Below are 60,948 nucleotides of genomic sequence, written 5' to 3' on the forward strand. Positions count from 1 at the left end.
GTTTTCCACATCCCATTAGGTAAATACCAAGCTGATATCACATCCCACCTTAGACAGTATCACCTCGGATACACGCTACAGAAACACTTACAAAATATTCTCATACTCAAACTTGAGAGTCACTCTAGACGCACTTTTGGGAAATCATGCGTGGGTGGAATGCATGAGACTTCAACCTGGACCAGTAAATCCTTTCCAAATTATATGGAAATTTTGGAGACTGTGCAGTATGGTACATATTATTTTTTTCAGAACCTCCCTACTCCTCCAAAAGCTCTGTGACAGCACCACCGAAAGCTCATAAAACTTATATCAATTACAACTTTTTCACTTCGGATTACACGCTATACCAGATACAAAATTCTAATTGTATACATTCCATCAACATTAAAAGCTGTAAATCACGTCATAATAAGAAAAACTGTGTTTCTCGAACATTCTAATTTGAATGACAGTATTCTTATGTCTGAAAAACTTGCCAACAGCAACAGTAAATAATAAAATATCGTCATTATGTTGTGGGAACCTGAAAACCTTTTTGCTGGATCACTGTTTCTGTTCTATATCTGAATTTTCCCATAAATAGAAATAATAGTTTCAATAAACAGAAAATTCTGAAATATATGATCCAGTTTTGTGCAGGATATAAAATACAGTACAAAATCTGTGTAAATAAATTCTTTCATGTCACATGTAATAGTAGTCAAAATTTGCATAAATGCACACACACTGTGTTATTACTGCAACACCAAAGAGTTTTTTATGGGAGATTTTGCACTGTATTTCATAAACGGTAAGCAATTTAATTTTGTATTTGATGATTACATATTTTTGTGAATGTACAAAAAACTCTAATGGAGATGTGGGACTGAAAAGAATTATAATAACGTCAGAGCAGGTTAATGGATATGGAACCCAGTACTATTTTTGCTAGATAACCAAATATTCGAAATTCAGTGCTCTGTAGCTACAACCATAAGAAATTAGTGACAAATGTATTCATATTTAATCTATTTTATCCCCTGTACTGCCTTGTATGCTACTGGTTAAATTAGCACAAGTTACTTGTACAAGCTCATCAGACAAAGCTAAACTATATGTGGCTGTTTATGTTAGACATGAATTTTGTGTAATGTTTACTAGTTAATTATTGTCTACAAATCAACTGCAAACTAAGTACTAAAATGCCTTTAATTTGTGAGGACAATAAGCTGTCCTATAGGAAGAGAACTGGAATAATATAGTTGACTTCTGATACTGATTTACTAAGAAAATTAAAAGGCAGCATTAGCTGATTTTTGCTAATGTAATAAGTGCATGAACAAACTTTCATTCTAACAAATAGATTGGCAACTGTAACTTAAGGCACCAATGAAAAATATAAAAGAAATTAAACTTCAATAATGTTGCTTTTTGATATACAAACACACACACACACACATACGTATATATATACATATTTATGGTGAATGGTCGGAAGTTCTGCACTCAAAATAACTAAAAAGTTGATATCCTCAAAGAATCGTTTGGTCTACCTTCTCCAAACTTCCTGGCTAACTGCAAATGATTGTTGCAGCATCGATATTTCTTGTTAGCAGCTTGTTGCTGTTTGACTGCCGTTTTGTGGCCATAGTTATTTAATATTGCATTCCCAATGTCTGACGTCTTCTAGTCTGTTCCGATTTCTTTATCGAGTTTTTCTGTATCAGTACCTGCATATATTTTTCCTCCCACGAATAGTGTCTTTATTCTGTAGAAAATTTTATGACGATCGGTCTTCTCAGTAGCAGTGGAAACTCGTACACTTACACACACCTCTAGAGGTGGTAATATGCACCAAAACAAGAACAAAACGTACTCTAGACATAGGCTCTAGAATGCATACCTTAACAGCTATGAGCAGTTGTTCATTTTTGATACTATGAAACACATATCTTGTATTGCAAACTCTATGGTTTCCTATTTTGGTTAGAGACAGTATGGACAAAAACAAAAACAAAAAAAAAAGATTGTAGTAAATATGGGCTCAAAAATGCATACCTTAAGAGCTATGAGCCCATATTCAGGAGAAAAGATATGTTTCATGGTAGCAAGGATGAACAAATGTTCATAGTTCTTCCGATATGCATTTCAGAGTCCCTTTTTATTAGTCTTTCTTTTTTCTTGTTTTGGTCTATACTGTCAACTCTGAAGGTTTGTCAGTAGAGTTCCGTTTCACCCTGTATATGAAATACATCATGTCAGCTACACATCACGCAGCTGATGTGTCCTGTGTAGTAATGTACGCAGCCTGTAGGATATACTGTGCCTGATACAGACAAAAGAAGTCATGGGTAGAAGCAGAAAATGGAAATATATTGCCTACTTTACAAAAATACAACTACAATAACGACTCCAGGCAATCTATAGTACAATTCTAACTTGAACAGCATGCACACACACACACTCACGCATACACACTAGTTTTTAATTTTCACTGTCCCAGAAACAGAACATCGGAGCTAGATGAATATTGGAGCTATAAATTTCCTCTCACATATTCCCAATTGCGAACGCCTGTGCCTTATTTCCCACCCAAAGTTCCACAATTGCCCATCTTCCTCTCATGTGTAAGAAGTGCAAGAATAAAAGAAAAACTTTCATTCTTCGTTTTCAACAGCAATTCAATCGCTTGTTCCTGAAAGGGGACAACTCACAATTGATAAAATATTCATGGGGGAAATAAAAAACATACCACACACTTGTTTAATTATTTGAAGGCGAATTCCTTTTGCCATTGTAAAACATTTCATTTTCTGGGCTGTGTAAGAGTAATATTACTTTGTTTGAAAAATATTTGTAGATGTTATGGTGTTTTGTACCGCCTGGAGTTCCTCTCTTAAAGCAATAAATAGGGAAGCAAGTACATTTTACGGCACTTATTTCAATTACATGAAAATAAGAACTTATGAGTAGCCTGATATCAAAGCTGGACATTTAGCCTCGCAGTTGAAATTTAGTTATCAGTGGATTCCGACAGGGAATTTTTCGCTCTTTTCATTAGTGACGTCTGTTTGTTTCGGAAACTGACATATGCGTGATAAAAACGCGTTGAAGTTCACTGTTCGCTTCAAAAGTGGCCACCTATACAACAGCTTGGTTTCAAAATTCGGTCATTGTTGAATAAACCAATACGAACCAATGGTAAGACCATATGTGATTAAATGACCTCCTAAATCAGACATCACAACTGCCCAAGTCAAATAATAAACGTGCTAACATGTACTTCAGGTTTTGAAGCGTTTTTATTGTACTACTACAAATAATTAATAATTAAGTAAGTGAAATGGAGAAAAAAGTTTCACCAGCCACAGAACGAAAAGCCAGGAATATAATTCGAGAACCATAGAAATAAGATAGGAGTATGAAAAAGAGAGAAAGGTAAGGATAGCTTTTACCTACGCTGCTCCATTTTAGCGTGTATTGCAAGTAAATAGCAAAACTCATTTACTACTTTAAGTGTCTCATTTCCTAATCTAATTCCCACAACATCACCTGACTTAATTCGACAACATTCCATTATCCTCGTTTAGCTTTTGTTGATGTTCATCTTATACCCTCCTTTCTAGACACTGCCCAGTCCGTTCAACTGCTCTTCCAAGTCCTTTGCTGTCTCTGGCAGAATTACAATGTCATCGGCGAACCTCAAAGTTTTTATTTCTTCTCCATGGATTTTAATACCTACTCCGAATTTTTCTTTTGTTCCCTTTACTGCTTGCTCAATATACAGATTGAATAACATTGGGGAGAGGCTACAACCATGTCTCATTCCCTTCCCAACCACTGCTTCCCTTTCATGGCCCTTCACTCTTATAACTTCCATCTGGTTTCTGTACAAATTGTAAATAGCCTTTCGCTCCCTGTCTTTTACCCCTGCCACCTTTAGAATTTGAAAGAGAGTATTCCAGTCAACATTGTCAAAAGCTTTCTCTAAGTCTACAAATGCTAGAAATGTAGGTTTGCCTTTCCTTAATCTTTCTTCTATGATAAGTCGTAAAGTCAGTATTGCCTCACGTGTTCCAATATATCTACAGAATCCGAACTGATCTTCTCCGAGGTCGGCTTCTACCAGTTTTTCCATTCGTCTGTAAAGAATTCACGTTAGTATTTTGCAGCTGTGACTTATTAAACTGGTAGTTCGGTAATTTTCACATCTGTCAACACTTGCTTTCTTTGGGATTGGAATTATTATATTCTCCTTGAAGTCTGAGGGTATTTCGTCTGTCCCATACATCTTGCTCACCAGATGGTGGAGTTTTGTCAGGACTGGCTCTCCTAATGCCGTCAGTAGTTCTAATAGAATGTTGTCTACTCCCGGGGCCTTGTTTCGACTCAGGTCTTTCAGTGCTCTGTCAAACTCTTCACGCAGTATCGTATCTCCCATTTAATCTTCATCTACATCCTCTTCCGTTTCCATAATATTGTCCTCAAGTACATCGCCCTTGTATAGACCCCCTATATACTCCTTCCACCTTTCTGCTTTCCCATCTTTGCTTAGAACTGGGTTGCCATCTGAGCTCTTGATATTCATACAAGTGGTTGTCTTTTCTCCAAAGGTCTCTTTAATTTTCCTGTAGGCAGTATATATCATACCCCTGGTGAGATAAACCTCTACATCCTTACATTTGTCCTCTAGCCATCCCTGCTTAGCCATTTTGCACTTCCTGTCGACCTCATTTTTGAGACATTTGTATTCCTTTTTGCCTGCTTCATTTACTGCATTTTTATATTTTCTCCTTTCATCAATTAAATTCAATATTTCTTCTGCTACCCAAGGATTTCTAGTAGCCGTCGTCTTTTTACCAACTTGATCCTCTGCTGCCTTCACTACTTCATCCCTCAGAGCTACCCATTCTTCTTCTACTGTGTTTCTTTCCCCCATTCGTGATAATTGTTCCCTTATGCTCCCCCTGAAACTCTGTACAACCTCTGGTTTAGTCAGTTTATCCAGGTCCCATCTTCTTAAATTCCCACCTTTTTGCAGTTTCTTCAGTTTTAATCTACAGTTCACAACTAATGATTTGTGGTCAGAGACCACATCTGCCCCTGGAAATGTCTTACAATTTAATACCTGGTTCCTAAATCTCTGTCTTACCAGTATATGATCTATCTAATACCTTCTAGTATCTCCAGGTTTCTTCCATGTGTACAACCTTCTCTTATGATTCTTGAACCAAGTGTTAGCTATGATTAAGTTATGCTCTGTGCAAAATTCTACCAGAGGGCTTCCTCTTTCATTTCTTATCCCCAATCCATATTCACCTACTATGTTTCCTTCTCTCCCTTTTCCTACTGACGAATTCCAGTCACCCAGGACTATTAAATTTTCGTCTCCCTTCACTACCGGAATAATTTCTTTTATCTCATCATACATTTCATCAATTTCTTCATCATCTGCAGAGCTAGTTGGCATATAAACTTGTACTACTGTAGTAGGCGTGGGTTTCGTGTCTATCTTGGCCACAATAATGTGTTCACTATGCTGTTTGTAGTAGCTTACCCGCACTCCTATTTTTTCATTCATTATTAAACCTACTCCTGCATTACCCCTATTTGATTTTGTATTTATAACCCTGTATTCACCTGACCAAATGTCTTGTTCCTCCTGCCACCGAACTTCACTAATTCCCACGATATCTAACTTTAACCTATCCATTTCCCTTTTTAAACTTTCTAACCTACCTGCCCGATTGAGGGATCTGACATTCCACACTCCGATCTGTAGAACGCCAATTTTCTTTCTCCTGATAATGACGTCCTCTTGAGTAGTCCCCGCCCAGAGATCCGAATGGGGGACTATTTTACCTCCGGAATATTTTACCCAAGAGGACGCCATCACCATTTAACCATACAGTAAAGCGTCATGGCCTCGGGAAAAATTACGGCTGTAGTTTCCCCTTGCTTTCAGCCATTCGCAGTACCAGCACAGCAAGGCCGTTTTGGTTAGTGTTGCAAGGCCAGATCAGTCAATCATCCAGACAGTTTCCCCTGCAACTATTGAAAATGCTGCTGGCCCTCTTCAGGAACCACACGTTTGTCTGGCCTCTCAACAGATCCCCTCCGTTGTGGTTGTACCTACGGTACAGCTATCTGTATCGCTGAGGCACGCAAGCCTCCCCACGAATGGCAAGGTCCATGGTTTCATAACATAAGAACTTTAAAATAGAAACAAGTTTCATTACTAATCAAAATCCTGTAAGCGAGAAAAACATGTTAAATACCTTTAAAATTTACGTCTTGTTTTGTATGTAGCACTCAGAGTACGGTAATTTTTATGTTTTTCAGTAACATAATAGAGTTTAAAACTCCAAATTCCTACAATTCCCAGTTGATAATCTTGTAAAAGATTCACAGCATTATGAAATGAATCCCTGTTCATCAGAAACGGTCATCTACAAGCATGTTTACATCAGAAGTAGACATGTACACATTTTGGTTTCAACAATTTTAAGTAGTTTACCTAATGAAATTGATATTGGATGCTTTGCTGAACCATTTCTGCAGTATTAAAGTTAATTATGCCTAAAGCAACAAAGACATATACACTGAAGAGCCATAGAAACTGGTACACCTGCCTAATATCGTGTAGGGCCCCCACAAGCATGTAAAAGTGCCACAATACGACGTGAAATGGACTCGACTGATGTCTGAAATAGTTCAGGGGGGTACTGACACTATGAATCCTGCAGGGCAGTCCTTACATCCTTAAGAATACAAGAGGATGGAGATGTCTGCTGAACAGCACGTTGCAAGGCATCCCAAATACGTTCATGTCTGGAGCGTTTGGTGGCCAGCGGAACTGTTTAAACTCAGAAGAGTGTTCCTGGAGCCACTCTGTAGCAATTCTGAACCCATGGGACGTATCATTGCCCTGCCGGAATTGCTCAAGTTCGTCAGAATGCACATTGGACATGAATGGATGCATGTGATCAGACAGGATGCTTACATACGTGTCTCCAGTCAGAGTCGTATCTAGACGTATCAGGGGTCCCATATCACTCCAACTGCATGCGCCCCACACCATTACAAATCCTCCACCAGCTTGAACAGTCTCCTGCTGACATGCAGGATCCATGGATTCATGAGGTTGTTTCCATATCCATACATGTCCATCCACTCGATACAATTTGAAACGAGACTCATCCAACCAGACAACATGTTTCCAGTCATCAACAGTCCAATGTCAATGTTGATGGGACCACGTGAGGCGTAAAGCTTTGTGTCATGCAGTCATCGAGGATACACAAGTGGTCCTTCGCCTCCAAATGCCCAAATCCGTTATATTTCGTTGAATGGTTCGCACTCTGATACTTGTTGATGGCCCAGCGTTGAAATCTGTAGGAATTTACAGAAGGGTTACACTTCTGTCGCGTTGAACGATTCTCTTCAGTCGTCGTTGGTCTTGTTATTGCAGGATCTTTTTCTGGCCACAACGGTGTCGGAGATTTGATGTTTTACCGGATTCCTGATATTCACAGTACACTCGTAAAACGATGTGACCGGAAAATCACCACTTCATCGCTATCTCGGAGATGCTGTGTCCCATCGCTCGTGCGCCGACTACAGCACCACATTCAAAGTCACTTAAACCTTGAAAACCTACCATTGTAGCAACACTTGCCGATCTAACAACTAGGCCAGACACTTGTTTTTTATATAGGCGTTGCCGACCGCAGCGCCGTATTCTGCCTGTTTACATATCTCTGTATTTGAATACACATGCCTATACCAATTTCTTTGGCGCTTCAGTGTGTTAGCTCCACACTTTGTAATAAAAAAATTATGTTTATCTCAATCTTGCAGACAACAGATGATAAGCTCCTCTTACAGTTCATTTATGACAGTGTTTCAAGCACAATAAAATTAATATAGAGAAAGTATAACTGACCTGAACGCACTATTGCACAGAAAAATACGCACCATACATGGTCGTGCTATGAAATACATTTAAATGACAACCAAATAACTTATTGTTCCTCAACGCTTTTGAACCTACACCACTTAATATCCTTAATCTTAACTTCCTAAATCTTATCTGTTCAGAAAACGTCCCTAACTCCTTCTAAAATCAATGCAAAATATGACACAAAAGATGATTGGCCAATTGTCACACAACTGTTTTAAATTTATGCAAAAATGAGTGAAAAACACATTACAAAAAGGATTGGCTCTAGTCACTTTTCAGTCAATGTCATCCACTTCTGTGGCAGAACCCATCTCCAACTGATTATAAAAGTCTTTATACTGTGGATGAGTAATATACTTCAGTAGTTCCTCAACATCATCTTTGATTTTCTCGTTTAAGGGAACTTTCGTATGCTCCTTACAACAACCAGTTATCTATACATTACTGAACACCTGTCCTGTCCAGTTACCAGACATGTTTCTTGTGTAATAGGATGTTACATAGTTATACTCCATCCTGAGTTGCTAGCATCCGGTCCAAAGAGGCGAGCAAAGTCGGGTCTAATGTGGTATTCAAAAGAGTGAGATTTTCTTTCGTGACGAATTGCACCGGTTGGTCAGGTACATAGATCAACGTACGTGTTATGTTCATGATTGTAGCTCCAGTAATCACGGCTGGTAACCGGAAAGTTGACCGTGAAATGTCACACTGTTTGCCGTTAATTAACAGTCCCTGCCCCTGCAATTCTGTTCTTTGCGTACCCCCTTGCTTACCCTGCTCGTGACAAACGCAAATAACGACTGTATTTTCCATTACTGAAAATACCCAGTGTGGACCCACTTGCTGAAAGAACTGCACCGTGCCTGCTATAATTTCCTTAGGATTGGTAACAGTGGCCATTTTGTAGTACAGAGATAAGTGTTCGTCTGTTAATGTCTTCAGTAGCTCCAGGGATGTGGGCAATTCCGATTGAACTTTCCATAATCCTTCCCGAAGTTGTAACAGTACCGGGGTTAGGTGCCCCCACTTTGCGTGCAACAGAGCCTCCTGTAGTTCCGTTGCTTCTATGCGTGCTTCCGTAATACTATCAGCAAGAAAACGGAACAGCTTAGCGATTATCACCTGTGAATCGATGTTATCCAACCGGTAGTTGATTATACCCAAGTCGTGATTGGTTGTGTCAGCTGTGGCCTTAATGTGGGACATCAAGGTCGCTGCCAAAGCTCGCAGTTGCCGCGTATTATTAACTACATCTTTCTCCAAACTCTCTAATTGGGTTGTGTGAAGATCTAGCATTCCCTGGTTGCTATTCACATTATCCTGTACCTGCCGTAGCGTTTCATTAATACTTTTAATATCTTCCGTGTCAGTGGTCCCAAAAACAGTTTTTAGGATACGGCCACCTGCATCTAACCATCCTCTTTTTCCTACGGACGTGCGGGATTAACCCTGCAGTTTGCTGCAACTGAGCTTGTAAGCATGCAAAAGCTGATCATAGTAGCTGGTATTGCCCCTGTGTGTCATTAAACCTTGACTGATTAGCCACCATGTAATGAAGTTCATTAAATGTATCCTCTAATTTATAGATTTCGTCGTCAACTGCCCAAATATTACAGTCCATCCTTAAGGTCCATTGATGTCCGGACATAATTACGTCCGCTTGTCGCGAGAACAAAACACCACTTATAGGACGTACCTTCAAGGCTTCAGCTAAGTTCCAACAGCAAAACAGAATAACTGTGCTAAGAGATAGTGCACACCTTCCCTCTTCCCTCTTCAGCGCAACCCATGACACTGGAACTGCTAGTCTTACGAGAACGTCACGTCTCCTGAGAAACAAAAGAAAAACAACTCACATTAGCTCTTCCTTTTTACGTGTGGCCTAAGAGCATAATAGCATGTCTGATCGCTTCCACAATTAACTTGGTTCTCTTGTTTATCTACTCCTTTCTTATTCTTTTTCTTAGATTAATCTTTCTCTCCACTAGAAGTTACTGCAGACAAAGAAGGAAGTTCCCCAAAATTCCCCTTGAAAGGCCTAATTCGGCTCACATGCACAATAGGAGAGCGAGTTGGAAGCTGTAATTTTACATTCACCGGCGATGTCATCCCGGTCACCTGGAAAGGAACTTGATAACGGGATACAAATTTTTTCGTTTTGCCTTTTGGCACATATGGATTAGTCATCACCACACATTGTCCTACATGATATTTGGGTAAAGCCGCCTTTCTATTGCGAACTTTGTCCCGTCTCTCTAATGCTCTAGTGTTCATTCTTTCACGTGACGCCAGATTGTTTTCAAGTTTGTGGATAAATCCTTAACAACCGAAATATCGGTTCCTGGTGGGGTCTTGAGCAATTCAAACGGAGATGGCATCTTCCAACCGAACAGTACTTCATATGGAGACAACCCTGTACTTTCATGCACTTTTGAGTTATACACCAGGTACAAACGCCAATAGGGTATCCATCTTAGCTATTGTACGATGAACTCTCTCGGTCTGACCATTAGCCTGCGGGTGTAACGCGCTCGTTCTCAATTTCTTTACATGCCATAATTTCTATAACTGTTTCATCAAATCGTACATCAAGTTTGTCCCTTGATCTGTAATTATAGTTTCAGGTGTTCCAAATTTCAATATCCATTGATGTACCATGGCGTGAGCCACTGTTTTGGCTCGTTGGTCCAGAATAGATGTCATAGACACATAATGCGAAAAATTATCTATTATTGTTAAAACATAGCGATTACCCGCTGGTGTTTGTACAAACAGTCCCAAGACGTCTAAGCCAAGTAATTGAAACGGTCTATCCGCTTCCGGTAGTCACTGCAACACAATTTTCTGATGACTTAATTCCGTCAGTTGAGCACAGGGAATGCAATTCTTTACGTACTGATCGGCATCTTGCCTGCGCGTTGATCACCAATAACTCTGTGCTACCCTCCTTTCCATTGCTCTTAAACCCGAATGACCAAAAAACATTGAATCATTTGCGTGCCTTAAAATTTCGCTTCGCAATTTTTCTGGTACGACTATGCGTGGACCATTCCTAGTTTTACGGTACAATATCCTGTCTTCCATGATGAACTGTCGGTGCGAGGTAAATCGTTGACAATCTGTGTCAGCGGTTTCTGCCTCCTCCCATTCGTTCTCATTTATTCCTGTGCATTCCATGGCGTAGTAATCATCTTGAAACTTCGTCCATACAAATAACACCGGAAACAGGTTCTTCAAAAAATTAATGCCAATAACTCCTTCTCGGTTGTTGAGTAATTTTTTTCTGCATTGTTTAGCTGTCTGGAAGCATATGCTACCGGGTGTTCCTGCCCATCTATTTCCTGAGATAATACAATACCCAAAGCAAAATTGAGAGGTGGCATGAGCCCCCTCTCATATTTCTATCTTACGATTCTCCTCTCTAGTTGCATGTGGTGGAGGGTTGTTATTCCTTCACACGCGGACTTCCCATGCAGCGTCTCTCGTCACCCGGGTGGTCCAGTGACAGGCGGGCTCTTCTGACTTTGAAAGGGTAGGCCGACAGGCGTGGGGGGTCGAGTGAATGCTTTCCGGACGCCGGCATTGTCAGGAGACGCGCCCGTTTGGAGCCGGAAGTGGCGGCTGGGCTGGAGGTTCCGTTGCTTCGCAGAAGCTTAGCGAAAACACTTTCTGGCGGGCTACCAGCGAGGCGTGGGAATGACATATGTACCCAGGCAGCTGTGGCGGGAAAATTCCCGCGCTTTCTGCAAAATAGGAACTGTGATTGGCTTGCTCAGGGCATAGCTCCGTGACGGAGCAAAATCAGCACAGAAATTGGCGCCAAGAATCTCCATTGGTGGAATGGTAGTGCCCCGGCAATGGAGTGGAATTTCCGCCGGTTTTCGAGTTGCTGATTGGAACGTAACCACGGCCACTGTCGTGGGGGCGGGAATGTTGTGTGTTCGGCCTGTACGGGTGTTCTAGGTAGTCGGCGGTCGCCTTTCGGTCGAGGACGTCGAAGCAACCAGCCAACGGCTCTGGTACGCCAGATCGTGTCCTGGCAGTCAAGAAGACAGTTTGGTAATGTATGTCCGCAGCACCGGCAGACAGGGATTTTCCTAGGTGATAATCAGAGCTCAGCAGAGCGCGCCTGTTCGTCTTTTTGTAACTTTGTTCTGTCTTGAGTAGCAGCAATTACTGTTGGGTTAGCTGTGTGTCTCTCTTGAGATTTGAGTGACAAGGAATTGGCTCCACATACCACCTCGTCTTAAACCTCACGATCTAGTTTAGGGACAACTTCACCTTTACAGTGTTTGTATGAATCTCCAATTTGAGCCAATTTGATGTATTATAAATATTTCCTGTGTTTCTTTTACTATTCTGTGTTTAGTCTTAATAAATCATATTGTTATTTTGGACAGAACTTTCATTCTGTTAATCGATAGAGCAACCCTATCATTCCTCACTATGCTAATGAAACCTTTGTTTATTTAACTTATTTATCAAATTAAATTATTGCAGGTGCCAAACTCTCTTCTACTCCACTGGCAGGGTTGATTAGAGTCAGTTCGCGTATTTTTTTTTTTTATCCTTGTGCAACAGCAAAAGTCGGAGTTAGAATAGGGGGGCTTAGAGCATGATTTACATATGTGGATTCTAGTAGAATTTAGTGATAAATACACTGCTAGCCCCGGCACCTCGCAAAATTACTAGAGTCACAAGATAGTATAAATTGTTTACTAAAATCTGGAAAAGCCAAAACCGGACTAGATGTTAACAAATTTTTTAACTTTTGAATTTTGTAAAAATTGGCGAGACCTAAATAAGACTGCAACTCTTTTACTTTTGTAGGTGTTGGAAAATTCATTATCGCCTCTACAAGTTTTGGATCAGTGCGGACACCCTCCTGTCCTATAATATGACCTAAATAATGGACTTCTTGCAACAAAAAAATGACATTTTTCCATATGAAGAGTTAACCGCACTGCTTTCAGACGATCGAAAACTTCGCGAAAACGGCGCACATGTTCTTGTTCGTCTTTTGAGAAAACAATTATGTCGTCCAAATATACCATACACTGATTAGGTTTCAGCCCTCGTAACACGCTATCTAGTAAATGCTGGAAGGTTGCCGGAGCATTTTTGAGTCCAAAAGGCATTCGCCGATACTGAAAATGACCTGTAGGCGTTGAAAAAGCTGTCTTCGGTTGGTCTTCTGGGGCGACCTCCAACTGGTGGTACCCCCTTCGAAGATCCAAGGTCGTGAAGTACCGACACTGACCCAAATTATCCAGAGTTTCAGTGATATTAGGCATTGGGTATGCATCTGATATAGTCAATCACAACAAAAACGATATGCCTTGCCACCGTCAGGTGATTTTTTACCCACTATTACGACAGGAGCGGACTAGGTTCTACTACTGGTTTCTATTATCCCATCCCGAAGCTGTTGATTACTAAATTCTTCCATGACAGGCTGTAAACTTTTTGGAACACGATATGGACTTTTATGCACTTGTGCTTCATTCCCAGTGGGGATGTAATGCTGAACTAACGGTGTGGCGGGAAGTGGACCATGAGAATTAAATAACTCTTTATATTCTGTCAAAAGGTTCTCCATGACTTCTCTGTCTTGCCCTTCTAAATGTGCTACTTTACCCCTCAGTGTGGACCAGCTGACAGACTCTCCCAGCATTGTGTGATCCACTGTGAAATCCTTATCCAGTTCATCTTCCCCTATTATCTCCAGATTCCCTAATACGGTACCCCATGCTAACTGCACCTCTTCAAGGCCAAAATTATCAATACTGACAACCACAACCTTTTTTCCTTCTATCTCCCGCACGTAGGACACGCTACAGCGCGTAAAACATTACATTTTATCCAGCGGCTCATTCTCAGACAAAGGTTCAATGACACAAAAAGAACTTACCGGCACGCTAGCTCCAACATCTGCCCAGATTATTTTCCTTGTAACCTTCAGTATAGTATCCCACAAGTTAACCGTAAGGGCCCTTTCACAGTTTAGGTGGCCCACCCAACGTCTGGGCAGTTCCTTGTGACAGTAATGGTTTTCCAGCCGCAGAACCTAGGCGAGATTATATTCCGTCCAGTTCTACTGTACGCCATTCCAGGTTAACTTTTGCGTGATGTGCAACCAGGAAATCCAGTTCATGTATGACATCATAGCTGCAGCCAACAACTGGAAGAACTTCTACCTTCACCTGGAAATTCCTCATTTCCACTCGGAAGTTTAACACCGCTGATCCGAGTGACTTCACCTGTCCCCCACCCACGCCACTCAACGCCCAGCGTGGTGGTTTCAATTCTACTTTACCGAGTACATTTCTACTCGCCACGGATACCTGAGGCCCGGTATCCAATAAAAATTTGCACGATCTGCTCCTCACCAAACCGGTCAGATAAAAGTTTGCCACTGATTCTGCACTAGCATTAATCCTTACCAGGGGTGTTGCACAGTGGACACACCACCCCCTGCCCTGTTTAACTGAGGGGGGTGAGGCCCACCTTGCGGTTTCCTATCATGTTTCTGCCAGGACCCATTGCAATTACACTCCCAGTGACCCCAACGTCTGCATTTCCTGCACTGCACTTCCTTGCAATCACGTCTAATGTGTCCCATCTGACAATATCTGGAACAATTCATTTCTGCATTAAACACTGCTTTCCTGTCCCGCGTCTTTGTTACTGCTTCAACTTCCTCTAACGCCACAGCGATTCCGACTGCCTCATTGAGAGTATTAGGGAATTCCATCCTAATCTTGCAGGAGGTTTCGGGTTGTATTCCCTGCAAAAATGCGTCTAGTGCACTCTGCTCAGCTTCCTGCAGAATGGCTTCATTAACCCTATCGGAATCCGTTAGCTCCTAGGTATTAACATTAATTTTTCGAATTCGATCTACAAAAGCTTCTAATGATTCCCCATGCCTTTGATACATTCTATTCAATTGTTCCCGATAATATCTAGACGTATTTTTCCTCCGATACCTTTCCAGCAACCCTTTTTTGAATACTTCAAATGTCCGAGCATCCTTAATTCTTCATGGCATGTAACGTACGCTCTGGCATCCCCAGTTACTTTCAACTTAGCCACATGCAAAAGTGTTTCTGCACCCCAATTTCCCAATTTACCGGCCGTGCTAAGTTTCTAAAAACAAATCATAACATCCTCCCCAGCTTTTGCCAAGAAACGGGTGACGCAGCGTTAGTGTCAAGAATTACTGCATTAACAGGAAACCGTTCCTTGCTCACTTCTTTAGACCGAGCAAGCTCTATCTCCAATTCTGACACTTGCTCAAGTAGCTGCTGAATAGCCACCTCGGCTGACACAGACTGCTTCATCACTACCAGCTATCGAATCAAGACTACAGTAAGCCCAGAAAGAAGAACAGGAAGGGAAGACGGACAATGCTACAGGTTCAGACAAACCACCAAACGAAAAATTGGCACTTACTTGTCCTGTTGCAGGAGTTGCTGATCCATTGTTGCCCTTCTCAGGTGCCATATATCCTCGTCGATTACCAGCCACAATTTCCTCCAAATCCAGGGAGAAGAGCACTACTGTCACCAATTGTAACAGGAGTGTGTGATGCGCAGGTTGCCCGACTGACACCACTTGTAACAGGATGACCGGAGCGGGTGACGTGGTCGGGGTTGTAGGGCGTGGCTGGGTAGAAGAAGGTGGCTGTTTTTAGCAATCTTCCTCTTTATTGTTGGTTCTTCCAATACATTTTCTGGTAGCTCAGCCCCAGCACTCGTGTCGTGGTGGAGACGTGCTGATGCACACAGTCCGGGGAACGCGACGCCATGCTCGGTCAGCGGCTGTGCAGGCGGTAGGAGGTTAGCAGTTCGAGGCCCGGCCTAGCACGCCTCCTGCAGACTCTGTGGCTCGTGACGACGCTGGGAGTCGCCGGTGCAGCAGTGGGCAACGTCCTCTGCCGGCAGGTCCTTGGAGACAGCTTCACTGATGACGACGACGTAACAGAGACCGAACGCCGAATCGGTCGAAGCGATGCCGACGCCCACCTCTGATGCCCTTAAATAGTGCAGACCGCTGCTGAATCCGCCAGTTACACGGCGCCTGTTTATTAGAATGTTCTCGATGAGTTGGCTAATGCAACAGCGCCATATGCGGCCCACGCATGCGTAATTCTGCTAATGCTGCGTTCTGGCTGTTGATGGCTGCCGTGCAAGTACACACATACCAACGCTCGTTGCAAAACTGTATCACCTGCATAACGCGCTGGCCAACCTTCATCCGCCGTCTGCTGTGAGGCTGGCGCATGGCGCACTGAAACACACTAAATCACAATTTCGCACCATATTTCCTAAAAATAACCCCTTGTCCTCTACACTTCTAATGTCATTCATGAAACGCATCAGATGGACAGAGCCTCTACCCTTGAATTCTAATCTACCAAATTTGCGCCCGCCGGAGTGGCCGAGCGGTTCTAGGCGCTACAGTCTGGAACCGAGCGACCGCTATGGTCGCAGGTTCGAATTCTGCCTCGGGCATGGATGTGTGTGATGTCCTTAGGTTAGTTAGGTTTAAGTAGTTCAAAGTTCTAGGGGACTGATGACCTCAGAAGTTAAGTCCCATAGTGCTCAGACCCATTTGAACTATTTTTCTACCAAATTTGCTTTCTCATGATGGGATATTCAAGTGATATTGATTCTTCCAATTACATTTCGACAATACTCCTCTGTTATTTCTGTTCTTCTTCTTCTATAATTATTGCCCTTCTTTCTCTGAAAGTATCTCCTTCTTCCTTTTCTACATCTACATCTGCATCTACATGATTACTCTGCAATTCACATTTAAGTGCTTGGCAGAGGGTTCATCGAACCGCAATCATACTATCTCTCTACCATTCCACTCCCGAACAGCGCGCGGGAAAAACAAACACCTTAACTTTTCTGTTCGAGCTCTGATTTCTCTTACTTTATTTTGATGATCATTTCTACCTATGTAGGTTGGGCTCAACAAAATATTTTCGCATTCGGAAGAGAAGGTTGGTGACTGAAATTTCAAAATAGATCTCGCCGCAACGAGAAACGTCTTTGCTTTAATGACTTCCATACCAACTCGCGTATCATATCTGCCACACTCTCTCCCATATTACGTGATAATACAAAACGAGCTGCCCTTTTTTGCACCCTTTCGATGTCCTCCGTCAATCCCACCTGGTAAAGATCCCACACCGTGCAGCAATATTCTAACAGAGGACGAACGAGTGTAGTGTAAGCTGTCTCTTTACTGGACTTGTTGCATCTTCTAAGTGTCCTGCCAATGAAACGCAACCTTTGGCTCGCCTTCCCCACAATATTATCTATGTGGTCTTTCCAACTGAAGTTGTTCGTAATTTTAACACCCAGGTACTTAGTTGAATTGACAGCCTTGAGAATTGTACTATTTATCGAGTAATCGAATTCCAACGGATTTCTTTTGGAACTCATATGGATCACCTCACACTTTTCGTTATTTAGCGTCAACTGCCACATGCAACACCATACAGCAATCTTTTCTAAATCGCTTTGCAGCTGATACTGGTCTTCAGATGACCGTACTAGAAGGTAAATTACAGCATCATCTGCGAACAACCTAAGAGAACTGCTCAGATTGTCACCCAGGTCATTTATATAGATCAGGAACAGCAGAGGTCCCAGGACGCTTCCCTGGGGAACACCCGATACCACTTCAGTTTTACTCGATGATTTGCCGTCTATTACTACGAACTGCGACCTTCCTGACAGGAAATCACGAATCCAGTCGCACAACTGAGACGATACCCCATATCCGCAGCTTGATTAGAAGTTGCTTGTGAGGAACGGTGTCAAAAGCTTTCCGGAAATCTAGAAATACGGAATCAACTTGAGGTCCCCTGTCGATAGCAGCCATTACTTCGTGCGAATAGAGAGCTAGATGCGTTGCACAAGAACGATGTTTTCTGAAACCATGCTGATTACGTATCAATAGATCGTACCCTTCGAGATGACTCATAATTTTTGAATACAATATATGTTCCAAAACCCTACTGCAAACCGACTTCAATGATATAGGTCTGTAGTTCGATGGATTACTCTTACTACCCTTCTTAAACACTGGTGCGACCTGCGCAATTTTCCAATTTGTAGGTACAGATCTATCGGTGAGCGAGCGGTTGTATATGATTGCTAAGTAGGGAGCTATCGTATCAGCGTAATCTGAAAGGAACCTAATCGGTATACAATCTGGACCTGAAGACTTGCCCGTATCAAGCGATCTGAGTTGCTTCGCAACCCCTAAGGTATCTACTTCTAAGAAACTCATGCTAGCAGCTGTTCGTGTTACAGATTCTGGAATATTCCATTCGTCTTCCCTGGTGAAGGAATTTCGGAAAACTGCGTTCAATAACTCCGCTTTAGCGGCACAGTCGTCGGTAACAGTACCATCGGCACTACGCAGCGAAGGTATTGACTGCGTCTTGCCGCTTGTGTACTTTACATACGACCAGAATTTCTTCGGATTTTCTACCAAATTTCGAGACATTGTTTCGTTGTGGAACCTATTAAAGGCATCATGCATTGAAGTCCGTGCCAAATTTCGCGCGTCTGTAAATTTTAGCCAATCTTCGGGATTTCGCGTTCTTCTGAACTTCGTATGCTTTTTCCGTTGCCTCTGCAACAGCGTTCGGACCTGTTTTGTGTACCATGGGGGATCAGTTCCATCTCTTACCAATTTATGAGGTATGAATCTCTCAATTGCTGTTGCTACTATATCTTTGAATTTGAGCCATATCTCGTCTACATTTGCATAGTCAGTTCGGAATGAATGGAGATTGTCTCTTAGGAAGGCTTCTAGTGACACTTTATTCGCTTTTTTAAATAAAATTATTTTGCGTTTGTTTCTGGTGGATTTGGAAGAAACGGTATTGAGCCTAGCTACAACGACCTTGTGATCACTAATCCCTGTATCAGTCATGATGCTCTCTATTAGCTCTGGATTGTTGGTGGCTAAGAGGTCAAGTGTGTTTTCGCAACCATTTACAATTCGCGTGGGTTTGTGGACTAACTGCTCGAAATAATGTTCGGAGAAAGCATTTAGGACAATCTCGGAAGATGTTTTCTGCCTACCACTAGTTTTGAACAAGTATTTTTGCCAACATATCGAGGGAAGGTTGAAGTCCCCACCAACTGTAACCGTATGAGTGGGGTATTTATTTGTTACGAGACTCAAATTTTCTCTGGACTGTTCAGCAACTATATCATCGGAGTCTGGGGGTCGGTAGAAGGAGCCAGTTATTAAGTTAGTTCGGCTGTTAAGTATAACCTCTACACATACCAATTCGCACGGAGTATCTACTTCGACTTCACTACGAGATTAACCACTACTGACAGACACAAACACTCCACCACCAATTCTGCCTAATCTATCTTTCCTGAACACCGTCTGAGACTTCGTAAAAATTTCTGCAGAACTTATTTGAGGCTTTAGCCAGCTTTCTGTACCTATAACGATTTCAGCTTCTTTGCTTTCTATTAGCGCTTGAAGCTCAGGGATTTTCCCAGCACAACTACAACAATTTACAACTACAATTCCGACTGTTCCTTGATCCAACCACGTCTTGTATTTGCCATGCACCCTTTGAGATTGCAGCCCTCCCCGTACTTTCCCAAGGCCTTCTAACCTAAAAAACCGCCCAGTCCACGCCACACAGCCTCCGCTACCCGTGTAGCCGCCAGCAGAGTGTAGTGAACTCCTAACCTATTCAGCAGAACCCGAAACCCCACCACCCTATGGCGCAAGTCAAGGAATCTGCAGCCAACACGGTCGCAAAACCGTCTGAGCCTCTGATTCAGACCCTCCACCCGGCTCTGCAGCAAAGTTCCGCAGTCGGTTCTGTCAACGATGCTGCAGATGGTGAGCTCTGCCTTCATCTCGTAAGCAAGACCGGCAGCCTTCACCAAATCAGATAGCCGTTGGAATCCAGAGAGAATTTCCTCAGATCCAAAGCGACAAACGTCATTAGTGCCGACATGTGCCACCACCTGCACCTGGCTGCGCCCTGTGCTCTTTATGGCATCCGGGAGGACCCTTTCCACATCAGGAATAACTCCACCCGGAATGCACACGGAGTGCACACTGGATTTCTTCCCCTCCTTAGCCGCCATATCCCTAAGGGGCCCCATTACGTGCCTAACATTGGAGCTCCCATCTACCAATAAACCCACCCTCTTCGATTGCCCAGACCTTGAAGGCTGGGAATCATCCTCTAAAACAGGGCAGGCAGCTGCATCTGACTCAGCCAGAGACAGTGCCTGAAACCTGTTTGTTAGACGCACCAGGGAAGCTTTCTGATCAGCCTCCGGGGACGCCTTTCTGGTGAAGCACTTTCGAAATATGAAGTCTTTTTTCCACTACAGTAGCCCAGCCCTTTATACTAACCACCTTGACTTTCCGCAATTTCACTCTACACCAGAGTGCATTATTTTGAAACTGCTGGCGAAAGGCACTGGCAGAAGTGAAGTTGAGGGGCCAGATCGTTAGTCAGGCCTGGTTAGCTCCATCAGTAATAATATTGTCCACTGAAGGAAATTTCGACCTCGCATGTGATATTTCCTTCTTTTTCACATACACGTTTACCTTTCGCTCCATCCCAGCCACCAATATGGTTGCAGTACTGTAGATCTCATTTCCAGTTTCCCCACATAGTTGTTCTTTCACCTCCAAAATTTTATTTCCCCTGATTTCTTCTGTTTTCTGTTTTATTGCCAGAAAACTTCGTTCTGCTTCTGTCTCAGTATTACACTTTTCTTCTTGTACTTTTCCTATAGAGTCCTCCGATTCTCATTAACATGCCTTAAATTCTCGAGACACATGATGTTTCACCTTAGACTCATTCTGCTTCAATTCAGCCTGATCGTTGGCAATTTTTTATGAGTTCTTGCTGACTAAATGAGTTAATGAGGCAAAATATTTTTGTCAACGTTCCATCTGTGTTCATTCCTACAAATCCTTTCTTCTTCTTTCTTTCTTTCTTTCTTTCTTGTATCTGTGCATAAGTAAATGCTGACTCACAGGTTCTTGTATCACGGCCCAGTTTCTTGGATAATTTATTCTGGTTTCTCTCCTTTGTATACTGCTGCTCCATGAATTATATGCCCAATAGACTCATCTACTAAAAACATGTTTTCCCTTATTTGTCCTAATAAGCATAGGTAAACTAAGACAACTGTTTTCTGATATCTGCAGCTGAAGGATGATCACCACCAACATACACTGACATATCCAAAAATACAGACGAAGGAATCGCCAATTAATACAGTATACTTCTCAGCAATGGTGTAAGAAAAACAGTTCCTGCTTTCATGTAAATTATTTATTACTTACACAGTTATAAACTTTAATAATGGATGAAACAAAAGAACAGACCAATGAAACTCATTCTTCTAAACATAATATCTCCATCACCATGCAAGAACTACTATGCATTATCATTCTTCTCTATTGTGTCATTCGTCTTCTCACCAGGCAAACCTTCAAAACCCACACCTGAATCCCATACTCAGCCATATTGACAATCATTGACTCAGATGATGCGGAATCACTTGGCTAGTGTTGCACAAACACATCATGTGTTGTTGTAGTGCTAAAATCCTCATAGATATCGACTTCTTGGTGTGCGTCACAAATATAATTTGCTTAAAATTTTGTAGTGTGGTAGGAATCAAGATTCTTGACTTACAGCTTTAATTTTAGTTCAGTTTCTCCACAAGAAAACCAACTTTGCATTTGAAGGCTTTCTTCTGCCATTGGTTGCAGCTAGCACGGTTTTCTTTTTGCATCTGATTTGTAATTTAGTATCTCTTCCCCAGTTTATTGTGTCTTTTTACAAACGAATTAATAATTTTTCTTCTAATAATTTCGTTTACTCTTGTGTCCAACTCTTTCATGTCACCATGAAGAGTTGTAAAAGCTTTCTGTACTAAAAAAACACTTTCGTTTCTGAATGACTTTCATTGGCAAATATATAGTTCATTCTTACTTTAGGATAAAGCAACAGTAATTGATACATTGTTTCTGTAAAATAATCATATTTTACCATAATTTTTGATACTCCAATCAATACCTTTCTCTTCAGCATTTCTAACAGAAAATAAAATACAAACACCATCTGGACACTATCACACATCACTCAAATGCCATCTAATCTACCTTTTTCCATCAAAAGTTTCAACATCGGTAAGTCCACATCTAGAAGCACTGATGTACACGTTATCCTTAGCGCTCTTCATTTTCTTTGGTGTTTCAAAAGGATTGTATGAAACATACCCATCTTAACGATTTTTTACATGATGTGTAACACCACTATCGCTGTGCCACTTATCACATACTAATATATCCCCATTTTCCTGTAAATCAGATTTCTTTAACAAAGTTTTTACTGGAATTATTTCTGACAGTATTTACACAGCTGATAACATTGCAGAATCAGAATGATTGCATTGCATTTCAGAATCAACAAGGGTTGGGCTATTGCTGGATAAATGACATTTACCTTTGTATTTAAAGCACATTAAACCAGTTATGCAGTCTTTCAATATATGTCATTTTTTCCACAGGTAAAACACTTCTTCACAATGTGTTTGCTTGAATTTTGCCCATTTGCTTGCTAATATTTTATTTTTATGTCGTCACCATGTCGTTACTCAGCTCTTGGATTGTGAAAAAATTGCAGTTGCTACATTTGTTTCATCTCTTCCTTGTATTCACAGCTTGTAATTCAGACATTTTTTCTGTAATGTGTGCCATGTTTTCTCCTCTTGTGATACAGCATGTAAAGTCACATAAATGTCCTGAAGGGAAGCATGGTCTGTAGTAGGCTGTATTGCTTCTAGTTTTTATTAGCTGTGCTTTTGGCCAGTGTCGACAGTTAAATCATTATTAGGCACCTGAAATAAAATATACCACACTTAGCATACTGTAATGTCAGTACATACATTACAAAAAACACATTAACGACCTTGTTACAGATGAAAAATAAGCCTGTAACTCTTGCTTGTATGTGGATGAGTATCACATGATGCATCACATAAGACGTGGCACACAATTGAAATTTATATTCCACACCTGAGACCAGACTTTATATAGTCTTTATCCAACATTACACGTGACTGAAAGCATGTCACTATATCCATATGAACATAAGACAATACATAGAATCTGTAATCATGCAATACATAAACTAACAGTTACCTTATTGTTATTCATTGTTGTTCTTCATTCATGTTGTCAACAGCTATCGACTATGGCTTGCCAGAGAGATAAATTTTCTGACTTTCATACCAGAAAAATGCCAAAATACTTTATTTTCCAAACAGAAACATATATGATTCAGTTACAATACATAGACGTGAGTTAACCATTACATGAAGTGCAATATGCCATATATAGCATAAAGAACAATGAAACTTCAATTTTATTCAGGTACAACTACTTGAAAAGTTTAAATTTTTTATGAAAGTCCAAGTTGCACTAATCTGAATTATGATAAAATAAATTAAAACATTAACAGTGGAAGACAAAAGGCAGAGCAATATGTTAAAAAAATAGCTCTTATGAAATTCAATCATGTTAATGTATCACTAACTCCTCCCTCTGAAATTAAGAAAATTATATATTTGATGTTGTTTCTAACATAGTACTATAAATCCGTTCCCACATAATAAGACCTGTCTTATCTGAAATATGTAATGCATCACTTATTCAAGGCATTTTTACAGAGATATTGAAATATGTCCTTCTTAAACTTTCCACATGAAGGGTGATAAATATTTCAACAGCTTCTGAGCTGCTTCATTACTGACATTACCTTCCAACAATTTTTTGGAGGATATATATTCTACAATAGTATTCCACCTGAGTAACAGTGACATCTGAGCAACAATAATACCATTAGTAAAGCACATTTTGAATTTCAGAAGTGTTGCTGAACTGAGAATGGCATTTACCCCCATTCATTCATCAAATTTTACAAACATTAAGTGACAAAATAGCACTGGTTGGTGTTTTCTATGACCTACCTAAGGCAATCGATTGTGTGAACAACAATATCCCCCTAAATAAACTGAGCTTTAATGGAATTGATGGTATAACTAACCAGTGGATAACGTCATATCTAACAAAAGAATACAGGAGCAACCAAAGTAATCAGGGGAGATTCCTCTGACTGGGGAGAAATCACATATATGGAGTTCTTTAAAGCTCAATCTTGATCCGCCATTGTTCTACACATATGTTAATCATGTCCCTCCTAATATACAACAAGCACATACAAGGCTGGAACAGACAGACTTTATAAAGTATTTGAGGTGTTATTTGGTTTGAGAGGAAGTCCTGTAGATAAAAAAAACACTGGTTTATTAGATGTCTATAGAATAACGCTTAACAACAACAGTAAATTTCCATTGTGGCAAAGGACGCCAAACAATCCACTCCAGTTAGACAGAGATATTCAAATTCAGTGAAGTTATTAAATAAAACTTTTCAATGCAAAACTTTAAAAATCGCTCTTATTTTATAACTTACGCACTCATATTTTTACGCAGCTGTCTTAGTCAGGCAGCAAATAATGGTTTTGTTAATAAATCTGCAAGCTTATTTTCTGCATGTACTCTTGAAATGGTAATTTCCCCAACTGTAATTAACTCTCGAACAAAGAAGTGTCTGAGACGAAAATGTTTTGCCTGTCGGCGAAATTCTGGATACTGTGCGAGTCGAACAGCAGTTCATTGACCACACATAGGCAAAGTGTTGAGTCCTTTAGTTGGAGAAGTTTAGTTAAAAGTCTCTTCATCCAACCCATTTCTTGTACTGCTTCACTAGCCATTACAACTTCAGCTTCTGTAGAATAGATTGCAACTGAAGTTCATCCAACTGACAAGTGCACTGAAGTACAGGCAGAGAACACCTGAGGTAGATCTTCCAGTCCCTAAATCACCTCCATTATCGAAATCACTATAAGATTCAAGAATGTGTTTGCCTTCATAGCTTTTGTAAATAAATCTATAGTTATATGTTTGCTACTATTAACCTGTCATCAGCATAATTCTTTTTACCTTTGTTTTGCCATGCTCTGTTGGATTTTCAAGACTTTTAGATATCACTCCAACAGCATATGCTATGTCTGCTATTGTCCCACACATCAGGTACATCAAGATTCCAACTGCTTGTCTATAAGAATATTCAGTGTTGTTAAGGTTCTCTTAAATGCCTTGATAATTGGCAGTTGTTACAGCTCCTCAATCACTCATGCCAAAGCGCTCAAAAACCTTCTTGGTGTAGTGAGTTGAGTCTGATTGAGTTCAATGGCTCCATCTCCTTTTCTATTAATTTCCAAGCCTACAAGAAAATATGATGCTGGCTTTGATTTTATTTTGAATTTTCTTTCAAGATCTTCAATGAATTCTATAAATCCACTGTTATTGTTTGCTACTATCAACCTGTCATCAGCATAGAGTAAAAAAAAATCTTGTAAGAAACATAAGAGACAAGGATCAACTCCACTTCTCTTAAATCCTAATTCCATCACATTAATAGTGAATCTCTCATTTCAGCAGTATGGTCCCTGTTTCAGGCCATATAAGCTTTTTGTTAATCAATGTACTTTTCTAGAACCATCATTATAGCCCTCAGGTTGTGTCATTAATATCGTTTCCTTCAGGTCACCATAAAGAAAGGCAGTAGTCTTATCTATTTGTGCAATGTTCATCTTCTCTTTGGCTGCAACCTTGAGTATGTTCGAATAGTCGACATCTTAGCCACAGGGCTGAAAGTTTGTTCATAATCAGTCCCTTTCTTTTCCGAAAATCATTTGATAACCAATATTGATCTGAATCTGTCACCCAATCCATCAGCATTCATTTTCAGTTTATAGATCCACTTACATGGAGTTGCCCTCATTCCAGGAGGTAAATTCTCTGAAGTCCAAATCCCATTATCTTGATGTACCACCATTTCTTGATTCATTTCCGGTGTCTCATTGGATGAAATTGATGATGATACAAAAAGATTCTGGTTCCTCAAAGGTCATTAATCGCATTACATAGTCGTGAAGTCTTTTAGGACATTTCAGCATTCAACATTCACGTAGTTGTGGCCTAATTCTTCCATCTACAAATTCTTCTAATCTCTCTTCAGTTTCATCCTGTAAATCAACATAATTATCGAACTTTTTTTCTAATTTATCTTGTGTTTAGTCCTGTAGATCAACATAATTGTCGAACTCATTTTCTCTTGGAAAACTAAATTTCATTTTGCTTTTACTTTCGTCTGATAACTTCTGAGACATCCGATGAGGGAGATCAAAATCCAAAGGAACTACTGGACTTTCCTTTTGCATAATTTTCTCTTCAAAAATAGCTTCCTGTGACCTCATTAACTGACGATTTTTTCACACCAGGTCTGATAATCATCGTCATGGTCATAGCCAGTCAGCATCCTTTTCACTGCTTTTCGATCCATTTTCACCCTTAATTGTTTTGTAGCATGACCATAATTGTTAGTGTGCCTAAAGTTTTACAAATTAAAGATACATCAGGTAATTCTGAATTATTTTCTACATCTTTGGCCATTTCTTGCTTCAAATCTTTCCACATATTTTTCACCTTTGAAATGTGTGTTGCTACATCATCCTAGATTGTTTCACATATCCAATAGTGAAGAAAGGTCGTAAAATTTATCTTCAGAAACATCATCAAATATTTTATGCAGTTCTACCTATATTTCTCGAGATGTATTAAGATGCATAACTTTCTGCAATGTTTCCTCTGTCGTATTTGTAATCAGTATAACTGAAACATTGCTGTCAACCTCGAGACAATTATTTCACACGAAATATATTATTCACACAATTCCAACCTCCCCCTTTGAACATATATTTTGTGGCTTGCCTTCACAAGATAAACCAAATAGTCCCACAATTTTTTCAAACTTCTCTTTGTCCAAGGGTTTTTGTCAGAAGTCAGCCAACATGTCTTCCGTGTACAGGTATTCCACAGAAATGTCCTGTCGCTCTTTGTGGTCCCGAATAAAATGTTGCCTTATATCAATATGTTTTGTTCTAGCTAGGTTAAGGGCTCCTTTATTGTCACAGAAGATCGTTATGGGTTCCACTATTAAATTGGGTTCTATTTCACATATTAATTTTCGTAGCCACAATGCTTCCTGCATGGAGTAAGACAGCGCCATATACTCGGCCACTACGGTACTCAATGCAACACATTTTGCTATTGACAGAACCATGAAATGAGGCCTCCCATTAATTTAAAGCAGCAGCCAGAAGTGGAGTGCCTTTCTCCCAATTCATTACCCCCCTCCCCCCCACGTCTTCTTCGCTGTAGCCTGCTAGTTTTGCATTACCTTCTCTATGCTATCTTAATTCGTTGTTTGAAGTTCCTCTAAGGTATCGGAATATCCTTTTCACAGCTTTCCAGTGCTTTTCCTTTGGGTCTCTGCAATATCTGCTCACTGCATTAGTGGCAAAAGCAATGTTGGGTCATGACATTTGAGACAAATACTGCTTCTAAATATGGAACATTCTTATCACACTCCACATCTGTCTCATATTTAACTTCACTATTACTTCCATTGGAGTAGTTATGGGTTTACAATAGCTCAAGCCAAATTTCTTTAAGATTTTTTCTGTATATGAAGATTTATTTACTCTCAATTCTTGTCTCTTTTCATCCTTAGTAATCTGCATACCTAAATAACATTTAACTTTGGCCAAATCATGCATCTTAAACTTGGTTTGCAGCTGTTTCTTAAAAATTCTAATCTGACTTTCATTTTCAGCCAGGATAAAGAAGTCTTCCACCCATATTGCCATTATTATTATCCCTTCTCTTTCACTTTTATAGTACATACTGGGATCTGCCTTAGATTGCTTCATATTCATATTTGTTAGAGTTGTATGCAGACATCGATTCCAGCAATGTCCACTCTGTTTAAGTCCATAAATACTTTTTTGCAAACGTCAAATCTTTTCCTTTCTGGTCTGATTTTCATAGCTTCTCTTGGTGGAATTACATATATCTCCTCCTCCAATTTCCCATTTAAATATGCTGTTTTTACATCCGTGATGAATTGTTAAATTTCGTTTTGCTGCCAAGGCTAAAAGATATCTCAATGAGGCATACTTGACTACGGGTGAAAAAGCTTCTTTGTAATCTACCCCCTGTTTTTGCGAATGTCCTTTTATTTCAAGCTGTGCTTTATATCTTAGTGATGAATTTTCGGAGCTCTCCAAATGAATACTTATCTTCCTTGTAATGGCTTCTTATCTGCTGGCATATTTACCCATTCAAAGGTTTCGTTCTGAGATAAAGATTCCAATCTCTCTCCATCGCTTCTTTCCATTCTTGAGAGTTTGCGCCACCCATTGTTTCTTCTGCTGTTGCTGGCACATCATAAAAAGGCTGGGTTGCATACATTTCAAAATCCAGATATTCTTTCGGTTTTGGTATGCGAGAAGAACACGTTACATAGTTCTCTCCATTTTGTTCGTCTTCAAACTCATTGTCATCATAAATAGTCTCCATTTGCCTTTGACTGTCCTCTTCCTGTTCTTCACTTTCTCTTTATTCACATAAGGTTTCACTCTTGGAACTAGGTGCAGTTAACTTAGTAGTCTTGCCCTCTTCAGAGTAATTTCTCTTTTCAAAGAATACTACATCTCTGCTTGTAACAATCCTTTTATTCAATGGATCCACTAATCGGTAGCCCTTTGAATTCTCACAATAGCCTACATAAACATACTTTTCAGCTTTTGGGTTCCATTTTCCTCTTAGCTGTTTTGGAATGTGCGCCATTGCATCACACCCAAAAACCCTTAATTTGCTTAGGTCAGGTTTCCTCCCTACCCGTATATATAATGCTACCTATATATATAATGCTTTTGAAGGTGATCTATTGTTCAAATATACAGCCGTTGATATCGCCTCTGCCCAAAAACCTGTTGATAATCTAGCATCACTTATCATGCTCCTTGCTTTTTCAACAATGGTCCTATTAACCCTCTCAGCAACCTAACCTTATGGTAGTTTGATGCCTGATTCCCATTTTTGCCAGAAGTGTCTTCAATTTCAGGTTACTATATTCTCTCCCATTGTCATACCTCATGATCTTAATCTTCTTTCCCATCCACTTTTCGACCATATTACAATATTCATCAAAAATATCACTGACTTGGTCTTTGGAAGTAAGAAAATAAACATGAGTAACATAAGAAAATAATGGCTCCCATCTATGGGTTCGCACTTCATTGGGCCACAACATCTGTATGGATTAACTGTAAGACATCTGTAGATTTACTTTTACTAGTCTTAAAAGGTAGTCTCGCATGTTTTCCTTTCATGTATATCTCACAATAGTCCTTGGTTGCACTGTAATTCTGTATTCCCTACACCATATCCTTCATTCACAACATATTCTTTCTATTTAGGTGTCCAAATCTGCAGTGCCATAAAAAACCTTCCACTGAATATACTGAATGACTAATATTTCTGTGTTTACTGTCAATGGCATTCAATTTAAAAATACCCCTTTTGTTACTTGTTGTAGTTATAACTGCACCATTTTTGTTGATTACTCTTGCTCTGTGCATGTCAAACATGACTATTTCCCTTCATGACAATTTCCCCTACAGACAGTAGGTTAACCACAACATTTTTTACATAATGAACATCATGTGCTGTAACCATATCAGGTTCCCCATTTACACTTACATGTGGGTCTCGTTTCCCAGCCAAATGACACTGAAGCTTGCTGCCATCAACAGTAGATATTCCCATCTCAGTCTCATCTTTAACATCATAAAGAAGAGATTTGTCTTTAACAATATGCACAGATGCACCTGAGTCTAAAATCCATTCCAGTTGACGATTACCCACATCTCCAAAAGAATAAATACATGAGAGTGCCTCCCTTCACTATTGGTCCCTCTCTCTGGGCTATCAGCAACACACCTCTTTTGCTGCATGTCTGACCTTGGGTTTCCTTTGTCTCTGCACTGAGATGCAATATGCTCCTTCTTCTGACATCTATAGTACCTCACTGATTTCTTCTTTTTGTTTCTTGAATAAAGAGCAGATGCAGTTTCTTACTCCAATACATGACATCTTGAAGTACTCCTTACATCCTATAGGATTTTCACTTTACCACTGTCACCCGTGATCAGTATACCTGAGCTTCCCAGCCCCATAATCATAGGTGCATATAGGTGCATACCTTTCAGGCAGTCCTGCCAACAGTAGTGTCCCTATCCATTAGTCAGCGAACTCAAACCCAATGTTCGTCAGTCAGTTTGATGTGGCTATTATTTTGTTGATGTATTCGTCTACATTCTTGCATTTGTAAAGCTGAGTGCTAATTAACTCAGTTGATAATCCTACTTTCCTTGTACGACCTCCATGCTCAAATGCACTTCGTAATTTGTCCCATACTTCTTTCGTCTTTGCAGCTTTTTCAATGTGAACATAATTCACTGGGTCAACTAGTAATATCAACTTTGATTTTGCTTTCCTATCCTTACTTGAATAATTCTGATCTGTGGATTTCATTGTCCCATTCACCACATCCCATAGGTTGTCTAAATGTAAATACACTTCTACTGCAAATTTCCATGTTGCTTAGTTTTCGCGACCCATAAGTCTTTCAATCTGCTGAATTTGTGCCGCAATCATTTTATGGTAACTTTGATCTTTTTTGACCAAAAGAATAATACAAAAGAGTTGCATTCGTCTTGTAAGGATAACTTGTATTTCACGCAAGTGCACTACTTGGAACTTTTCCAATACTTTCTCACTATTACATTATGTATATACTTATTCCAAATGCATCGCTGGGCCTATAACCTGTTAGAGTCGACACAGGTGAATAGTGATTAAAACACATTTAGTGCCAGTAACTATATTTCCACTTCCACATAAAATACATTGAACACAACAACCAAGCAACATCCTGATAAATTCTTGTTTTCAAGAGAAGTTACTATTTTGTGGTATATAAAGGACAATACCTTAATATATCATTCACTTATGTACAGCACTACAGAACGCTTGGATAAGAAAACAACTGACTGATGCAGACTAACTATTTCAGCATTATTACATGGAACATGGAACATATATAAAAACAAATATATAAAAACACCTTCTATAACATATTACAAGACACAGAAAATAATTAACACTTAACACTCCTCCTTAATTATTTTTCTTCTTAATTCTTGAAACACTTTCACTGTCTGTGGCTTAGTGAGTATGTCGGCAAGTTGACTTGAACTGTCCACATGTTTCACTTTGATAGTCGTTCCCATGTGTTGTTGAATAAACTTTTGTGAAATTCCAATCTGTTTCTTGCCTCTTGTTATTTTTCTTTCATAAGTATTCTTCAACATGTGTATTGCAGTTTGATTATCAACACAGAGTTCTGTTGGTTTATTCAAGCCTGAAATTCTAAGTTCTTGTCCAAGGTGTTGTATCCAACATATATCAACGATTGAAGAGACAGGAGCTCGGTATTCTGCTTCAGCAGTTTAATTTGCCACTGACATTGCTTTCAAGCATACGAGACAGTGGGCCCTCCTCGCGTAATAAGAACTCCACTGGTGGAGTATCTGGTTGCAATATCACCACCATAATCAGAATCAGTATAAGCAAGCAATGTTGAGCCTCCATCAAATAATATGCCATACTCTATAGTTCCTTTTAGATGCTGAATATTTCGTTTCACCATTTTCCAGTGACTAACCATTGGTTTATTACTTAATCTACTTACGTAATCGACAGCAAAACTAATATCCAGTCTTGATATTCTTGCAAGATAAGCAGGCAGCCTGTAGCTTCTCTGTGAGATTCAGTCCTTTCCAATGGTTCATCGTTGATAAGATTTACTTCATCTGTCATCATTCCACGCTCCATAGATGTGATAATTGAATTTAAATCATCGAACTTAAATTGTCTTAAGATTTTCTGAGTATATGTAGACTGATGTACATAAATTCCTTGTGAACTTATTTTAATTTCTGTTCCAAAATATGTCATTTGATTTCGCATTTTCCTGTCAAATGTTATTTCAAACATCTGATTAAGTTTGTTCAAAACTTTGGTGATGTTGTCTGTCATCCTTCCAATAACTAGTCCATCAACAACAAACAATGCTATAATGATGCTTCTGTCTTCATTGTAATAGATACAAGGATCATTGTCTGTACTTTCAAATTCTAATGTCATCAGATAATTTGATAATTTCTCGTTCCAGTTCTTTGGAGCCTGTTTTAGACCATATAAACTCTTCTTTAACTAACAGACTCAATTTGTAGCACCATTGAATTCATCAGGTTGATTCATGTACATTTCCTCTTGCAAGTCACTGTATAAAAATGCTGTCTTCACATCAAATGTTGCTATTTTATTTTTATTTGTAGCCACAATACTAAGCAATAGTCTAATTCATTCATATCGTGCTAAAGGACTAAAAGTTTCTGAATAAACCAGTCCTTCTTGCTTTGTACGCAACACCCAGTGACAGGTTAAAGATTCTGCATTCTTTGGAAGTTCTATGTGACTCCAAGTTTTTAATTTTATTCGCGATTTGTCTTCTTCAGACATTGCATTATGGCAGTTCTTACCTTTCAGGGTATTTGAAACAGAAATGTCTTCAACTTCGCCAGTCATGCCAAAGTTTGCATTATTATTGTGTTGCGTGTGATCCATTTCGTAGTCTGTAAATCTGAAAGGTTGCCTAAGCTTCCGTTGGTGGTGGTACTTCATTTTGTTTAATGTTATCAGATGACATACTACAATCTTCAGAGGCATCAGAGAAACAATCTTCAGATATCTGTGTTTCTTCTGGATATTTTAATTCATACTTTTCTTCTGTGAAAGATTTGATTACACTAGCTGCTTCTCTGCCTTCTATTCTTTCGTCAAATATGACATTATCAGAGGTAACTACGTCCTTTTCATCAGGTACATAGATTCTGTAGCAGGGTGAATCCAAATCATACCCAACAAAGGTTTCTTTCTTTGATTACTTTTCAGTCTTTCTTCGTTTGTGATCTTCAGAACGTAGCAGTCACATCCAAAACTTCTCAACTTATAAAAATCTATTTTCCGTCCAAACCACAATTCAGTGGGACTCTTTCCTTTTACTGAACTTCTACCAGTTTGATTTAGCATAAAGACGGCATAATTTATCGCTTCATCCCAAAGATTCTCATTCAGGTTTCGTACGTGTATTTCCAATCGTGCTGACTCGACAACTGTGCGCATTTCTCTTTCAATTCTGCCGTTTTGCTGTGGTGTGTATGTGTTCGTCTTGACGTGAAAAACACCAAGTTCATCTACACGCCTTTCAGTGAGTGCATTTTATTTCCTTCCCAAACTTTTTCATGAAAGTTTCTAATTTTGAAACAGCTTCAGCTTTCGTCTTGAATAAATAAACAGTTTGGAAATGGGAAAAATCATCTTTAAACAACAAGAAATATCTTGCTCTTCCTAACTACATGAGATTCACTTCACACAAGTCAACATGAATTACATCCAAGGTATTTTCAGCAATTTTCGTATTTGTGGGGTGAGATTTGTGATGTTGCTTCTCATACATAAAACCAACACATAAATAGGCATTCCAGTCATCAATATAATGACTTTTTAGTACGTTCCTGACATATGCGACACTTTGATGTGCTAACTTTTCATGCCACATTTTAATTGAGACTGCTGTCATACATTTGTTAAATTCCTTTGTATGAAACAGCATTTTGTACAGCTGACGTTCGCGTCGAGCTATTGCTACAGTTCCAGATTGTCAGTGGTTTTGAAAACAGAGATCTGCATTTGCACTCTGAACGTAGGCTTTGTCTAGTACTTGAGTAACAGAAAGTAAATTAAAGTTTATGTTTGGTACATATAGAACATTCTCCAGAACTACATCATTCCACTGTTCTCCATCGAAAGCCTCTAATTCGACATATCCCACCCCATTTCCTTCTACTTTGGTTGCATCACCAATTAACTCTTTCATGCAGTGATTTAATTTTATGTAATTTATTAACAAGTCCCTTCTCATGTCATATGTTGCATGGCACCACAGTCTTGGGACCGAAAGTTCTCTTGACCCGACTGCAAATTTATTTCATTAATGTTGGCAATAGATAATCCAGCAGCGAGCAGTGCTTTATGTGTGTAACCTTTTGATTCTTTACTGTCAAGTTTATCGCTTGTCTTGTTTCTTGGACATTCCCTGGCAAAACGACCCTTTTGCTTGCAGTTGTTACACGAATAATTCTCTCTATAGTACACTAAATATTTCCCACATGGTTTATTTCTGCACTGTTTCTTTACATGCCCGTTTTTGCAGCATTTGAAACATTGAACTATGATCGTTTCCTGCTGTCCTGCTTTGACAAACTGTTTACTTTATTTTGAGATAAAAGCATTAGTGTGGGGTGTGCTTAACGGTTCTGTCTCATTTAACCTATCTTCCTCCAGACGCAAACATTCAAATAATGCGTCAAGATTTTTGTCAGCTGCCGCTACATTATCCCATGCAGTACAGAAGTGGTGAAGTTTCGGCAGTAACATCCCAAGAATTCGCGACGTAATCCAGCTCTCTTCCACGGCTTCATCTTCCACTGTTAAATCTTCTGCAGATTCTTGAATATGCATACAGTTTTGAAAAGCAGACTTATATTGTATTTGTAAATAAAGAAATTTCTCTCCAAACCTTTAATTGTCAAATCCGATTTCTTGCCATATAGCGTTTCTAATTTTTAAGCAATTGACTAGCAGACTTGCAGTGTCCTATTTTCCTGGTTATGTTACTACTGACATTTAAACCTATAAAAATGTGTGCCTCAAGATCTTTCTCAATCCAAGCTTTTACATGTTGATCAGTTTCTGCTCCTGTTGGTTTAATTTACTGACCAGTTGCTACTGAACACAATTTCTTTGACTTTAAAGTTAAATCTAGTAAAATCGCCAGGAAACATAATTAACATTTCCGTGATGATCCTCTGACAAAAGGTCGAATTGTGACTTTATAGAATCCATTGGTAACAGTTAAAAACTCTACTGTTTGTGAAGTTTATACACGTAACTGACTCTTCTGACTGTACTTTGACGATTAACAAAGTTTTCACAACTTTAATTTTCATGACACTAATTTGCCGATTGATGCTACTTCTGACTATTTACTGATATGCAATGTGACACTGAACTGTTTGTCTGCTCCTTTAAAAATAACAGACAAATAGTTACATATCCAGTTTCGTACTTGCGTTTACTTTGGCAAGCTTATAGATTCGTTATGGCCCATAACCTCTTGACAAATTCTTGTTTTAAAGATAAGGAAATATCTTGTGGTATATAAAAGAGAACACTTTAATATATCATTCACTTATGTACAGCACTACAGCAAGCTTGGATAAGAAAACAACTGCCTGACACAGAGTAACTATTTCAGCATTTTTGCATGGAACATGAAACATATATAAAAACACCTTGCATAACATATTACAAGACACAGAAAATAATTAACACTTAACAGAACATTAAATTACATATGTAAAACTCAGAGCATACAGTAGCACCAGAGGGGTCTATTATATTCCACATGATGCACTTTGCCACCGTTTCACAGGAAATATATTGTTCACACAATTCCAACAAGAGGCATCTTCCACAAGTTTAACTAAACTACCTTTAAAAACGTCAAGCGCTTCAAGACAGACATTTGCTTTGTATTTCCATGTATTCCAATTTGATTGCCCTTCCAGTAATCCAATGCATATTATTCTTGTCGAAGCCATAGTCGAACTTCACTAAAAAAGTTACACCGACAATCAAAAGTCACATTACACGAATTTAAAAATTTCATTAATGTACGAAACTTGCAACTTGGGTTTCGTCAATTCCTTTAAATAATTACACAGTAGTATACCTGGGACCGTAATCTGTTTGGTTATTTAGGAATCGCACAAGTTTGTCATAGATAAAAACGCACTGGTTTATTACAAGGCTACAGAATAACGCTTAATAACGACAATACATTTCCATTGCGATAAAGAACGCAAAACAGTCCGTGTCTGGTAAGACAGAGATATTTAAATGTCAGTGTCTAATAAGTAAAACTGTTTACTACGCAAAACTTTAAATATTCATACTGGATATCACACCATGCCACATCAGTTCGCTTAGCCCAGCACAGAACGTGAAAATGAGGTTATGAGATACCACCTGCGATACAAAAAGTACGAGCACATATCGGAATTGAGGAACTAAGTACCGCAGAGTTTATTAATGGCTGAAGAAAACTCATAACAGATAATGTTGATCAATCTTGCATGGAAAATTGCTGATTAGTGAAACAACATTTCAAGACATCGACTTTTATTTGATATCGAAAACATATTAACACACACACACACACACAGACACACACACACACATCTGACAATATTTATTAATGAATAAATAAAGCTGTTTACCTGATCTGTTTTTCTTATGTAGCACAGAGAGATGAGTTTTCACTAAACAGAAGGTTATTAAATGAACATTGCTAAATCAATTTATGTCTTTTTTTTTACTCAGATACATGGATATCGTACAAATCTAATGCAGACAGGGTTATGAGCTATAATCCTTGTGAAGATATTCATCGATGGAGTAGAAGGAGTTGGCCAACAAGAAGTTCTTTAATTCACTCTGAAACCGATCTTTATCACTTACAAGACCTTTGATATGCTCTGGTAAGTTATTGAATATAAGAGTACCCATGTATTTCACACCTTTTTGTACTAATGTTAAGCTTTTATAGTCCTTATACAAAATGTTTTTGGTTCTGGTATTATAATCATGTTTTGCACTAATTTGTGACATATTGGAAATGAAAAAGGATATCAATGAGTATATGTACTGAGAAGTAGTAGTTAGAATACCAAGTTTCTTAAAGAGGTCTCTGCGTGATGATCTAGGACTGACACCAGATACAATTGTAATGACTCGTTTCTGAATTTTGAAAATGTTCTCTTTGTGAGAGGAGTTTCCCTTAAAAATGATTCCATAAGTCATTTGCGAATGGAAGTAATCCGAATAAACTAACTTCTTCATTTTTTTTATTTCTGCTATCATACGTACTGCAACTGTAGCTGAACTAAGGCGTTTCATTAAGTCTAGAGTGTGAGTTTTCCAATTTAGATTGGGGTCTATTTGTAGGCCTTAAAATTTGACACAGTCTACAGCTTTAATTTCATTGTTTGAACACATTATACTTATAGGGTCAAGTATTCTTTGTGAGGTACTAAACTGTATGTACTGGGTCTTGTCAAAATTCAGTGACAATCCATTTGTTGTGAACCACCCATTGATACTAACAAATATTTCATTTGCTGATTGTTCAGTGAGATCATGGGTATTGTTTCTATACCAATACTTGTGTCATCTGCAAATAAGACAAAATTTGCATTTTGTGACGCTGCATATGGAAGGTGATTAATGCATAACAGGTATAACAAGGGACCTAAAATAGAGCCCTGGAGCAACCCTTGTCTGATGGTTTCATATTTTGAATGACTATTGTTATGTGGTAAGCCTGATAAAGACACACACTATTTTCTATTAAAAAGATAGGATGAGAACCATGAGCCTACTACTCCTGTTATCCCATAATATTTTAACTTTTGTATAAGGATATCATGCTTAACACAGTCAAAAGCTTTCGCCAGATCACAGACTCTTCCAGGTGCTAATAACTTTAGATTTATTGATTCTAATATATCATCTGTAAAAGTGAATATAGCTTCATCAGTTGACAATCCTTTCCGAAATCCAAACTGATTGTGAATGAGAATATTTTTTTTGTACTAAGTGTTTATAAAGTCTATTGTACATAACCCTTTCAAACACCTTAGAAAATATTGCCAATAATGAAATGGGATGGAAGTTTTCCACTGATAATGTGTCTCCTTTTTTGTGTAATGGTTTGACAATAGCTTTTTTAAGCCTATCTAGAAGGGTACCACTGTGGAGGGATTTATTACATAAGTAACACAGTATGTCACAAAGTTCTGAGGAGTAACATTTAATTGTGGTAGTGCTGATTTAATCATAAACGCTGGAACATTTAAGAGAACTAATAATATTAGAAATCTCTTTTGGTGAGGTAGGATATAGTTGAATTTTGTCAAACTTATGCAGAAATGTATTTTTTAAATATTTTAAGCCATTTTTTGAGGAACTATGCAAACCTAAGTTGTCTGCTACTGAAAAATATTAGAAATCTCTTTTTGTGAGGTAGGATATAGTTGAATTTTGTCAAACATATGTGGAAATGTATTTTTTTAAATATTTTAAGCCATTTTCTGAGGAACTATGCAAACCTAAGTTGCCTGCTATTGAAAGGAAAAAGTTGTTGAAAGTGTCTGCAATTTTGGAGGTGTCTGTAATCAACTTATTATTTACAATTAACATAATTTCCTCATTTGCGTGATTAGTTTTTCATGTTTCACTTTTAACTATGTTCGATATAGTTTTTATCTTGTTATTAGAGCCATTTATTTTTTCTTGAAAATAAATACATTTTGATGTTCTGATTACTTTGTTTAGAATTTTACAATATAAATTGTAATGAGATTTAGCTCTGTGGTCATCGTTTTTCCTTGACATTAAGTACAGCTTTTTGTTGAGCAAGATACTTTTATTCCATTTGTAATCCAAGGTTTTGAAACCATTAAACTATTTGCTTTGATTACTTTCTTAGGGCAGCAGATGACTGTATTAGAGAAACAGTATTATTTTTCATTTATCCCGAGTGAATTGTATTCAACTTTCCAGTCTGTATTCCTCAAACAGTTTTTTATACCTTCAATTCCCATTTAATCTATTATTAGTATAGTTTCTCACTTCCTGTTGTTAGTTGAATCAACCCCATTATATTAAATGTAAGCAACTGGGCATCATGATCTGAAAGGCCATTAAATATTGTATTTATACTACGATTTGCTAGTGTGGTAGTATCTATGAAAATGTTATCAATAGCAGTGCTGCTGGTACCCTTAACCCTGGTTAGAAACTGTACTAAGGGAATGAGATTATAAGAAGCGGTAAGAGACTCTAGTATGGATCTTGAGTGACTATCCTCCCCACTTAGTATGAGTTCATTATTTTTAGAAGTTAAGAAATTTAATACTGCTTCAATCTGTTTAATGAATAGCTGGAACTTACCAGCTGGAGCTCTGTATATTGTGTCTTTTGTGTGTGTCTACTTGTGTGGCACATACTTCAAAATGCTGATCACTACAGTATTTAAGAATGTCAATGTTTTTATAATTGTGACCCTTTCTAATGTAAGTGGCAACTCCTCCTTTCTCCATCTCTTTTCTACAATACTTTGAAGCTAAGGTATACCCTTCCATATTAAGCATTTAAATTTCACTACATAAATGATGTTGAGATATACAAATATCAACAGGATTTGTAGACTGTAGCTCATCTAAACAGATCTGAAATTCAGTAATTTTGTTTTTTAAACCTCTGATATTTTGATGTAGTAAATTTACTGTTACTTTTTTTGTCTTCACAAGTATTATGCCTAACATTTTCAGATACAACTTGTTTCAATATTGATTGTGTAGATAATGAGCTTAACCTAAAAAAGAACTGCTTCCATGAGTTGCAGTGTCCCCCCTTAAATAATTTGCTATCAACCTAGACAGTATATCCTTCCTTAGTCTACTGAGATTCAGGCCATGAGATGTAAAGCCCCACTTATCAATAGTGTCAACTGGAACCAAAGCAGTCCCCCAGCACCAGCCCAAAGCAGTGTATCCAACTCCATATTGACCCTCTTCACATTGCTGTTCAACTGGGGTCAACCGTACCACTTGAAAACAGGCACAAACTCAACATTAGTATAGTTCGTTGCTGATGCTATTTTTACCAGGTCACGCTCAATACTGTAGCCCTGGTTCCTATCAATACTGCTCCCTGCTCCACCCACTATTAAAACATGATCCTCCTTGGTGAAACCTTTACACAAAGATCCTATGCCCTCTATCACTTGGCTGAGAGACGCACTAGGCTTGAAATAGTTTGTGATCTGGTAGCTGTCACCTCATTTTCCCTGCAGAAGTTGGCCCACACCTCTTCCATGGCTGCTACCTAACAGCAGAATTTACTTCCTACTTCCTTCTTTTTCTGAAGCAACACCCTTCCTAACTGGATGCTGCTGTGCATCAGCTACACCTACATGTACATGATGCTCTTCATTACTTAACTGTGGCAGCAGGGCAAATCTATTTTTTGTACCAACAATGAAACTGTCAGATACTGTCCTCTTTTGTGGCCCCTGTTCCCTGCTACAACTTCCCACTTCTCTTAACCCTTCTCCCCCCTTAACCTAGTTAGTTCCTCCCTAGCTTTATCTAATTTATCCTGAAGGGCTCTAATCTTCCCTTCCTGTTCTGCTATTTTCACATCCCATGAACACACTCTACAGTACCTAGGAAGAGTTTCATTTTGTTCCCCCCAGTGAAACGATCTGTCATAGCAGTTGCATAGCACCCCAGAACTAACTTTTCTATGGCAGCTAAAACACTTCACACACATTATTGTTTTCAATATAGGCCTACTTTTTAAGCTTTCGCTAAATAAATATTTCAAATGCATTGTGGAATGTTTTGCTGTGATGTGACGTGATGGTCCATGAAGTGTGAATTGGCCTTTAACACTAGCGCTACTGCAAACGAGCTCTTTGCATTTCTTCCTGAGACTGGTTTCGTAAAGGCTATATTGTTCGCTAAATGCGGGTGCCTATAGTGAGAGATGGCGTACTGGAGGATATGAAATACATATCATGCGATTTTTCGAAAACTATCTGTTGCAAAAATTTGATTTTTGCACATTTTACAGTATGATATTGTTACTCGATAAAGAACTGGATTTCTTTTCGTTACCCATTACACTTATTGCGCTACATCAATATTAAGTAAAAGACTGCACGAAATTTTAATGCTTTCGCAGATGTATAAACGCATTGCATAAATTGTTCCTATGACTGATTTTAGCTCCTACATTGCAGTGAATGAAATGTAGATAAGATATCGGAATTTTATTTAAAATTGAGAGCAGAAAGATATTTCATTTGTTCTCGAGTTAGTGTGCTTCATGTGCGAACGATGGCCGCCTGCGACATGCCCATTGATGTCATTGCGCATCGCGAATTGTGTGATCATAACAATCGTAATATATCATAAATGATTCAAGATACCGAAACGAGATTTCTGCAAATGATAGCACGCAATGCGGCACATGTATTGTATGATAAATACTCGAAACTTTTTTATTCGCCTAGATATGGAACTAACTCGCCTGTAGCAGGCGTTCAGAACGCATTCCGAAGTCTAGGTTGATAGCGCAGCATCAGATATCTTTATTTCGTTCTGTCTCAAGACGTAATATAATAGACGAAGCAAATACAGTACGAAAAGTAACGATATGAAAGATGACACTACCCGAAATGTATTCACCCCAGTGCGGATAAAGACATAAGATACAATCAGTTGCGAACATGTTGCGATTTAATAATGGCAACGTGAGTGCAGCTTTATCGAGCGAGAAAGCGAAGCAATAAATAGCTCTCAATGAGGACCGCTGTCGCTATGTTCCGGTAAGCGTGTTCCAAGTGTGGTCACTAGTGTTGTCAGAGATTTTATTGTAATAATGAAAAATATTGTTTGTGATGTACATCTATGGAAGTTTGAATTGTGGGATAGAAAGAGGTAGTGAGAAAAATAAACTAAATAAATTATAATATAGCATGTCAGTGGCAGGAGAGACACAGATCGAGAAGAAAATTCCAATTAAGGAAAAATTACGTAAGCTTAACAAATTTTTCTTCATACACACTGCCAATACACGTTTTCTTGTACCTTGATTTTGTCATTGGAGGTATTATGTTTACTTGAAATGAATTTAAGACAGTAGGGTGTGAAGTTAACGTTAAGCAGTAGCCGAGGATGTCGAGTTTACCGTCTGTGCTGTGCATATACTAAGAATTGTTATTGAAATTACAGGACTTTATTTGATAAATCTAGCAAAGGACTACCAAGAAGCTACCTTAGATCTTGTGAAAGACGCTAAAGCTAACAAAAGAAGGTCCTTCATAACAGCAGTAGGTGAGTCATTCATATTATGTGTTCAGTTATGCTTCTCGGGACATTGCAATCCTGTACGAGGCGTGACAACTTCAAGTTTCTTCCATTCTGCTTTCTCCATTGCTGTTGTTCGTCATCCCCTTTCTCAGAGGTTATATGTATTTCACTTTCCTCGTCAGCTTTCTGCCGGTGTCGTGGTCTTCTGTCGTTTTCCATTTCGCCTCCATTCAGAACCCGTTTTAGTTTTTCTTCCACATAGTGTTCATTGCAACAACAGTCCCAAGCCTAGCGACTTCCCGGCCCTTTTTCCCCCTCAGTGTCAACGCCTTGTATAATTTGGCCCAAGCTTGTATTTTTATTCCAAGAATAGCGGCTTATAAGTTGTTGCAGTTTATTTACCCGATGAAGAACAAGTACTATTAAGCAGTATGTGGATGGTTTGTTAACGTAGTGCACAGGTAAAGTATGTATGCTTAGTTTGTCTTTTGCACACTACTGACCATTCTGTATTTTTGGCGCTTCACAAAAAGTTAAATGAATAAGTTCTTTTAATGTTCAAGAACCATTGTTATTTTGAGCTGCCCATACCACACTATAAATCTCAAAAAAACCTAGAAAATCGAAATTGGAATCGAACACTTCCCTTGACCTATATAGGTCAACAGCAACTAAGCCTCATTTCTTCATGACACACTGAACACTTCACGACTTCAGCCAACAGGCCGAATAGCTGAAGAAATTTTATAAGAGACAACACACTGTCCCCCACCGTCGCCGACAACTGAAAACTGTTGATCTTGTCAGTCATATCCATACTTACTAAAGACATAAACAAAGCAATTTACCAAAATTCACACACAACGAACAGGAAAAACTACAATAACATCGACATAACAAAACCGAAATCGTTAACTAACTGAAAAATATTGCTCTGAAAGCACAGTCACTACTGATACCCCACATGTGCAATGCTACCACAAATGAACCTCATATGCCACATAACACGCTACCCATAAACACACCACCAGAGAGAACCACCTACCGTAACAATACGCCACCTATAAACACGCCACACATGCAAACTAAACCAAAAACATCACATAACACATAAACTCACCACCAGAGAGCTCCACTGATCACATGAAAACGACACCTACAAACACGCCACTCTCACACACTAAACTCTGCACTGTCATGATGTCACACGCAACTACAGCCTAATGTCACGGGTCAAAGCCGACGGGTGGAATCAGACGCTTCCATTGACCCCATAGATCTTGCACAGGAGCCTATATTCAAATATTTTGCGCTTCTGTACATCAGTACTCTTCATGCCCATATTTCACATTGATAGAGTACTGCAGACTTGACCATGGCGTTGTGTATTTTCAGTATGTTTAGTATCCATGAGGTCTTTAATTTCTTCAAACATCTGGGAGTACATTTTACCACTTAAAATATGAAATTTTATTTTCTTTTACATATAATTTCTCCTCTTTGGTATCAGTTCACAGCTAGTAAAAAATCTGCAAATGTCAAAATTGAAGCCAGCAGTTAATAAGTGTAAATTATATTTCTTTTCCCGGTGAATATCATGTACTCAAGTTTTCATTTATTTGATATACACATGTGGGGTTGAGTTTCTGAATCTGAGAGAGCAACACTAAATGAACAAAGCTATCAGGTGAGTTAACTGGGAACTGATTAGGTTGCTGCTGACTTCAGGTGTGGCCTACATGTGTACTATGTCAGTTTTTCCTATTGGAAAGTTGAGATGCACAAGACTGTCTCCACATGAGGCTGTGCCAAGTATTGTACATCCCGAGGGTTAGCTGGGCAGGCAGGCCATAGTATATGCAGTCATGCTCCACTGGCCAAGCAGTGCAAGCATGTGTAGAACATGTGCAGTAGGGCCATATGACAGATAATCTGTATTATCTGTACCTGCATATGAGTGTGATGAGTGGTGAGCACAGTTGCCCTTGTCTCATGGGACAGTGTTGGAGCTGCTTACTTCAGACCTCAACAGAAGCGGGGGGAAGATGTATTAGTTGAAATGGTTGCTGAAAATATAAAGGGGCCCATATTACCCTGTTAATATTCCTGTGCTTATAGGTGTCGTAGGTAAGTCTCTTTTAGGCTAAATCTGTCATCCACACAGACAAATTTAGAAAAGATCAAGAGGAAAGAAGTGTCACATAAAAAAGAAACTTGTTTGAATAAGCTTACAATGGTACTTCAGAATCTTAGAGGACTAAAAACCAAAGTTGATGAATTTCTTGATTGTTTGCATGACCTAGTCAAGTCTGTCTAAGCACCATGTAAGTGTAGGAATCATATGTTTGACATAGAGACCCATAAATTATAAGCATATTTTTATAAGAAAAAAATACAATGAGAAGTCTGCATTAGTAAAGTGCTGCTTTGAGAAATGTCATTTTTATTTATTACAGTAAAGGATCCATCATGGAAAGTTTTGAGGTCTTTTCAGAAAAATTTGATCAGTCCTATGCCACCAAGAAAAAAGAAAAGCAAATGATATTATGTGGAGATTATAATATTAATTTTCTCTAAAATTCAGACAAAAATTGGAAATGCTATTACATTTATATGCTTGTTTACATCGCTGCTATCCGCACCATCATTACTTCGGAAAGCAGTACACTAGTAGGCAAAATATATTGTCCAGTCAGATTAATGTGACCACCTTGTACGTTTGACATCAGGATGCAATAACTACTCACAGGCGGCAGGGTATATAAAGCGTGTCAGTGTGGAAAATAGTGGAGACATTGTTGTAATACAGACACAGAGTAATTTATGTTATCCAAAAGGGAATGATAAAGGGCGGAAGCATTTCCAAAACAGTTAAGTTTGTAAACAGTTCACATGATGCTGTTGTTGAAGCATACTATGCGTGGTGAAATGGCATTATCCAAAACTTGTGCCACAGGAACTGTGGTACACCATGGGCCATAGCTGACAGGGGTGAGTAAAAACTGCAGGGATGTGTACAAGCAAATAGATGTGCAACTGTTGGAAAACCGACAGTCCAGATGAGCCTAGGGGCTACCAACAGTGTTTCCTCAATGACCATTCAGCAGCACCTGGTTTATACACCCATGCTGACTGCTGTTCATTAGCAACGGAGGTTATTATTGGCGTGACAATACCACTACTGGACATCCACTGAGTGGGTCGACCGAAGCGTCAGATCCCACCCGTCGGCTTTGACCCATAACGTAAGGCTGTTGTGGTGTGTGACGTCACGACGGCGCAGAATTTAGTTTGTGAGAGTTGCGTGTTTGTAGGTGTCGTTTTGATGCGATCGGTGGTGCTCTCTGGTGGTGTGTTAGGTGAAGTTTTTGTTTTAGTTGGCGAGTTTGGCGTAGTGTGTGAATTTTGGGACATTTCTTTTTTTATTTCTTTGGTAGGTATGGATATGACTGACAGGGTCAACAGTTTTTGGTTGTCGGCTATGATGGGGGACAGTGCGTTGTCTCTAATAAAATTTCTTCAACCATACGGGTTTTTTGATGAAGTCGTGAAGTGTTCAGTATGTCGTGAAGAAATGAGGCTTACTTAAAGTTCCGGCGTCTCGGGCCAGGGACGGCTGTATGTGGAGATGTCGTAAGGATAACAGGTCAAGGGAAGTGTTCGATCCCAATGTGTGGCTGTGAATGTTGGTATTGGCATCGGGAGATGTTTTTGAGCTATATAGGTCAAGGGAAGTGTTAGGTCCTAATTTATGGGATCGGGAGCTGCTGTTGAGCTATATAGGTCAAAGGAAGTGTCCAATTCCAGATGATATTGTGTTTAGTGGTATTCGGGGAGTTTTGTGATGTCCGTTTTTTTCGTCGTTTTGTATGGGGGTGGGTGTCTAAATTTGTTTATATTTAGTTTGTCCCTACCCAAAACCCCCCTATTTCCCGCACTTGTCCTGTTAGTGTCATTAGGCTTTTTGTGGAACGTGTGTGTGTTTGTTTTTCGACGTATTTTCGTCCTCATAATGTGTATGTAACGACTTTATATGCGCCATATTGGAATCGTGGTTTATGGTCGTTTCCGCCATATTTGTGACGTCATGGGTCAAAGCAGACGGGCGGGATCGGACGCTTCCGTATTTCCCACTGAGTGGCATCAGGTGGCCTTTTCAGATGATTCACGTTTTATGCGATGTATGGCCCTTGACATGTGCATGTGAAATGTTCGAAAGTAGACATCCTGCAACAATCATCAGAAGGATGCAGCCCGGAGGTCAGAGAGTTATGGGCTGGAGAATATTTTTGTGGCATTCACTGGGTGGTTTCATCATTTTGGAAGGTGCAGTGGGTGGGCACAAGTATGCATCTATCCTTGGCAACCATGACCACACCTACATGCAGTTTGTTTTTTCTCAGCATGATGGCCTACCAACAAGGACAGTGCAATATGTCACACAGATTGCAGTGTGTGTGCATGGTCCGAAGAGCATCAGGATGAGTTTACCATACTTCTCAGATTTAAACCCAATCAAGAATCCGTGGGATCAACTCGATCAGGCTGTATGCCCGATGGATCCTCAACCAAGAACCTCATTGACTTTCTCTGCATGTGTCACAGGGCCCATACTATAAAAGGTTGTTATTCAGGCTTTTGACTTGGGGTCACATTAATGCGACTGGACAGTGTCTTTGTAGATGAGCACTTGAATGCTGATATCAGTGGTTATACTGTAGTGAATGGCCCCTCTGAGCATGATACACAGTTAACAATACTAAGTGGTTACAATGAAGGGTATAATGGAATGGAGTAATTGGTGATCAGACAATCAAAAGTTTCGAGGCAGCCTTACAGGAAACTGACTGGAGTGAGATTATAATATGACAGATGCCAGTTCTAAATTTTATGTGTTTATAGATGGAATTCTGTCAGTCTTTAACTGCTGCATTTCCAAGAACACAGGTAGGTTTGGAACCAATAGGGCTTTAAAAAAACCATGACTTACAAAATGCATCAAAATACCGTGTGCAAGAAAAAGGATATGTCGTGATGTGAAACGATTAGCATATAGGAGTTTGACTGATTTTGTGTTACAGGAAATCCTGTGTTGTCTCCAGGAAAGTGATTGAAAAAATACTGTGTGTATAATGTCTGAATTTAATAAATCATGTTACAAAATGAGATCTATGTGGGCAGTAATTAAAAGAGAATTGTCAAAATTTGAATCCTTTGTTGTTACAGAAAATAGCCAATTATCCTCTGATTAGAAATATTTTGTGTGTGGCAGATTGCAATTTTGCATGGGAGGGGAGGGGGTCAGTGTTGCCAGCATGCAGCCAGCCATGCTGTACGTACTGACAAAAACAGGTAATACAGTGAGTACATGGTCCTTGAGAAAGAATTAAGAGTACTTCTACCACTCGGCTCATTGAAATTTCAATCACAAAGTAATTTTAATTGGAATATAAAAAAAGGTTGCTAGTTGTCATGTTTCCAACATATTTAATAATTACTTCCTGGAAGTATTTCAGAAGACTGTGGGCAGGGGCAGTCCAAGGGATAAAGTAATATAGCACATTCAAGAAACAGTGCCACAGCTACATACATACCTCATTATTCCAATTATTCCTTGCTCTATGTAGGAAATTAATAATTGAATTAACTCAGTCACATCCATAAACTCCCACAGATTTGTTGTTGTCGGTGGTGGTGGTGGTGGTGGTGGTGGTGGTGGTGATGTGGTTCTTTTTTTTATATTAAGTATACAGATTTCAGTTATTAATTCCTGCCTAACACATTTTAGACATTGCAATAATAGAAATTCTTCTATAGAAGAGGAGGAGTTGTCAGTGAGAAACATTTTAGATGCCCTTTTAGTACTAAAGGCAAATTAAATGTGGAGTGACAAATGTCACATTTCCTTCTGGTATGGTAATTATGTACAACATTGTTCAATGGGTCATTACATCCAAAAGGATCATGGACCTCCCACTATTTGAGCTTCAGTTTACCTGATGGAAATGGTTGCTAGGGTTGTAGACCTATCCTAAAAATTAATCTGTGCAAAATTTTAAATAATGAGCTGAAGTATATGAGAAACAGTGGCCTTCTATTTGGATGGCTTTTTAACGAATGTGCATGAAAATGAACAAAACCCAGTATTTGAAGCTCTTCTACTACAAGAAAAAAGCAAGTAGAAACATTTACTTTAAGATCGTGCATAACTTTTGGCTGTGAATTATAAAAATACAGTGTGACAGAATGTAAAGAGCATTTTGTGAGCCAGCATAAGGCATTAAAGTGACTGAAAAAAACCTGCAGAGATAAATGCTTAGAGTTTTTGATCCTCTTTGAGGTCCTATATCTTGGGGAGAAAATTGCAAAGGAACTACAACTTGACATATTTGTTGACAATGCCAGGGACACAATTCTATTAGCATATCTTCCTGCTTAGCGCATTATTTTCGATTATACTCAGTCACAAACATAGTGTGTCGAATTTAAAATTACAGTAAATGAGCAAAGTTCAGATGTAAATATTGCAAAAGGGTCATTCCACAAATTATTCTTCCTAGTACCATTGCAGAGAACACAATTTTCTGCAGTAGCACTTAAATAGTCAGTTCAGCAAAGGAACCAAATATGAGGCTGAACTTCCACAAAAGTCATGTAATATGTTGCGGTCGCAACATGATACTGGTTACTGAACCCATAACTTCGAGGCAAGTAGGAACGAAAAATGATAGATAAATGCTGCTGTTGCAACTAGTCTTGAAAATCATGGAAATTTGATGACTCAACCAATTCAAAACCAATTGTTGAGTCAGTTTCCCTGATAGTAACCATGTATGGTTGCAAAGGCAAGATGGGCATGATGATGATATCAAACATTGCTTATTCTGCTATGTATAGATGGGCATGTTTGCTGGTTTCTTCATCAAGGTTCCAAAGCCTCATCGGGTTTCTAGCCTTGGTTTCCAAGCTGCATTTGTTAGTTTATTCATTGAGGTTCCAAAGCCACAGTTGGGTTTCCTGCCATGGTTCCCAAGCACATATGTGGGTATCTTCATGCTGGTTCCCAAGCCAGTACTATTTAAAATTGCTGCTTCATGGCATTAAATTTTTCTTCAGTACTGTTTAATGTGGGTTTTGGAAAATTATACTGACATCCTCTTCTAGTTGCTGAAGGTGCTGCAATATTCGTGATGTGCTGTTCAGGAGTCCAAATTTATCTTCTCGTTCAGGCCAACAGAATGAGCAAGCTGGACCAAAAGGGTGCTTGAATTTGACCCAGGGCATCATGTTTTTCAGTATCAACTTCACGTATGTTACCAGTCCACTAGTGATTGTCAGAGATGCAGGCAATGTATTGGCCAGGAATGAGGCTTAAAACTGACAAGAAAGGCACATTAATGATAAACAGAGGCCATAAAAAAAGTTTTATCATATGAATCCTGGTTAACTTAATGTGGTTCTAACCATTTGGCAAAAATTGGTAATTTTCACGAGTTCCAGCTAAAATGTGGCTATTTGCTAGTCATTCTTCTTGTAGCTGTCTTTTGTCTTCTGTGTCTTGGCATCAGTTTGCCAATGGCCACTGTACACTTAGCAATATGTACCATTTTGCGATGGTAGCATGTTGTGCACGATTTTTGTTGAAGTTCAGCCTTACTTTTCATCCCTTTCCTGGATCAATGCTAAGATCCAAGATGTTTGTAGTGCAGAAAAGTGTGCTCTTTCCAGTGGTCTGAAAAGAAAAACTTCTGAGGTGGCCCTTTTAAATATTTGCACCTGAACTTGGCTCACTTTCTGCAGTTTTAGATTTGGCAAGTGTTTCTGATTGAGTACAATCCACAATAAGTACTTAGGCAGGACGATATACTAATAGTCGTGCCACAGGTACTGTTAATATTTGTTCCAAGTTGTTCTTTTCCATTTTTGCTTCCAAAAGGCCAAAAAATCCAAATGTTTGTCTCTGCAGGTTTTAGGGGTACTTAGATGCTTATACTGGCTCACGAACTGTTTTACACACTTCCACATTGTGTTTTTCTGATTCAGAGCCAAAAGTCGTATAAGATCTGAAAACAATAAATTCCTAGTTGCTGTTACCTTGTATTAAGAAAGGTTCAAACATTGGGGTTTGCTGACTTTCACCACATCCTTGTCAAAGAGTTTCTTAAATATGGGGTCACTGTTCCCACATGTTGGATATTATGAGCTGAAATTTTGCATGACTTCATTTCTATGGTATCTCTGTACCCATGGTCAATTTAAATAAAACCAGAAATAGAAATGTGGGAAACTTTTAAAAAGTGTGATGACTTGGGATGGAGTGACCCTCTTTTGATCTGCAATGAATTATTTACAATAAACTTCATGAGGAAATAAGTATACTACGATGCAGTAGTCAGAATGTCCAATTCCTTAAACAGATGTTGCAAATATGATCAAAGGTGAGAACCACATATTTTTACAGCACATTTTTGAGCAATGAGGACTTTCTTTTGTAAAGTTGATTTACCCCAGAACATTACTCCATATGGCGTCAACCTGCTGAATTGTTTCTCTCCAAGATTTTCAATAACTCAAAATGCAAATTTGGCTGAACTAAGTTGTTTGAAGAGTTCTAAAATGTAATTTTTCCAGTTTAAATTCTCATCTGTGTGAATGCTTAAGAATTTGGAATTTTCCACCATATTTTTTATTTCCTCACCATGTGTTACATGTATCATTGGTGTAGTACCTCTAGATGTGCCAGACTGAATATGTTGTGTCATCTTAAAATAGATTGTAAAACCATTTGCAGGAAACCAGTCAGTGACACTGTTAAGAAAATTGTTTACCATTTCTTTTGTTGCCATATGTGTGCCTGGAATGGTTAAAATACTGTTGTCATCTGCGAAAAGAACTACATCTGCTTGTTGTATATTAGGTGGAAAATCATCAGTGTACATGAGGAACAGTGGTGGAGCTAAGATTGAGCCTTGGGGAACTCCATAAGTGATCCCCAGTCAGAGGAATTTGCTCTGATAACATTGATTGAAATACTAAGTACACCTTTCTGTTCTCTTTTGTTAGATATATCATTATCCATTGGTTGGCTATACCATTAATTCTGTAAAACCTCAGGTTATTGTGATTCACACAGTCAAATGCCAAATGTAGGTCATAGAAAAATTATGTCAGTAATGAAACTGGTCAGTACCTGTTGACATCTCTATCATCTTTCTTATGGAGAGTTTAACAATGGCATACTTCAATTTCCCAGGAAAAATGTGTTGGAAACACTGACAGATCCATAAGAGATTATATTTCTTAGGGAATACATAATTTTCGTAATTTCGGAGGAAGAAGTTGGTGATACGTTACGGTATGCATGTTCCCTGATTTTTAATACCTTTTCTTAGTAATCCTGAGTAGTTTTTTTTGTGTGTGAAACTGCTGCAGGATCTCTACTTGTTCTTGCCAAAAGATAAAATTCCCTTTTCCTTTAAACCCTCTAGTGATCCATGGTTTTCTACATGGCTGTCAAATGTTCTTTCTGAATAGCTTATGTAAAAAGCTATTTTTAGATAATGGTACAAATTTACCATGGAATAAATGAAATATTATATCAGCTTTTGGTTCATAATATATCAAGAAAAGCACTAAAATCCTTATATTCACACGTATATATTGCATCATTCAATCACACAAACAATATGTTGCTATCACAAGGTACATTTCCGCCAACAGCCTTGCCACAGTGGTAACACTGGTTCCCGTCAGATCACCGAAGTTAAGCGCTGTCGGGTTGGGCTAGCATTTGGATGGGTGACCATCTGGTCTGCCGAGTGCTGTTGGCAAGCAGGGTGCACTCAGCCCTTGTGAGGCAAACTGAGGAGTTACTTGACTAAGAAGTAGCGGCTCTGGTCTTGGAAACTGACATACAGCTGGGAGAGTGGTGCGCTGACCACATGCCCCTCCGCATCCAGTGACGCCTGTGGGCTGAGGATGACACAGCGGCCGGTTATTACCGTTGGGCCTTCATGGCTTGTTCGGGAGAAGTGTAGTTTTTTTTACAAGGTACATTTCCAGACATGGAAGTAATGCTGTTGACATACCCATTTACGAGAATAACTGTCCAGTCACACTGCTTATCTCCCCCTCAAAGGTCGTGGAAAGGGTAGGTTATGCAAGAACAATAACACATCTGATCTACAGCCAAGCAGAAAGAACAACTCTGTGCCAGTGATGAGACAAATTTTATCTGAATCCTTCGCAGGAATGATCAGTCTGGCTGCAGCGGCACCGTTTACACCTGTGGTATTGCTATATTTTGCCCAGCTTCTTCAGCATAAAAAAGCCTCCCCAACCGCCACTGAATGTGCTATGGACAAGATGGTCCCGAGGACAGGCATGGTTTTAATTTTTAAATTATCTCCTGTTCATTTATGAGCAAAAGTAGTATGTTTTGCCTCGCAGAGCATGTTACTTACTCATGAAAGTATAGCTTTGCATCTAATAACAATGATAGTGTGTTTTACGGTATATTTTTATTAATATCATGTAAAAATCACAAATACAAGTGATGATGAAATGCTTCACACTGAATGGGTAGCAGGCCTGATTGGACGCACTTTGGTGACATGTGAAGATGACAGAAGATTGTGTCGCATTTGCACTTCATAAGATTCTGGTAGTGTTACATATAGTCTCAGTTATGAAAGTCTCTTATTATTAGAAGTCATTACCTCATTACTAATTAACACTACATTTGGAACACGGTGAGTAGCAACTATCCTTTTCATAATTTTATATTTGGAACACTGTAGCATTTAAGTGAACAGGAAGGAGGTCGCTGTAAGTGGAATGTCAAGTGCAGTTTTTCTGTTTTTGTAATTTGTGGAAGCATAAATCTGCTAAAATATCTGCACATGTAGACGTGGAAAGAAATTAGTTTGCAAGCTGGTTTTTACTCTAGAATTACAGTTGTGGGTAATAGCTAAGAACAAAACATGGTAAGAAGAGCACTTCGGTGGGTATAGAGCATTATCAAAGATTCTTTAATTATGCATTTGTTATGTCAGAGATCAATTTACCCTACTTGCATAAAATACCATTAAGAGATATTAATGAGTTGTTAATAATGTCCAAATATTCAATCAGAAAATGATATTCTATAGTGTTCTTTCCTTTTTGCTAATCATTCGATTAGACCTGGAAGTCACATTCCTGAATATCACATTAACTTACGTTATGTTGTTGTAAAGTATTCTCCAGATGAACAGGTTGCTATGACTACTATAAATGTCTCATGATTTGTTTTTCTTTTAAATCAATAGGTCTGGGTTTTGCTGTATGCTGCTCTCTCACCAACCCTGATGAAGAAAGCTTTCGTCGAGATGTTATAATGTGTAATCAGGACATTATGTTAGTAGGAAAACCAATACGTAATCCAGCTTCTGTTCAGCATATGGAGCACATTGAAAGCTGCTATAACAGGGGTTTCATACGTAGTTTAAATCTTGGTTTGTTTTCACTTATATGGGTTGACAATAGAAGTAAAAGTTCAGCTGCTTATAGTGCACAGTGCAGTTATCTTCGCCCATCATTTTTTACGTTCCATAAACATGTCATTGATGTTGGCTTTCTTGGAAGATGGTGGTGGCTAAATAGTGTAATGACTGATTATGACATAAATCCTGTAGAATTTCCTAAGTGATCAGTGTTTTGTTATTTTTGTAGTCTATGAACTTATTATTTTGAAACTAATAAACACTCTGTTAGTAAAAACCTGATTTTCTGACTTAAATTAGTATGAAGTGATCAATAGACAGACTTTATTCTCAAGCTGTGTAAGTATGGATCATGCATTAGAACAAGTGCTTACCTTCGCAGTGTTTCAGATATCTTGCAGAACTGGCAGTACTGAATAATGCATGGTTTCTCATTAATCAGTCACTATATATGTATAAAAATTAAAGTGTTTGTGGATGAAATTGCACAATACTTCCAAAACCACCCACCTGTCTTTGGTTTTCATGTCTGGTGTCACCCTTTATTCCCCTCTTGTGCTCTATTGTGATTGAGCTGTGGTTGCTGTTGTGCTTGTGGAGACATGAGTGTTTGAAATGGTCACCATCAATGCATGGTGGTATCCAGGACATCTTTTGTTTCTTTTACATCAATGTATTTTTCAAACAAAAAAATTCCTGATTGTTTTATATTGTTATTGAGCTTTTTTAATATTGTCGAATGTCGTAGAATATTCTAAAATATTCAGTAGTACAACTTTGAAATGTCACACATTGCACTAATCTAAACTGTGGCAAAATTATCTTAACTGTACAGTTGTCAATTATAGTAAAGACAGGAACAAATGTTAAATGTATATATGCTTATAGAGCAAAAGTTTGTAAACAGAGAAGGTTGTCTATGTGAACAATTTCAGCAACAAAAAAACGTAGTTCAACAACCAAGTCGGCGAATATGGAACATTATACCAGGAAAAGAAAAGAATTAAAACCGATTGATAGAATGGTCAATCAAGACGAAAGTATAAACTTCCCTATAAAATTCATAAATTCACTCAATGTTTCCAGTATGTCCTCACAAAAAAATCTTCTAAACTACAAGCAAAAATAACTATCAAGAAAAGACACACATCAGGATTCATACCATGAATTTCTCTGACTTCAACTAGCTTACCATTCAGCTTTAATTGGCTTATGCAGGTAAGATTAGCATACAGTATGACTATAAAAAATAAAGCACAAGAGCGAACATTCCAGTTTGGCAAAGTGATTTTAAAAGAACTGTGTTTATTATGTGAACACATGTACATAGTGTGTTCACACGATAGACAACCGTGAAATGTTCATTGTTGCACCCACAATCAAAATACCAAATATGGTCCAAATGAATGTACGTTGAAAATGTAAGATGCTATAGAAGTGAGGTTATCAATTACCCTTTTTTCAATTCAGAAAACATTTTTTTTTCATCTCGAATAATCCTATTTTTAACTAAAATTTATGGTGGCAGTGCTACATTTGTGCAAGTAAACTAACAGTACACTTGCAATCTTGAGCTTGGGCAAAAATGATCCTGCATGTTTCATTAAAATATATTCCAGACAGTTGTGTATGAGGGGATTTTACTCTCTCTCTCTCTCTCTCTCTCTCTCTCTCTCTCTCTCTCTCTCTCTCTCTCTCTCTCACACACACACACACACACACACACACACACACACACACAGTAAGTGAAAGTTTGTACCAAGTCTGGGAATTGAACCCAGGTCTCCAACTTATATACACATACATAAAATCATATCTGTATGAGACCAGCAAGGTCTCTGAAATTGTCATTTCAAGCCCCCCCCCCCCCCCCCCCCACTGTAAAAGTCTTGTACTGCCAGTATTACTTGTCTGGATAAAGTAGACTGGTAATGTATGGGAAAAATGTGCACTACATAATGTGGGACAGTCATAATTTTTGTTCTTTTGGAATGCTCAGAAGTGTTTTTTTAATATATTTAAAGTTATAATTGTATGTACCTTGCTTTTTTTTTTGCAAAGGAATAGAAAATGTCTCAGCATATCACTGCTAGGTGTATGTAATGAAATGCTGTTAGAGTTTTGAATTACAATAATATTAAATTCTTATGCATCCTGCAAAGTGATACAGCTTTCCAGATGCAAAATAGAAATAGGCTAAATGAGACAGCAAAGAAAAGGGCTTTGTTTAATCTTTCACAAAATTTTATACATTACATACTGTGAGACCACAGTGATTCAAGGTCTGGAGTAGATACTATGGACATTTACAAGTAAGCATACTCAACTTGGGTGTAAACATCAACACAAATAGTCTAAATTGTCCAAAAATGGGGATGGGGAATTCTGTGCACAGCAGACTGTCACCTCATTGTGGAGGTGATGAACAAGTGTTACAATCTACCACACCATCACTAATGTCCACACCCACTGCGCACTTTTCATAAATTGACATTGGATGCAGTTTATAAATACTTCACTGGCTTTTGATTGTCAACTTTTCTAAGTATGTGTCCTGCTGTTGCTTTGAAGGTGAATACTTAAGGTAAATACGAATAACCCATGTGGCAAACATCTGACATTTCCATTCTTCAGACAGAAAAGTGCCTATGAAGTAATAAATAATACAGTACTAATTAGTGAAATTTGGCAAACTCCAAGAGTCATTATATTCATAAAGTTAGATTATTCAAACTGATGTCAAATGCAAGAGGTATTGGTTTCACATTGATCTTGAGATGCATTTTGCAGACAGCTGAGCATTATTTAACTGCAATGTGAGTAATGTTTAAAGTGTCACATAATATGGAAAATATTGTCTGTAAAACAAAGTGCTATTTTTGTGGACTTTGGACAAAAAAAAAAAAAATTCCAAGTCACTTGTAAGGATTGTATCAACTCAGAACTGTTAACACAATATTTCTTCTGATGTGACATACAAAGTAACTGATCTACTGGCTGCTTCAGCAGCCCATAATAAAGAATGGGAGGGTAAAAAGAACAGTATTCCTGTTGTGCAGCAAAATAGTATCTTTAGACAAAGGCGAAAGTTCAGCGTTGCCTGAAAAGTTGAACAACAGTACAGTTACTCTGATGCTTCTTGATGAGCAGCATAAGAGACACATAATGTTAATGGATGGATGAGGACCTGAAGAGTTCCTGGGTTGATGTTGCTATGGCATGCTGCCAGTGGATGGTGCCATGGCTGCTGCAATGGCATTAGAATGGGCAACTGACTGATGGAGAGCATAAGCTCTCGGCTCCTGGCCCAGGTGGCTGACTTGGTGTAAATGCCTTCCAAGCCTCAGTGCGGGGCTTTATAGGATGCCTGCTACAGAATACATCACAGACTATTCCCAGTCAAGTGTTGTGAAGAAAAAATTAGTTCCATGAACAGCATGACCTCTTTCGGTGCAAGTGAGGCTGCTGATGAGAGTTTGCATGAACACAGACCAGCAAAGCTGACCCCTACTTGGTCTGGAGCCCACTTTACAAATCTTTTCAGCGGGTAGCTGGTGTTGCATTCGCTCAGCCTAGATATATTACAAGGTGCATAAAGAATCAGTACAGGTGCAAAAGTTGACCCAGTCAGTACTGTGCACTCAACAGTACTGGCTAGTGCATTCACAATGATAGTGAAATCATGCTCTCATCTATGACCCACATAATGGAGCTTTGCTAATAAAGGAAGACAGTGCCTTTCAGGCCCAAAATCTGTTGAAGAAATCTACAGTTCTCCACAGACACCTCATTCATGTAGAAGGTCATCACAAACTGAATTAGTCTCATGGAATTTTTACCACATAGCTGCTTGATGTCCAATGAGGAGGAACTAGAAGGATACCTTTCCTGATCATGGCAGAAGAGTAGTTCGTTGGCTTGTGAAGGAGGAGACAGTGAATTAGTGATTAGCTGTCGTACCATATTCTTCACATTCAGTCGAGTGGAGCTTCTGTCGGAGATAAAGATGAGCTATGAAGTTATCAGCATATCATCATGTATATCTTGAATCAGATGCTTTGGGACCAGTGTCAATATTGAAATCATACTCACATGTCCTGTAAAAACACAGTCAAATATGTACTTGTGGCAGAAATTCACATGAGGGGGATTGTACATCTCCTTTTCCATCATTGCATTAACTGTACAGGGGACCATGCTGCTTCATCCTGTGGATGCCATGTGTGCTTCAGTTAATGAAAATGTCTCCCTTACTGTTACTTGGAAAATACTGGCTACACAAAAGCCTTCTGCACCACTGTCCAGCAGTTACAGAGCTATTGTTACTATACCACAACCAAAAGAGGATATGAACCCATAGACCTGTGACCTATACAGTTCAGTGCCACAGTTGTAAAATACTCAACTACTAAAGTAGTATCCTCATCTAACGCTACTTTAGCTCCACAACATACAATAAAACCTTGACACACACAGGGGAAGTCTAGTGTGATTTATACCGAACTGAAAATGGAAAGGGAATACCCCATGATTACTTTTTGCTTACATCTGGCCAGAAAAAGTCCAGATCCATGCCTGACAGATGTGAGGGGAATAATGAGACAAATAAAGTGTTCTTCCCCCTCCTCAACTTGGAAATCCTCCTGAAAGGCAACACTATGCACAAAGATTGCCCAACCAACTTCCACTTCACTGATACAAATCTCAATCAGCCCTCTGCCTTAGAGACAGCTGATCAACAATGGGAGGAAAACCTTACCCCTGCAGAAATAATGGAATATTATCATCTTGTTTCTGAACCATATAGTCCAGCACATATCAAACTAGGTGCTTCAAGCTAACAGCCACTAACACAACTGACGTCCATCATCCTTAAATATGGCTATCGTTCAAAGGAATGTGTGCAGTATCAGATTGCATAGGACGAAGCTGCGGGTGCTATTACATTCGCAATCCCCAGCCGTTACATGCCTGCAAGAAGTGAAAATATACCCTCAAGATTGCATTGATCTTTCACCTTTCGCCATGGTATATTATGACCTCCCTGATAAGGATGGAAGTACTCCTCATGAGGGTGTAATGATGCTCATCTGAAACAATATCCATTGCCAGACCATTTTGTTGGACACCTGTGAGGGTGGATCATATATAAACAGGATTTTATTTTTTATTTAAATTCATTTGTTGAAAAACTCAGGGCAGCTATAATTTATTTTTCCGCATAGTCTCCTGCTTTGGAAACGCATTTGTTCCAGCGTAAGGGCAGCTTTTTGATGCCCTCACTGTATAAAGAACTGGGTCGTGTCACCAGCCACTTGCGCATGAAGGCTTCCACACTCTCGTCTTCTTCAAATCGTCGCCCTCCTAGAGCTTCTTTAAGCAGTCCGAATAAATGGAAATTGCAGGGTGATAAGCCTGGGCTGTAAGGAGGATGATGAAGTGTAGCCCAGTGCATTTCCTGTAGCTTCGAGACAGTTAGAGCTGCAGTATGGGGTCGCGCATTGTCGTGGAGGAGGATGACCTGTCGAGTCAATTGGTCTTGTCTTTTGCAGCGATATGCAACTCTCGCCTTGTTCAACAGTTTGTAGTAGTAAGCGGCCTTGATTTTGCATCACTTGTGCAAAAAATCAATCAGCAAAATACCTCTCTGATCGAAAAAAACTGTTGAAAGAACCTTGCCAGCTGATAGTAGAGTCTTGGCTTTCACTGGTGCTACCTCCCCTATCCTCTGCCACTCCTTAGGCTACTGGCTTGTTGGGATTCTGGAGTGCAGCGGTGAATCCATGTTTTGTCGCAAGTGACGATCCGACTCAAAAATGCATCATCTTCTTCAGAAAATCTTGCTGCAAGCCTCTGACAGACCTCCAAACGTCTCAACTTCAGATTTTCGGTCAAAAGTTTAGGGACCTATCTGGATCACACTTTACGGAACTGTTGATCATTTGTGATGATTGCTTGACAGCTCCCATAACTGATTTCGACTTTTTGTGCAATTTCTGATACTATCACCCGCCAATTGTCATCAATAATGTTTTTAACCACACTAATGCTTTTGTCTGTAATGCTGGTTTGAGGACGGTGATCATGTTGCTGATTTTTCACACATTCTTGTCCTTCCTTGAACATTTTATGCCAGGCAAACACACGTGTCCTGGATAATGTTTTATCACCGAACTGTGCAGTCAGTCTTTGGCAAATTTCCACTGCTGTAACTCCTTCATGGGCAAGAAATTTGATAATTATGCATTGCGTAATGGAGGGGTGCACCTGTTCTTCAGACATCGCGAGCATTAGTGACAAAATGGCGGGAAATATCTAACAGCACACTCTCCTCACTTGTAACGGTCCCACCTAAGCATAACAGAAGCGTGGCGCCAGTCCTACCAACTGTCTATGTTCAGGAACGAAAATCCCACTTATATTTGATCCCCTCTCGTAGTTACAAACAGAAAATGTAATTAAAGAAGGGGAATGCAGACAGGAACATCTAGTAACATTATATACTTCCACCACTTCTCACTGTAGCTTATCACTCAGCTCCCAACCCATCTTGCTCAGTGACTGCAAGGCCCACTAGTCAGTTTGTGGCTTTCCCAGAGCCTGCACAGGGTTCTCATTCCTGGTGGTGGTGGTGGTGGTGGTGGTGGTGGTGTGTTGGGGCTTATGGGCGCTCAACATCGAGGTCATCAGCGCCCTGACATACATTAAAAGGAACGAATGTGGACAGACCTAAGAAAACTAAAGCACACACTCAAAGAAAGCAGGAAAAGAAGGAAAATGCTACATAAGAAAGTAAAACCTAAGGAAAGGGGAAACATAGCAACAAGAATGTCACAGGAAATTGTTATTGGCTGGCCACTTACATAAAATATGGGAGAGCTTGTCACACAGTGAGCAAATTAAAATCCTCTCCCTAAAATCTTTGTAAAAACATTTGACAGGGCACAGAACTTTAAAACTTTAACCACATTCGTCTGAGTGTTGCCTAAAAGAGATGGCAGGTCCGCTGGCAAGTCAGCCGTGACCCGCTGGTCAGAAAATAAAACGCAATCCAATAAAACGTGGCGCACAGTGACCTGGACGCCGCAAGCACCCCACATTGGAGGGTCCTCTCGCCGGAGCAGGAAGCCATGCGTCATAGGGCTGTGGCCTATTCGAAGCCGAGTGAGGAGAACCTCGTCCCGTCGATAGGGCTGAAAGGAAGTACACCACACACGCGTTGTGGGCTTGACTATACGGAGCTTATTGTCAGTCACTTCCAGCCACTCATCCTCCCACCGACACATGACCCGTGAGCTCAACAGCGAGGTGAGTGCGTGCAAGGGGAT

General features: G+C 39.2%; 1 protein-coding gene and 1 pseudogene across 1 annotated transcript; both read left to right on the top strand.

Moving 5' to 3' along the window:
• The first annotated feature begins 41,705 nt into the window (after nt 1–41,705).
• Nucleotides 41,706–54,103, top strand: LOC126234632 (mitochondrial import inner membrane translocase subunit Tim29). Its single transcript, XM_049943359.1, has 3 exons — nt 41,706–41,861; nt 42,060–42,161; nt 53,447–54,103. The coding sequence occupies exons 1-3, from the start codon at nt 41,804–41,806 to the stop codon at nt 53,824–53,826; spliced, it is 540 nt and encodes a 179-aa protein (XP_049799316.1). The 5' UTR covers nt 41,706–41,803; the 3' UTR covers nt 53,827–54,103.
• Nucleotides 51,850–51,967, top strand: LOC126238342 (5S ribosomal RNA; annotated as a pseudogene).
• Nucleotides 54,104–60,948: the final 6,845 nt, after the last annotated feature.

The sequence above is a fragment of the Schistocerca nitens genome, chromosome 2 (assembly GCF_023898315.1).
Source record: "Schistocerca nitens isolate TAMUIC-IGC-003100 chromosome 2, iqSchNite1.1, whole genome shotgun sequence".
NCBI classification, from domain to species: Eukaryota; Metazoa; Arthropoda; class Insecta; order Orthoptera; family Acrididae; genus Schistocerca; species Schistocerca nitens.

Excerpts from the sequence above, each read along its gene's own strand:
- LOC126234632 (XM_049943359.1), top strand. The coding sequence starts at position 41,804 with ATGTCAGTGGCAGGAGAGACACAGATCGAGAAGAAAATTCCAATTAAG. Across the intron at positions 41,862-42,059 it reads TCCAATTAAGGAAAAATTAC|GACTTTATTTGATAAATCTA; the intron begins GTAAGCTTAACA and ends TTGAAATTACAG. Across the intron at positions 42,162-53,446 it reads GTCCTTCATAACAGCAGTAG|GTCTGGGTTTTGCTGTATGC; the intron begins GTGAGTCATTCA and ends TTAAATCAATAG.